This window comes from Jatropha curcas, chromosome 7 (genome assembly GCF_041381405.1).
Source record: "Jatropha curcas cultivar XTBG-Jc1 chromosome 7, XTBG_Jcur_1.0, whole genome shotgun sequence".
Lineage (NCBI taxonomy): Eukaryota > Viridiplantae > Streptophyta > Magnoliopsida > Malpighiales > Euphorbiaceae > Jatropha > Jatropha curcas.
Genome location: NC_143157.1, coordinates 288,940 through 361,028, shown reverse-complemented (window position 1 = coordinate 361,028; position 72,089 = coordinate 288,940). Strand labels below are relative to the sequence as shown.

At 35.0% G+C, this 72,089-nt stretch overlaps 3 protein-coding genes and 2 long non-coding RNA genes across 11 annotated transcripts in view; 3 read left to right on the top strand and 2 right to left on the bottom strand.

Annotated features, from left to right (window-relative positions):
• The first annotated feature begins 6,122 nt into the window (after positions 1-6,122).
• LOC149494500 (uncharacterized) lies at positions 6,123-8,539 on the top strand. The gene is made up of 3 exons (XR_016321809.1): positions 6,123-6,529; positions 7,476-7,558; positions 8,369-8,539. It is a non-coding gene; the product is annotated as an uncharacterized LOC149494500 (long non-coding RNA).
• Positions 8,540-12,489: 3,950 nt separating this feature from the next.
• LOC149494499 (uncharacterized) lies at positions 12,490-14,906 on the top strand. The gene is made up of 3 exons (XR_016321817.1): positions 12,490-12,896; positions 13,843-13,925; positions 14,736-14,906. It is a non-coding gene; the product is annotated as an uncharacterized LOC149494499 (long non-coding RNA).
• Positions 14,907-27,960: 13,054 nt separating this feature from the next.
• PIE1 (SNF2 domain-containing protein / helicase domain-containing protein) lies at positions 27,961-43,183 on the top strand. 5 transcript variants are annotated; one of them, XM_037637488.2, is made up of 22 exons: positions 27,961-28,172; positions 28,258-28,294; positions 28,409-28,454; positions 30,088-30,168; positions 30,297-30,404; positions 30,612-30,692; positions 30,782-30,870; positions 30,967-31,100; positions 31,184-31,251; positions 31,945-32,080; positions 32,412-32,486; positions 32,566-32,636; positions 32,721-32,855; positions 33,510-33,548; positions 35,085-35,153; positions 35,312-35,374; positions 35,461-38,533; positions 38,770-38,834; positions 38,911-38,981; positions 40,097-40,880; positions 41,274-41,800; positions 42,314-43,183. In XM_037637488.2, the coding sequence occupies exons 3-22, from the start codon at positions 28,410-28,412 to the stop codon at positions 42,744-42,746; spliced, it is 6,147 nt and encodes a 2,048-aa protein (XP_037493416.1). In that variant the 5' UTR covers positions 27,961-28,172; positions 28,258-28,294; position 28,409; the 3' UTR covers positions 42,747-43,183. The 5 variants fall into 5 exon arrangements, with proteins under 5 accessions (XP_037493416.1, XP_012080821.1, XP_037493417.1 ...); XM_012225431.4 differs by having other exon boundaries at positions 27,962-28,172; positions 40,100-40,880; XM_037637489.2 differs by lacking the exons at positions 27,961-28,172; positions 28,258-28,294; positions 28,409-28,454; positions 30,088-30,168; positions 30,297-30,404 and having other exon boundaries at positions 30,612-30,702.
• An 836-nt stretch (positions 43,184-44,019) lies between these two features.
• LOC105640997 (ruBisCO large subunit-binding protein subunit beta, chloroplastic) lies at positions 44,020-49,365 on the bottom strand. Of its 3 annotated transcripts, none has more exons than XM_012225434.4 (15): positions 49,207-49,365; positions 48,210-48,454; positions 47,939-48,064; positions 46,931-47,068; positions 46,753-46,848; positions 46,394-46,636; positions 46,077-46,311; positions 45,687-45,856; positions 45,509-45,586; positions 45,343-45,414; positions 45,150-45,254; positions 44,968-45,060; positions 44,790-44,882; positions 44,388-44,511; positions 44,020-44,292 (listed from the first exon to the last, which is right to left on the bottom strand). In XM_012225434.4, the coding sequence occupies exons 2-15, from the start codon at positions 48,438-48,440 to the stop codon at positions 44,279-44,281; spliced, it is 1,818 nt and encodes a 605-aa protein (XP_012080824.1). In that variant the 5' UTR covers positions 48,441-48,454; positions 49,207-49,365; the 3' UTR covers positions 44,020-44,278. The 3 variants fall into 3 exon arrangements, with proteins under 3 accessions (XP_012080824.1, XP_089580389.1, XP_089580388.1); XM_089724263.1 differs by adding an exon at positions 48,704-48,787 and having other exon boundaries at positions 44,271-44,511; positions 49,207-49,355; XM_089724262.1 differs by having other exon boundaries at positions 44,271-44,511.
• Positions 49,366-70,576: 21,211 nt separating this feature from the next.
• The window catches only part of LOC105640998 (Protein kinase superfamily protein), a 4,400-nt gene continuing 2,887 nt past the window's right edge, over positions 70,577-72,089 (bottom strand). The window contains exons 4-6 of the mRNA XM_012225436.4: positions 71,943-72,079; positions 71,384-71,507; positions 70,577-71,210 (exon numbers count right to left, since the gene is read on the bottom strand). Of these exons, the coding sequence (XP_012080826.1) occupies positions 70,822-71,210; positions 71,384-71,507; positions 71,943-72,079 (650 nt within the window). The 3' untranslated portion in view covers positions 70,577-70,821. The remainder of the gene's footprint in view (positions 71,211-71,383; positions 71,508-71,942; positions 72,080-72,089) is intronic.

Genomic DNA, 72,089 nt, shown 5'->3' with positions numbered 1-72,089 from the left:
GTTAACGGGTGGACCGGGAAGGGATGTTACAAATCTCCATATACACCTCTTCTTTCAAACCACCATGTAGAAAAGCGTTTTTAACATCAAATTGATGTAACTCCCAGTCAAGATTAGCTGCACAAGACCACAAAATTCTAATTGTGTTCATCTTGGCCACAGGGGCAAATGTTTCATGATAATCGACTCCATAGGTCTGACTGAATCCTCTAGCTACTAATCTAGCCTTGTACCTCTCAATTGAACCATCTGCCCTATGTTTAACTGTGAACATCCATTTACATCCAACTGGCTTCTTCCGGGTGGAGGAGTTACAAGATCCCATGTCTCGTTTTTTGCCAAAGCTCTCATCTCCTCAACCATTGCAGCCTTCCATTTTGAGTCATGTAATGCCTCATGGCAATCCTGCAATATAGAAATAGAAGAAACAAATAAAACAAAGGCTCTATAGGAAGGGGACAGAGCATTATAGGAGATAAAATGAGAGATTAGATGTTTAGTGCATGTTCTAACTCCTTTTCTAAGAGCAATAGGAATATCAAGGTCATTGTCAGAAGGACTGGAATCAAGATTAGGATCAGAATCAACAGGAATTAAAGAAGACTCACCAAGTTCTTATTCTTCTGTATTTTCAAGGTCTGAAATTGGAGAGGATGGTTGATCAGAGGTCTCATGCTCCATGGTTGTATTTGTATTAGTCCGCCGTGTGTAGGTTTTCAAATCATGTCTATCCAATCTTCCTAGAGGTTTGGGTGGTTGTTCTCTCTTACTATCTATGTCTACAGAAATCTCTCCCTGGGAAGGAATGTCATCCACCACCTCTTCCATTTGATATTTCTCCCCCTGAAGAGGTGACTAGGAAGGAAAATAAGATTCAAATTCTCGAAAGGTAATATCCATACTCACAAAGTATTTCCTAGAAGGAGGATGGTAACACTTGTATCCTTTTTGAGTAATAGAGCAACCAACAAACACACACTTCAAGGCTCTAAGATCTAATTTGCTTAGACCATTCTGATGAACAAAACAAACACAACCAAAGACTTTAGAAGGTACAATATAAGAGTTTTTTCCTTGAAGAAGCTCTAATGGAGTTTTAAAATTTTAAGTATGAAGATGCATACGATTGATAAGATAAGCAGTAGTCAAAATATCATCCCCCCAATATGATTTGGGAAGATTTATAGTGAACATAAGAGACTTAGTTACTTCTAATAAATGCCTATTTTTCCTTTCTGCTACTCCATTTTGAGCATTAGTATTGACACAACTAGTTTGATGAATAATACCATTAGAACCTAAATAGGTACGAAAATCTACATTCATGTATTCAGTACCATTATCAGTTCTTAGGATTTTAACATGTGCATCAAACTGAGTACAAATCATTTTATAGAAGTTCTGAAAACAAGAAAAAACTTCATTTTTTGTTTTCATCAAATAAACCCAAGTCAATCTAGTGCCACAATCAATAAAGGTCACAAACCATCTATAACTAGAAGAGAGACAATTTTAGTAGGACCCCATACATTAGAATGAATAGTAGCAAAAGGAATCAAATTTTTATTATTAATTGGAGAATAAGTATGCCTGGTGTGTTTGGCAAGTTCACAAGCATCACATACTAATGAATCAAAATCACACTTAGTAAACAAAGTGGGAAATAAACGTCCTAAAATAGAAAAAGAGGGATGTCCTAATCTCCTATGTGATTGAATAACTTCATGGGAAGGATTTCTAGAAGTTCCTAACAAAGCTTGACTGGTACTTGAATTTGAAAAATGACAAACGTCATCCAACAGATACAGTCCATCGCGCAAGCTACCACTGCCAATCATTCTCCCTGTGTTCAGTTCCTGAAATATACAATGAGTAGGGTAAAAGGTTACTTTGCAATTAAGCGCTTTTGTGATTAGGCTAACAGATAACAGATTAATAGGAAATCTAGGAACATGGAGAACGGAGGAGAGTTTAATATTGGAAGTGCAATCAACAGAACCCGTGCCAGCAATCGGTACTAAGGAGCCATCCGCAATGGGGAATTTTGTCTGTGCTTTGATACTTAGAATATGTGAGGAAATCTTTTATAGAGCTTGTTCTATGTTTATTTACTCCTGAATCTATAACCCAAAAGGGTTTTGCAATTTTTGCAAGAAAGGTAAGAAAAGCATTACCTGAATTAACAAAATTAGAGGTTGCAGTCTGAGTTGAGGATGAATCAAGCTAACTTCACTGGACTAATCTGAAGTGAGGGGCTCTCTGAGTGAAAACCCATATCTACCTTCTTTCCATCATCCATATTTGTAGAAAAAACTCAAACGGTAGCAGTGGTGGAAATAAACCAAAAAAAAGGGAAAAAAATTACAAAAAGTAAAACTGGTGCTGAAAAACCCGTAAGTCGAAGTTGCCACACTGAGTCGAGGTCGCCGGAACAAGAAACATTGACGGAGCTCACCGAAAATAGCAGCACGCGCTGGTGCATGAAGACCGGCCAGAAACTTTTGGAGGCGTGTGTGCACACGCGCGTGGTTGGACGACAATGCGGTTTAGACAGAGGGTCGATTGGCGGTCGCTTTTCCTTCTGAGGCGGGCGGTGACGACCAACTCCCACTTCCAGTAGTGCTATGTGTATCTCAGACCACTTCGCAAACTGAGACCGATGCTGAAAAATTCACGGCAATGGCTCTGATACCATGTAGAAATTAAAGGAAAGAATATGTTGTATTTCTTTCTATTGTGTTATGTCTTTCAACCTCAATTTCACTATATATATACAAAAGATTGTTCCAATATAGGAAGTAATCTAAATATGAATAAACCTAAACTAGGAAAGACAATATTTTCTCTAATTAGGAATAAACCTAAACTAGGAAACACAATGTTTACTTTAATTACAAGGATTCCAACAAATTTTTATCCATAAATTTCAGAAATTTATGCAAAAATTTTGGTATTCAATGATACTACACATACTTTTAAGGGGTTTTATTATCCCACATCTCATTTATTTTTTTACTATATGCATTAATATTGTTAGTGCACTTCAAGAATTTGAAAATGATGTATTATTAAAGAAAAGTTATATTTTATCAATGAAAGAAAAATGGTTAGTTTATTTTAAAAATATATCATTCATTTTCTTGTTGCTTGTGTTTCATCCTAAATGCAAACTTATAGTTGTATATAATTATTTAGCTCTTTATTATGAAATATTAAATCTTGATGTAGAAGACAATGTTAATATAAATGTAGTATTAAATGAAGTTAATAAAAATATTATAGATTTATATATTGAATTTGTTCAATATTTTGGTTCATCTACTTCTTTTGATTGTTCTCAAGTTCATAATACATCATTTGCAACTGAAAGGTAAGTGTTGTTGAACGTCTATTATTACCAAGACAAAAAAAGACCTAGGGGATCCGGTTCCGGTGCTATTCCGAAACTTGATACTTATCTTACCATAGGTTTCGTGTTTGGTGATAGTTTTGTAGGTAACAAAATTTTCAATTCTAAATTGGTGGAGTCGTCACGCCAATACATTTCCAACCCTTGCACTAATTGCAAAATAAATTTTGGCAACACCAGTCTCGGCGTTGCGGTTGAATAAACTTTTAGTGAGTGAGGAAATATGTTTGATGAAACACAATATAGGATGACACTTGAATCAATAGAAGCATAATCATGCGTGGATGATTGGACTAAGGCCATACTAAGGGCATAAGAGAATACCAAAGAAAGTGAAGATTTATAGATCTTTACAATGGGTTCTCAACGAGAATATCAACCGATGGAAATAATGATTACGTGAGGGAAGTAGGAACTACTTAGGCTTTGATTTCTTTAAACCCCAAGAGGATAATTAGGGAACTTAATTTTTGGAAATAACAACTAAGTGAAGTAAGTAGTAACCAAAATCGTTAGTTTCTAGTTCGGTTCCGGTTTCACATTTTCTGAAATCAGAACCGTCGATTTTAGAATCGAAACCGTGGCCACCCTATACATAAAAGCACAAATAACATGAGGACATGTCTACTTCTTTAAATCCACAATGTAATATCATTCCTATAAAAAATGTCAAACCATTTTCTTCATTAGAAATCAAGTGACCGTCTACTTTCTATGGTGTTGAGGTGCAAGGATTTTAGTGAAAGTTTGGGGATGAATTTAAGTAGTTGACATAATTTTAAACAGGTTCGAATACGAGTACTTAAATAGATATTTAAACAGATTTATGATTGGTATAAGTAGTGAAATTCTAAATGGATATGGGTTCTAGTAGCTCAAAATTCATGGGTACTAGCCTCGCTTCCATCTCTACTTAGACTCATTTTCATTCTTATCTCCAACCTTAATTCCTACTTCAGCTGCTTCTTTCTCATTTAATTCCTTAGAAACTCTCCCTCCCTCAGATAAATTAAAGTCGTAATAGCAATTGTTGAGGAACTTTTCAATAAAACAAATTTAAAAAAAGATAAAAACAAAAAACACACATCACACAAAATTAGATACAAATTAAAAAAGCTAAAGCTAAAAGGAATAACTAATATTTGAATGTCGAAATTTAGCTGTCCATAGCTCACCAAAGTTAAATTGTACTGGTTCAAAACCTTCACAAGACTCCTTTTCACTCTTATCTATAGCCTTAATTCCTACTACAACTGCTTCTTTCTCGTGTAATTTTATTGAGCAACTTTTCAATAAATAAATTTAAAAAAATAAAAAAGACATATTACACAAAATTAGGTACAAATTAAAATAAAAATCTAAAGATAAAAGGAATAACTAACATTTGAACATAGAAATTTAGTTGTCTATATCTCACCAAAGTTGAATTGTACTTGTTCAGAACGTTCACAGACTCCTATTCATTTTTTATCTCCAACCTTAATTCTTACTTCAGCTGCTTCTCTCTCGTTTAATTTCCTTCACAAACTCCTTTGAACCAAAGCTGTAATAGAAATTGTTGAGCAATTTTTCAATATAATAAATTTGAAAAGATGAAAACTAAAAAAAAAAATTTAGTTATCCAAACTCACCAAAGTTGAATTGTACTAGTTCATAACTTTCACACCAAAAAGTGCATAAATGTGACCTCCTTTACAGTTCTAGTGATAATCCCATGTTCTAAAACATTTCCACGGATACATATTAGGGGCAAATGAAAACCTAATATTTGAACTTGAAATTTAATTATTCACAACTCACTGAAGATGAATTGTATTGGTTCATAACCTCCATACCAAAGGGTGCATAAGAGTGGCCGCCTTTCTACTTCTAATGACAATCCTACAACAAGGGCAAAGGAAGAGATAATATTTAAATTAGAAATTTAGTTGTTCATAACTCAACAAAGTGAAATGTACTAATTCAAAATCTTCACACCAAAAGATGCATAAAGGTGGCCTCTTTTCCACTTCTTATGACAATCCCACCATGTTCTAAAACCATTTCCATAGATCCACGTTTGGGGCAAAGGAAGAGCTAATGTTTGAACTTAGAAATTTAGTTGTCCAAAACTTACTAAAACTAAACTATACTAGTTCAATAATTTCACACCAAAATATGTATAAGGGAGATTCCTTTCAACTTCTAGTGACAACCCCACCATGTTCTAGAATATGGATCCAATTTGGGGGCAAAATTTTCACTAAAAGAGAAAATTAGTGTTCATTAGAATGAGGCTTTAGGGCATTAGTTAGAGGAAAATGTCATTTTTACCACCTTATAATTGATATATTTTGCATTCTTCATGTACAAACAAACTTCTTTAGTGTTGATAGTGTAATACCCTGAATTTTTATTTTCAAACATTATCTAATTAAATTTAATGAACCGACAGCTTGGAAATTAATATTAATATTTTAGTGCGAATACTGTGAGAAACCGAACCGAAAATCGATTGAAAAAGCCGAAAACCAGTTGAAAACCAAAGATTTGGGCCGAATTGAATCGAATCGAACCGGTTCGACCCAAAACATCTAGAAACTTCCTCCTCTCTATATTCAACGCTTATCTCCCTCACTCATGGAGTCCTGCGCCTCCAGTTCACCGACAACCTCCCCAGCCACTGCTCCTCCCTTCTTCTTCTTCTTCTTCTTCTTCTTCTTCTTCTTTTTTCTTTCCTTCTTTTCCCTTCACTGCGTCTGTGTTCTTGACGAGGCAAAACAGCAGCAGCGTCGCGCGACACCCCCAGCTGATCGGACCTCCTCGCGCGCCACCGCTGCTCCCCGCGACAGCTCGACCTCGGCAAGCTTGCCGTTCCGCCCCTCCCTCCGCTCGAACCAAGCGGAGACAGCAGCCTAGAGAGGACTGCATCGCGCCTCAACGGATCTGTCGCGCCACCGCCCTGTCGCCGCTCCAGTGTGCCTCCGACCACCAGGAACGAGCCTGTCCAGCTTCTTCGCGCCGTCTCCGCCTCTCTCCGGCACTGTCAGTCGGATCCGGCCACTGGCAGCTACTGCTCTTCGATCTGGCACGTGTAAAAATCTCCGATCTAGCGAAAATTCGACAAATTTATATTTTGAGGTAAAAATTAATTTTAATGATTTTCGTTACTTGAATTAAATTTAATTATTGTAGTTAATTAATTTAGTTCATTAATTTAGTTAACTTAATTTTAGTCATTTTGCGTAGTTAATTAATTTTATGTGGTGAAAATTAATTTAAGTAGTATTGAATTATTGATTAATGAAATATAGAAAGTAAATACAGTATGAACTAAATTTTGAGGAGTTAAATTAAAAGCAATTCGTGTTGATTTATTAATTTATTAACAATATTTAGTTAAAATTTAATACGGTATTAACCTAAATTAATTGAAAAGTCAGATAAGTCAGATGTATGGAATTAAAGAAAATTTATAAATGTATGTTGGTACGGAAAATGTGGAGGATGGGATTTGTTGATTGAGTTGATTGCCCGATGGATGGGCTGTGTGGTTTGGAATTAATTGATATAATGTTGATATTTTACCAGTGGATAATCCAATTTTTAGGGGGGATGCTGCCGAAAAGTCGTTAGAAAATAAATTGTATTTTAGAAATTAAATTACTTATAGCGATTAAATTATTCATAGAAATTAAAAATATAGAATAAGATTATGAGAGTGATAAATAATCAAATAAATAAATAAACAAGAGGAACGAATTTATATGTAGTTCAGGGAATTAAATACCGACTAAAGTTATTAATGTTATGAATATTATATGATCAATCGCATTATCATTATTAATATTATTATCATTAATCATATTAATGTTTTGATTAGTATTATCATAAAATATTAATTACCAAATAATTAGACGTTCTACTCAATGAATAAATTAGAAGAACTAAATCAAATAAAGATGCACTATAGATATACAGTTTAGTTTGATAAGTTAGTGAACCGACGAGTAACGAAAACAAATAAATGAATGTAAACTGCTTTTCCCAAATTAGAATTCTTATGTAGAATTTTCTTATTATATAGAAACGTATAAAGTCTCGGACTGTGAAGACAAAGGCTGGGAGCGCACAATAGGAAAGGCAGTCCTTTTAAGGACAACAAAAACAGTGAGTAGTGTTAGATAACTAGTATCATCCGCCTGCATTCATGCATTCACGGCTAAATGTTATCATGCATTATTTTATTGAATTGCCATATTATGATGCACCATTTGTTGATATTAAAAATTGTTTGATTACTTGTGCTGTGAATACACTGTGCCTTGTTTGTGTGGAATTGGGATGACGTGGACCACCATGGGTTTGTGAGGACGGTCTGTGATATGGATCCTGAATATGATATGATATGAAATTTGACCGTCGGCCGGAAAAATGGGAGATCGGCTCCCCCGTGTGCACCTGATGATATGGATTGTATGGAAAACCACAGGATGGCTTCTTGTTGTTGCGCACCTGATAATCTAGATTTGATTGTAGCCCGCAGGGTGGCCTCCTGTTGTGAGCACTTGATGATCTAGATTGGATGGAGACCACCGGGTTGCCTCCTGTGGGTATGGAAAAGAAAAGAGAGAATGGAAAAACAATGAGAGGACTGGTCAGTGAGGATTAGACCAGTTGGCCGTATGGGGGATCGGCTCCCCGGTGCACATGTATGAGAGGGCGAGCCATGTGTGAGGACGGCTCGTTGGGGTTTCAGGTGGTGCCACTGACTAATTTCCATGTGATGTGATTATATGAAGGTGATGATACTTGTGATTGCTGTTGTATTGCCATTTGTGTGACAAAATGCATGATCATATAATTAAACGGTAACTAGATAAAAATATTTAGCATCTGTGTGATTGTGTGGGGTGAGAGGGTTATCTAACCCTACTCATTGAGTTTGGCGCTCACCCCTGCCTACTATTTTTTTTCCAGGTAATAGAAAGAAAGAAAAGCCTTGTAGAGTTGAGACACTTATTGTAGAAGACTGTTAAGGATAGAAATAACGATGTAAATATAAAGGTAGAGTTCCGCAATTGTATTCCAGTTGGGTTGTAAATAAATAATAAAGTCCATATTAAATATATGAATTGTATTTTGAATGCATATGTATAATAAGTTAATGGGCCTGAATCCATAATTATGAATAGACTGTGAGATTTAAATAAGTTAGGCTTACTACGGGCTTCGGGGGCCTTAAGCCCACCCAGGTCCTAGTGCCGGTCCGACCCACGGAAATGGGTCATGACAAAGTTGGTATCAGAGCATAAGTTGGGCCTTAGGAATCAATTGCGGAACATAGGAAATTAAATAGAGAACTCCTATGTTGGGATCGGCCGTAACCAACAAAGGAGCTGTAGTCGGGATTGAATTCCATTTTAGTGCCGATGGACGCATCGTGCATGAGGATGGAAGGAAATCTATATGAAACTTAGGACGAGAATTAAAATTACAGAAATAATAGTGAATTATAAAAAGAGTCCGGGTAACTGACGTTTATAAAATAAATACTTTGAGTTTTGCTAAATCCCCTCCATTTATTTTGAAGCAGAAGATCAGTTGGATATTGGTGTAATGGCCTGATCACCCAGTACACCATGATTCGACAGGAGACACTGCTTCGAAAATTATTTGAAATTATTTAGAAAAGGAGTCGGAGTTTTAAAGACAATAAGAAAGTAAATTTATTTGAACTATGATTTGAGAAGCATGTTTTATTATTTGCTTATTGGAAATTGTTTTGAAGTTGCAATTAATTGTTTGGTTTTATTATTTTGTCGGCATGTCAAAAATTTATCTGATTTTAAAATTTAAATTATTTACAATGATTGCATGTTTGATTAAATTTTTATCATATTGTCTATCCCGAGGACTAAATTAGGCCTATAGAAATTAATACTGATAAGTTAATAAATCGTATAGAATAGGAATCTGAAAGAAAATGTCAATTCAGATATAGATTACATTCTAGAAATGTTACTGTTAGGGATTAAAAAGTGAAAATGGTAATTTAAATTAAATCAAGGGTTAGAAAAGGAGGATCTAAGACAAATAATCATAATAGACAAGAAATCCTCAATTATTCAAGGCGAAACTTAAGAATATAAAAGAAAATGTTAAATGAATTATGTGCTTGAATGTGAAGAACATAATGTTAACTGAATAGGTCAAATTAATTATAGCAATATAAAATAATGTAAACATGATAAAGAAGCAGGTAAAACTTCCTTTGAACAATTAGTATGAAGGGTAAAATTTTGGGTGTTTTAATATAGAATTAAAGTGGTTAGTGAATAATTGGGCAAAAGTTGTGAAGTGAAAATTTGATTAATAAGGAAAAGATTGACTAATAGTTAATAGAAGTAATTACAAGCCATGAAATAATTATGAATCTATTATAATAAAATGAATGTAGAAGATGGTGAATAACTTTAAATCACAAATGGGGAATGAATGGGGAAAGGAACGTGGATGCTATAAGAAAGCTTAATAAATTAAGGAAATTGGATGTATCTAGGTAGAGAGTTATGTAGAAAGGACTAATACTACTTATTAAATTTAAAGAACACTTATATAAAATCTGCTTAAAAGAATTAAGTGCGAAATTAGATCGAGGTGCTAAATAAAATAAAAGTTAATAAATTTGGAAGAGAATAAAGGTCAAAGATAACTCATAATATTGAAATAGAGATTGAAAAATTAGAATAAAGAAATTTGAGAAGCAGTGACCTTAGGATGGAATTAAATTTTGTGTAAAATAATGGTTTTACGCCTTAGATTCATGTACCCATCCTTAAAACTTTTTTTTACGGATAAGACTTAAATGAGGTTGGGTACACTAAGGAGATATGAAGGATAAAAGAAAGATGAAAATGAATCAAAAGGCTAAAGAATTAGGATAATACTAGGGGATGTTAAATCATAGAAAAGCCGATGACGATAATATGGTCAATTAATTTATCTACTGTAGAATTAACTTGGGAATAAGAGATATAAAGCAGTGAAACTTAAAAATAGATATATTAAAAATAGAAATTTTGAGTACTATGCCTTTTTAACTGTAGTAAATTGTGACTACAGAAGTAAAAAGACTTGATGTGGAAACTTAAATTGTCAAGTAATTTACGAAATCATAAGAAAACTATTCCCCATTAGAGGATGTTTTGGAGTAAAAGATATGTTAATACAATACAATGTAAGTATGTGACAAAGTTGATAAATATTACAATTTATAAATTTAAATCCTGACAGGATGGCTGGCAGCAAAGAAAAAGAATATTCGAAGTTGATCCTTCTGTGAGACAATGCTTAAATTGATTAGGGGGCTATCTGAAAATGATAACAGTAGTAGATGTAAACAGCCCATAAATTTAGTAAACAATTAAATTTCAAGAGGAAAGTCTGAGAATAGTTATTAAAGTAGTGAAATGTACAGTTATTAATTGATATTAGTTGAGGATGAGATAAATAAATTGATACTATATTTTGAAACTTGGATGGAAAAATTAAACGATTAGCTTAAGTATTATAAAGGCTAATTAGGGCCTTGCTAGTATTTCATAATTAAGGCATAAACTGAAGTTCCATATAGAAACGAATAAATTCTTTAGCTGACAGCAGAATTTGATTAATATATATATATATATATATATATATATATATATATATATATATATATATATATATATATATATATATATATATATATATGTAATATTTGGATTGTAAGGTGACATGAAGTCGGGACTTAAGAAATTTCATTGAGGACTTTTATATATTGATAGGTATCGGGTAAAAGGTAAATAGTTGGGGCAAGTAATAAATATTAGGTTGAAATAATGGTGATCGGATAAGCCATGAAAAATAATGATTAATAGTATAAAGAAATTAAGTGGATGGAATATTTAATAAGTATGCTTCAATATCCTTAGGATAAATTAATAAGCAACATAAGTGAAATGAAATGTTATTATGAAAGTCAACTTTTAATGATACATGTTAAGATAATTAAAGGAATAAGTGTTAGAAGTAAGTACGGCAATTAAATAGAAGGTGTGGAGATCCCTATAGAGAAAGATAACCAATAGTGCAGGGATGTTCTTAGTAAATGAACTATTTAAATAATTCCGCTAGCGTACGATAAGGATAGAGGACGTGTATAAAAGGAACTGATAGAGTGAGCTCGAGTAACCATATGATAATATAGACAATGAGAGTTATAAGAAAATTTTTCTTAAAATTTTGGATTAAGGTAACATTTTTTTCAGTTTTGAGTAAGAAAAGATTTAGTCATAACATATGTACGTTAAATAACTCTATTTTGATTATAAATAAATTAAATTTCAAATTGTTTTGCTTTTTGCAAATTATATTTGGTTTTCATAAAGAAATGTGTAATAAAATTTAATTTTGGAAAAATATATGTATTAAGCCTTTTATTATAAAACTCGTTTAATGGCAAGATTTTTATTTAAAGAAAGATTTTCTAGCAACAGTCTGTATGATAGTTTGGAGATTAAGTAATAAAGCTTCCTATAGCGGTAGACGTACAATCAGAATACCCCACTCACTTTATTCCCTTGACCTGTATTTTCGTTTTTGAGCTGTCTCCTTGGTATTGGAAGCAATTCCTTATAACTTTACAATTTTCCATGCGTCCATTCTTATTCTTTCCCATTAGATTCAATTCGAGGATGAATTGTCTTAAGGGGGGGAGATTGTAATACCCTGAATTTTTATTTTCAAACATTATCTAATTAAATTTAATGAACCGACAGCTTGGAAATTAATATTAATATTTTAGTGCGAATACTGTGAGAAACCGAACCGAAAATCGATTGAAAAAGCCGAAAACCAGTTGAAAACCAAAGATTTGGGCCGAATCGAATCGAATCGAACCGGTTCGACCCAAAACATCTAGAAACTTCCTCCTCTCTATATTCAACGCTTATCTCCCTCACTCATGGAGTCCTGCGCCTCCAGTTCACCGACAACCTCCCCAGCCACTGCTCCTCCCTTCTTCTTCTTCTTCTTCTTCTTCTTCTTCTTCTTTTTTCTTTCCTTCTTTTCCCTTCACTGCGTCTGTGTTCTTGACGAGGCAAAACAGCAGCAGCGTCGCGCGACACCCCCAGCTGATCGGACCTCCTCGCGCGCCACCGCTGCTCCCCGCGACAGCTCGACCTCGGCAAGCTTGCCGTTCCGCCCCTCCCTCCGCTCGAACCAAGCGGAGACAGCAGCCTAGAGAGGACTGCATCGCGCCTCAACGGATCTGTCGCGCCACCGCCCTGTCGCCGCTCCAGTGTGCCTCCGACCACCAGGAACGAGCCTGTCCAGCTTCTTCGCGCCGTCTCCGCCTCTCTCCGGCACTGTCAGTCGGATCCGGCCACTGGCAGCTACTGCTCTTCGATCTGGCACGTGTAAAAATCTCCGATCTAGCGAAAATTCGACAAATTTATATTTTGAGGTAAAAATTAATTTTAATGATTTTCGTTACTTGAATTAAATTTAATTATTGTAGTTAATTAATTTAGTTCATTAATTTAGTTAACTTAATTTTAGTCATTTTGCGTAGTTAATTAATTTTATGTGGTGAAAATTAATTTAAGTAGTATTGAATTATTGATTAATGAAATATAGAAAGTAAATACAGTATGAACTAAATTTTGAGGAGTTAAATTAAAAGCAATTCGTGTTGATTTATTAATTTATTAACAATATTTAGTTAAAATTTAATACGGTATTAACCTAAATTAATTGAAAAGTCAGATAAGTCAGATGTATGGAATTAAAGAAAATTTATAAATGTATGTTGGTACGGAAAATGTGGAGGATGGGATTTGTTGATTGAGTTGATTGCCCGATGGATGGGCTGTGTGGTTTGGAATTAATTGATATAATGTTGATATTTTACCAGTGGATAATCCAATTTTTAGGGGGGATGCTGCCGAAAAGTCGTTAGAAAATAAATTGTATTTTAGAAATTAAATTACTTATAGCGATTAAATTATTCATAGAAATTAAAAATATAGAATAAGATTATGAGAGTGATAAATAATCAAATAAATAAATAAACAAGAGGAACGAATTTATATGTAGTTCAGGGAATTAAATACCGACTAAAGTTATTAATGTTATGAATATTATATGATCAATCGCATTATCATTATTAATATTATTATCATTAATCATATTAATGTTTTGATTAGTATTATCATAAAATATTAATTACCAAATAATTAGACGTTCTACTCAATGAATAAATTAGAAGAACTAAATCAAATAAAGATGCACTATAGATATACAGTTTAGTTTGATAAGTTAGTGAACCGACGAGTAACGAAAACAAATAAATGAATGTAAACTGCTTTTCCCAAATTAGAATTCTTATGTAGAATTTTCTTATTATATAGAAACGTATAAAGTCTCGGACTGTGAAGACAAAGGCTGGGAGCGCACAATAGGAAAGGCAGTCCTTTTAAGGACAACAAAAACAGTGAGTAGTGTTAGATAACTAGTATCATCCGCCTGCATTCATGCATTCACGGCTAAATGTTATCATGCATTATTTTATTGAATTGCCATATTATGATGCACCATTTGTTGATATTAAAAATTGTTTGATTACTTGTGCTGTGAATACACTGTGCCTTGTTTGTGTGGAATTGGGATGACGTGGACCACCATGGGTTTGTGAGGACGGTCTGTGATATGGATCCTGAATATGATATGATATGAAATTTGACCGTCGGCCAGAAAAATGGGAGATCGGCTCCCCCGTGTGCACCTGATGATATGGATTGTATGGAAAACCACAGGATGGCTTCTTGTTGTTGCGCACCTGATAATCTAGATTTGATTGTAGCCCGCAGGGTGGCCTCCTGTTGTGAGCACTTGATGATCTAGATTGGATGGAGACCACCGGGTTGCCTCCTGTGGGTATGGAAAAGAAAAGAGAGAATGGAAAAACAATGAGAGGACTGGTCAGTGAGGATTAGACCAGTTGGCCGTATGGGGGATCGGCTCCCCGGTGCACATGTATGAGAGGGCGAGCCATGTGTGAGGACGGCTCGTTGGGGTTTCAGGTGGTGCCACTGACTAATTTCCATGTGATGTGATTATATGAAGGTGATGATACTTGTGATTGCTGTTGTATTGCCATTTGTGTGACAAAATGCATGATCATATAATTAAACGGTAACTAGATAAAAATATTTAGCATCTGTGTGATTGTGTGGGGTGAGAGGGTTATCTAACCCTACTCATTGAGTTTGGCGCTCACCCCTGCCTACTATTTTTTTTCCAGGTAATAGAAAGAAAGAAAAGCCTTGTAGAGTTGAGACACTTATTGTAGAAGACTGTTAAGGATAGAAATAACGATGTAAATATAAAGGTAGAGTTCCGCAATTGTATTCCAGTTGGGTTGTAAATAAATAATAAAGTCCATATTAAATATATGAATTGTATTTTGAATGCATATGTATAATAAGTTAATGGGCCTGAATCCATAATTATGAATAGACTGTGAGATTTAAATAAGTTAGGCTTACTACGGGCTTCGGGGGCCTTAAGCCCACCCAGGTCCTAGTGCCGGTCCGACCCACGGAAATGGGTCATGACAGATAGTCTGTCTAAATATACAATGGTAGGATATATATATTGGTATGAGAAAAAAAATTCATAATTAAAACTTCTAACATATATTTTATTAATTAATATAAATTTATCAATTTCATTTGACCTTCGCTAATATTAATTGTAAACTTTTCTTTAACTACCACAACTGTTTATATTAATCTCATGTTTTGCTTTAAGGTAATTTTTTAAGTAATTTCATTAGGTTAATTGCTTATATTATATATAAACATTATAGTTTTTGAAAATAATTGATTATAGAAAAATGTTTCTAGCAATTTTTAGATAGTTAAAGTTGGTAACTTTAAAGCATGCAAGGTGGAAGAATTCAAATTTTCAGAAACGATTGATTTAGGAAGAAATATTCTAACAATTTGTTGTGGTTAGTTAAAATTAGTTATTTTAAAGCGTGCAAAGCGAAGAGACTTAAAATTTTAAAAATAAGTGATTTGCAAATAAATATTCTAGTAGTAAATATTGATTATTATCTAGAATATCCATCGCTACAAATGATAAAAAATTATGATGATTTATCATTTTATATATTTAGTATTTAAAAGATTATAAGTCACAATGGTTCATAGAGAAACCAATAAATATGCATGTCTACTGGGCGCAATTGCTATTATTAAGAATATGTATTTAGTAAAAATTTCTCCGAAATAAAAAAGGAAACAACTTAGCGATTTTTGACTTGTATGATATTTCTAACAGACTTAGCTAACTTGGTCTCCTAACAACTGATTTTGAACAAATATGTCTTGATAATTTGTAGATGGTTAGTTAATGTTGGTAATTAGAAAGCTTGCAAGGTAGAAAAACTCAAAAGACATATTCTCGTTATTTGTAGATGGCTAGTTAAAGTTGGTAAATTGAAAGTGTGTAAATTGGAAGAACTTAAAATTTCACAAACAATTATTTGCAAAGAAGTTTTTCGGCAATTTTTGGATGGTCAGTTAAACTTAGTAACTTTAAATTGTGAAATATTGAAGAACTCAAAATTCAACAAAGAGTTTATTTGCCGAGGAATATTTTGGCAATCTATAGTTTGTAAATTAAAAATGTGTAAGGCAAAAGTATTTATGCATCTATATTTGATATATATTTAATAAAAATTGAATTTTTTAAATATTTAATGTTTGCTCCTATTAATTACAATTAAAATATAGTGATAATAGAAGCATTTAAGAAGATGAATGACAAATAGGTTTAGAATGATGAAATGTCTTTTTATGAAGATACCAAAGAGTTGATGATAGAATTACTTTAATGCTCTATGGCTATTAGCTAAAATTGAAAACTTTAACGTATGTAAAATGAAATGACTTAATGTTTTACAAACAATTGATTTGCAGAGACATGTTTCTAGCAATTTTGGATAACAAGTTAAAATTAGTAATTTTAAAGTGTACAAGGTGAAATAATAAAATTTTTTACAAATAACTGATTTGCAAAGAAATGTTCTGGCAATTTGTGGATGATGGTTAAAGTTGATAACTTAAAGCATACAAAGTAGAGGAACTCATAATTTAGCAAACAAGTGATTTGTAAAAAAATATTTTGGTAATTAGTAAAAAAAAATTAAAAGTTACTTGAAAGTATTATGTCATATCCATAGCTACAAAGTGACGAAAAAAAATTATGAGGAACTACAACTCATATGTTTAATATTTTGAAAATTATAAGCCACAATGGTTATAGAGAAGCCAATTAAATATGTCTTTTGCCAATTATCCAGAAAGTTACTATGCACTTAGCAAAACATTTCTCCCAAAGTCGAGAGGAAGCTCTGCCAATTTTTCCAAATTAACCATGGAGTATTTTATTATTCTCCCATTTTGTTTACTAATCATATGTCCTCTTTCTTTACCCTCTAGTGATAGAGAACTAACAAAGTTTCCAAAAATAACTCCATTTTCCCCGTATTTAAACCATCATATTACTGAAAGATTCTTCCTAATGATAGGAGCTCCACAATCAAGTATGACAAAATATTTTTTCTTATAAAGATACTAAATAATCAATAATAAAATTATATAGAAGCAACTCAAGGTCTTCTAGAGTTAAAATAAGTTTTCTTCTCATGCATTACTGAATAAGATTTTAGTTTATTAAGGGATTTGGTCATTTTAGACATATTTGATGTTTTTGATAGGCATAGTTACATTGGTCTCGTAAAACTTGATTAGCAAAGAAATATTTTAGCAATTTGTGGATGGTTCTAAATGTTAGTAATTTAAAAGCATGCAAGGTAAAATAATTCAAAATTTCACATATAATTATTTTGTTGAGAAAATGTGTTGGCTATTTAGAGACGATTAGTTATAAGTTGATAATTTTAAAGCATATAAGTTTGAAGAACTCAAAATTTCACATAATTAATTTGCAAGGTTGTTGACGCCGACCTAAAACTAGGCCCAAATGAGAGGCTCAAATTTATAAAGTTTGAGAAGCCAATTATATAGTTAGAAAAATGTCAAGAGAGCCAGTTTGGCCTAAAATTTATAATTGCAAATATCATATATATTTAGGACATTTTTAGATCTTTGTATAGACTTTCTAGAAGGTGTACCTTACTTGGAGGGGACTCCTAGGATTCCTATAAATAGGACAAAAAATTTTTTAAATGGACATGCAAATATATACAAACAATTCGACTTGCCTCGTGTTCAAGTCACCTTTAACCCTTCTTTATTTTTTAATGCCCCAATTTCTTATATTTTTCTCCTGTCCCTCTTATCTTTGCTTTTCCCCCTCTTGAACTCTTCTTATTCCCATCTCCTTCTTTTACAGACTAATAGGAACGTGGTATATTAATTCACCCTATGTCAAGGCACTCTTGATAGACGTAAGTCCAACGGACCCCTATCCAATTTTGGACCAAACAACTTTTTTGGCACACTCGGATGGACCCTCGAGAATTTTGGTAAGATATCAGGATGTTGATAAAGTTGATTGATAGTTTACTGTATCGAAGTTTAGACTATTTTAGGTGCCTAGCTAGAAGCTCAACCTTTGGAACAGATAAATCAACATATCAGACTATTTATGCTGAGATATTCGAGAGAGCTTTTTAGCCACTAGTGGACAAAACATGAGTGGCTTGAGCAGATGTGCAAGATGCTATGACGAACCTTCTGATAACATCGACCGTATAGATGTATGGTCAGTTTCAGGACTAAAAGATGAATGAATGAATAAAACTTGGAGAACTGTCAAAACCCAAAGTTTCTAAAACTTAAACCTTGAGGAATTCGAAAGCCTAGACAATCAACCTTGTGGATAACCATAACTTACCCCAATGAGTTAAGGATTGTTAGGGACCAATCAAAATTAAAATGAACGATCATTTACGCCATCAAGAAAGTTTATTTTTAGAACTAATGACCATTCTGTAAAGGGAGATGAATAATTTGTGTATTTCACTTAAGTTGTAACATGATACAAACCAACCTATTTGTAGTGTTTAGCTATACAGATAAAGAATATAACTAGCGAGCTAAATCTACAACAGTAATACAACAGTAATTACAGGGAGCTATTCTAACACCCCCTATCAAGTTGAAGGCGGGGAAGGAAGGAATTGAAGCTTGTCCCGGAAATGACTGAAGAGATGTAGCCCCAATGGCTTTGTGAAGATATCTGCAACCTGATCTTGGTTGGAAATAAATTTCACCTGAATAGTTTCTAATTTGACCTGCTCACAAATAAAATGATAATCCAACTCAAAGTGTTTCGTTTGAGCATGAAAAACTGGATTAGATGTTGAATAAATAGCACCAATATTGTCACACAATAAAGTAGCAGGAAAGGTAAAAAGAAAAAGAAGTTCAATTAATAATGACTTTTACCACATAATGTCATCTACAACATTCGCCATAAAACGATGCTCACTTTATGTAGATGATCGGGCAATAGTGTGTTGCTTCTTAGAAGACAAGAAATTAAATTGTGACTAAGATAAATAGCATAAGCAGATGTGGAGCGACGGTCATCAGGACATCTCGCCCAACCACTGTTAGAAAAGCCCTGCAAAGAAAGGGAGGACACTTTGGAGATAAAAAGACCCAAAGTAGTCATGCTACGAAGATATCGAAGAAGCCATGTTGCTGTCCAATGATCTTGAGTAGGAGTGTGCATGAATTGACACAATTTGTTAACAATAAAAGCTATATCCGGGTGGGTAAGAGTGATATATTTCAAAGAGCCCACTATTTTTCGGTACTCTTCACCATTAGAAAGTGGTGAACAAGGATTTTTGGACAAAGGAGGACTAGGTGTTGCAGGCGTAGCACAAGACTTACAATCTATCATTTTTTTTGAACTAAAAGATACTTAATGTACTTTGATTGGGAGAGAAGAAGACCATTCAACTATTTAACCTCAATCCCAAGAAAGTAATGCAAGTCACCAAGATCGTGAATAGGAAAGGCAGCCTTCAACTTCAAAAGAAACCAGTCCAATTTCGCTGGATGAGAATAAGCAATATGTCATCAACGTAAAATAAAATATAAAATTTGATTGGACCGAAAATACAAATAAACAAGGATTAATTTGCCTTTGAAGTCATGAACCCAAGATCAAGGGGAAAACTGGTTAGACGCTGGAACCATGCTCAAAGCGCCTGTTTATGACTATAGAGCAATTTGTGCAACTTACAAACATAAGTGGGATCATCTTGATCAACATAATCAGGTGGTTGTTCTATGAAAATATCTTCATCCAAAAAACCATGAAGAAATGCATTTGAAATATCTAGTTGATGAACAGGCCATTGAGAAATTGTAGCAAGAGAGTAAATAGTTCGAATTGTTATGGGTTTAACAATTGGATTGAATGTCTCTTTGTAGTTAATACCAGCTTGTTGAAAATATCCTTTCTCCACCAACCGCACCTTGTAGCGCTCAATCTCCCCATTAGCTTTGCGCTTAATCCAAAACACCCACTTGTTGCTAATAATATTGTGAGCAGGAGGACGAGGAACAAAACTCCAAGTTTTATTTTCAAGTAAAGCATTCACGTTAGATTGCATTGCTTCACGCCATACAAGATATGGATAGGCTTGGTTAAATGTTATGGGTTCAGTGGTTACGTGGTCTAATTTAGTAACGATATAAGAACTTGTCGTTTACTCATTGTGGATGGTCTAAGGGTCATATGATGAGTTTAATTTGATGGAGGAGAGGTCACATCTTATTGTTCGGGTAAGACAATATATTGAGTAAGATCAACAAAAAGATTTAACTCACTTGGATTTGTGGAAGGATTTGTAGAATTCAAATTAGAAGTCAAAGGTGATAAAGAGGGAAATTGAGTAGGGGCAGAAAAAGAGGAAGGGGGAGATTCGGTGACCAAAGAATCTGGTGGTTTTGAATTTGGAGAAGAGATGGAATCATATTGTGGAGAAGAGAAAAGATTTGGTGAAAGATTTAAATTTGAATTTGGAATAGAAGAAGAAAAAGAAGAAGTGGAGGGAGATAAATGCAAATTATTTGAAATCAAATTATTTAAAGTATGAGAAGAGGAGGGAGAAGAGTTAGGGATTAGCATACCTGACGATCTTGGCGAGCCCACAGAAGATGGGGTAATGTGATGCACATACAACTAAGGAGAAGAAGCAGTTTCAAATGTAAAGGTGGACTCGTGATTTTTAGTGTGATACAAAAATAATTTAGGATTAAAAATAACATTTCGATCTAAATAAACCTAACTTGAACTAGAATCAAGACACCGACTACCACAATGATTAGGACTAGGACCGAAGTAAGTCCATGATTTACTCCCATACTCTTATGAGAATTATATGACGTAATAAAGGATAAACAACACCCCCAAACGTTTTGACATGTAAGTAAGGTGGACCTTTTGAAGACCATCTATACCCTGATATTTTGTAGTAATGCTAAAAAAAGACAGATCGAGTATGGTATGATAATTGCCTACAGTATCAGGATACCAAGGCGTAAGTGTGCTAGTGTGAGAATAATTTGCTACAGATGATGAAAAATAAGAGGGACCAGCCATGGTGAAATTCGCTTGTGGGGAAGAGAAGGGTTGTTGAGGTGAGAAGGTAGTAATTGAGTGAAAATTAGAATGAGGTGTAACGCCTGCGACATTTATTAGTAGTATGGTTCTTCTAACCATAGATTTAACACATATGGCGAAAACGATAGGTACCATCATTTTTTCGTTTCTGAGATGAAAAGGGAGCAGAAGGAGGTGTGGGTAAAAGAGGAGTAGAGTTGGCTTGACGTAAAACATAATTTGCTTGTGGGAGGTCAGTGTGACTTTTTAATAAAATTTCTGAGCAATAAGATGCCCATGAAGTTCATGTAAAGAAACAGGTTCAAGACACAAGTTCAAAGCAGTAATAATGGGATGATATTCAGCCCTAATATTACTGTAGATTATAGCATTAAACTCAGGAAAAGACAATTAACGACCAGCAAATTGAAGCACATCTGCAAGACCCTTTGCACATTGAAGATATGCAGAAACAAACATATTATGACGTTTGAGCTCTTGAAGTTCAATATGCAATTGCAATTGATGATTTTATGAAACAAATCCAAAGGACTGAGCAAGAGCACACCATGCATACAACATAGGAGGAAGTTAAGCAATAACATAAGGAAAAATGCATTCTGAAAGAGAGGATAAAATCCATGAATGAAGGAGCTGATCCTTCTTAAACCAAACATCAAAATCAGGATTTGGAATTTATTTGGATGGATTATCAGAGGTAAATATCTTTTTAGGCAGGCAAGGAGTGCAATCAATAAATCTAGTGAGATCTGGATAATTAAGGTATAAATCGAGTTTTCCATGAGAGATAATTATTGGGAATAAGTTTGCTAGAAAAAACATGATGGCTAGAGGTAGATGAAGAAATAGAAGAAGAAGAAGAAGAAGAGGAAAAATAAGAAATTAAACTTCATGATTGAGTATTTGGCTCTAATACCATGTAAAGGGAGATGAATAATTTGTGTATTTCACTTAAGTTGTAACACAATACAAACCAAACTATTTATAATGTTTAGCTATATAGATAAAGAATATAACTAGTGAGCTAAATCTACAGAAGTAACACAATAGTAGTTACAATGAGTTATTAGTTATAGTGAGCTATTCTAACACATTCGATCAAATAATGGCTTTAACTATCCATTCACGTAAGACTATTATCATGTTGACCCTATTTTATGCTTGGATGGAAACACTGGCTTGCGTTCTTTGGACCTACAAGATGCATACATATCGATCTTGACTCCATGTGCCGAAGTCTCTAGGACCAAAATCTCAAAGGTGTACCCTTTGTCAAAACCTTTGCAATATCTTCACTCAGGGGACGGGTCAAGAATGTCCCATTATTAACAAAATACTTTGGTATGATAACCAACTAGCCCCAATTCACATTTGAAGGCAATATCATGTGAGACCTCCAAATTAAAGATATTTGGAATTTGGTCAATCTATGTAAAAGGGAACTTTCAATTGGCCTAAACTAGTAATGCGATGATTAACCCAAACAAAAAGAACTATTTGAAAGTAAGTTGGCCATAACACTCGCAAGTGAATTGCTAATGCAATATTATTTCAATAAGCTACAAGAGAACATGTAAAAGAAACAATGCGTCATTAAAGAGCATTAATTACAAATTAAAGGAATCTAAGACATGGCCGATTCAAATGGAAGCAATATTTTCATTCCAAAAGTAGCGATTAGTATATTTAGGAAAGTCAATGATATATTCTATGATTATGTTATTCAGGAAAGTCAAGATATTGTAAATATGTGAATTAGATTTTAGGATTTGTATTCCTAATTAGTATAAGAAACTCTTATATATGTACATACAGTTGATCCATGAAATAAACACACAGATAATAACATATTTTCTTAGCTTTCTTATAAAGCCATTAGAGAGGTATGTAACTCAACTTTATAGCTTTGAATGTAATTTAGTAGAAAATTTTGTAATACTTAAGAATAAATATTATGCTTGAATGTGCTTAGTCCTATGTATGGTTTGGATAGATTACTAGTATGAGTTGTGAATGGAAATGATGATATGTTAATGATACTTGAGACTTGAGTTGTTGATACATGTAGTTTGGATGATGAGTTGATGATGATTATATAAGTGTTATTTTTCTCTTTCCGAATTCTAATTAAGTCCAATTTTAGAAGAGAACTATTGCAGTTTTCAATATGAATTGCTTAGATATTTTTCTAAGTGTTTATGGGCTTGTAAACATATGATTTTTTTAAGCATTATGATTATATATTATGTTTATTTTGAATTGATTCTAGTATTTTAGCACAGTGTCTCGAACACAAAATGTAGACATTCATTATCTAGTCCTTCAGGATTAGGTAAGGGATATTACATTTTTTGTAATTGACATTACTGCTAGCTATATAAACAAAACTACACTCTACTAACTTTCTGTCTTATATCTTCTTATTATTTTTTCAGCTCAGCCTTCTTTCATATCTCTTCATCTTTTTCTCTCGTGCATAGACAACTTTTCTAATCTTCTTCCAACTTTAGCTTTCAACTTGTAAGTAAATTTTTTTTTTTTGTTCTTTGTAATTTCTTTCTATATATATACATTATGATGGTGCTTTTTGCATGTTAAAACATGAATATCTTCTTCTTCTTCATCATCTTTTTACATTTCAGAAAACTTGAACTTTTAAATGTTCAGTTGCTGATTTCTTAGTTATTATATCAATATTGTCTTCATCTTACTCCTTTATTTCATTCGTAGTCTCAAATCATCGTCGTCTCTAGCACTCTCGTTTCTATAACTAACAATCCTCATCGAAGCTGTTCTCTCAACTCTCCTAAGTAATATAAGCAAAGTAGAGAAATATGTAAACACATTATATTCGTGTTAGTTGTTTTCTATTTCCCCTTTTTCTATTACCTTTTCTCAAAATAAACACAAATGCTAATTCTTGAAAATGCATCAATAATATTTACTTTACTTTTTTACAAAATATATGCAAATTCTTATGCATTTAGCCTTAATTTGTGAAGTTTAACTCCACATTTGACTCATCTTTCGATTATTATATTTTTTATTTCTGTCTCAATATTATTTATTTAACTCAAATCTCTCTCCATTCATCATATACAAAAGAGGAAACTTTTTCTTCTCTGGAGAGTTTTAAAGAAGAAAACTATATTAAAAATAAAAAGAATATTAGTTAACATCCCTGTAAAAAGAGGAACAAGATCTTAAACAACTACCTACTTTCTTCTAGCTCCAATTATTTGTCCTTTTTTTTTAGAAATATAATTGATTAATAATAATAACAAATATTGTAAATACTCGTGTAACTCAGACATACAAATTTACTATCAGTAGCAAATAGAGTTGTCACGCTCGACTCCAACCACTAGAGGAATTGTTCGCTTTGGATCAAGCCAATTCCAATTTCATCCCATACTGGATTGGCAAGACTTGCACGGTTTTGTCCCGTAAGTGAAATGGAGAGCTTTCCAGGAGGTCACGCATCCTAAGATTTTCGTTAAGCGAGCACGCTTAACTTTGGAGTTCTTCTAACTCTACAAGCCACTCCACCAAAAGACGCATTTGATGATTAGTTTCTCCCTTTTTGATATATGATCTGATTCATTCTTGTGTCCCGCATTCCACTATCCATAGCTAGTCTACCATCTTAGAAGCTAGCCAAGAGCTTTGCTCTATCCGCCCTCTTAAGAATTGCTTTGTCGGGTCGGGATGTCACAAGCCCACTAGCATCTGTGTGGTTCGTCCTTGAACTATACATCTATTGGAGTGGGTCCGACTCTAATACCAATTGTCACGCCTAACTCCAACCACCAGAGGAATTGTCCGTTTTGGATCAAGTCAATTCCATCTATACTGGATTGGCAAGACCCGCACGGTTTTGTACCGTAGGTGAAATGAGAAACTTTTTAGGAGGTCACCCATCTTAAGATTTTTGTTAAGTGAGCACGCTTAACCTTGAAGTTCTTCCAACTCTCTAAGCTATTTCACCAAAAGGCGCCTCTAATGATTAATTTTGCCCTTTTCGATATATGATCCGATTCAATCATGTGTCCCGCATTCCCTACTCATAGCTAGACTACCATCCTAGAAGCTAGCCAGGAGCTTTACTCTATCCGCCCTCTTAGGATCGCTTTGCCAGGTCGAGATGTCACAAGAGTTCATTGATCTTTTAACAAATCATACATTTTTATATTCTTTTAAATAATAAAAATTGAGATTAAAAGAGATAAATATTAGATCTTTTCACTTGGAAATAATCTTGACAAAAGATATAAATTTTCATAGTAGCAACTAATTCTTTAATTGATTTGGATGATAAAATAATAACTTCTCTAAATCTTCTATATTTGGATTGCTTTTTTAACTTACAGCATATGATGTATAAAAATGATTTTCGGCCATTATACGTCCATAGTATCAATGGAGGAACAAGCCACAGTATCAGGCTCTATTGATCGAAGATTCATATTTGCAAATCAAGGTCTAAAGTCTCCAGCTAAATAAAATCAAGCATCATAGCTTTATTTAATAATAAACTCTCACAAAGAAGAGATTAAAAAACTCTAAACATAAAGACAAAATAACAATAACAAAAACAAAGAAAAACTTATTTATTATAGAAAAAATCAATCTAAGTTTATTAAGAGTAAAGATTACAAGTGAAGAAAGAGTATAAGGTAAGGGTTACCGCTGATCAAAAACAACTCTGAAACTAAAATCGGGGTTAGACAGCTCCAATTATTTATTTGTTTGGTAGAATTCGAGGGTTTTATCCTTGTTCCACGAATATAAATGGGATAGAGGCAGCGTAACATGGAGAAAGACATAGTGGATAGCTTTTTTGACTTTTTATAAATTTTTTTGGTAAAAGGGAGAGCAAAGCTCAAGAAAATACAAGGATTAATGAAGGTGAGCTACACTACACACGTGATGGGTGAGCAAAGAAATAATTCATAGAGGAGGATCTAACAATAAATAAGTTCCAAAGGGAAAATTAGCAAACTTAGATAGAAAATCAGCATTTTCATTAGCTTCTTTATACACATGAGAAATGCTACATATCCAATTATGGTGCAAGATATTTTTGATAGCAAGTACCAATTGAGAGACACTGTCATGAGAAGCCACAGATCCACTAATAAGTTGAACCACTATAGTATTATCACATTCAATCATTGACTAACTCCAAATTGCTTAACCATCTTTAATCCTTCGAGAACAGCCCAAAGCTCTGCTTCTAGTAATGCAGGTACCATTTTTAGTGACTAAATCTTGGATCCATCTCCCTGAAAAATCTCAAAGTTTCCCACCACCATAAGCCAACCTATCCACAAGAGAGCTGTCTGAATTAAGCTTGAGAAAATATAGACTAGGTGGAGACCAAGAAACCAAATATTACTCTTTTGAGCTGTTATCATATTAGGATTAAGAGCCAATATATTAGATATGTAAAATTCCTTCGCTAAGGAAATGATATCATGTACCACCACAACAACCGAAGAGAGCTCTTCCTTAAAAATCCACAGATTCCTTCTCTTCCATAAATTTCAGCATGCTACACCGAAAATAATAACCTAAAGACTATCAGAATTTATTCTGCAAGTTATTAAGTAGCCAAACATTCAAAGAAACCGTAGGATTTAAGAAATTACACAAGTTGGGAGCTCAAAGCAAATTTCGCACTTGGTTAACATAGACAGTCTCTAAGGACGCGTGTAGTAGTTTCATGTATTCCTATGGTAGCGTGCAATAAGGATTCATTTTCAAATGTCTTCTGCACCTCTCAAATTTAGTAAGAAGGCTATTATGAATAAGTAACCAAAGAAAAAGACTTATTATCTGAGGACCTCTTCTAGTGCAAAAAAAAAAAAAAAAAAAAAAAAACCCAATCTCCATTATTTTACACACAGTTGTGACCTGCTAACCATTGATAAGCAGATTTCACAAAAAGTTTTTCAGAACTCGTAAATCTCTAAAAATATTTATCCGGAGCACGATCCATAGAAGGAGGAAGAATGTCAACTATGCAAAATAAGGATCGAGCTTGAAGGAAATTAGAGAATTTATTCCAATTCAAAGACTTTTTATAAATTTTAATAATTGAACTTATACCGACTAAAGGAACATGTGCTAAAAATAATAATAAAAGGATTGAGTTGTTAGAGGAAGCTAAAATATGAGATTATTAGATTAATTTTTAATAATAAAGGTCTTGCTAATATATTTGACTATAGTATGGACTAAATAGTGATATGTAAAAATAATAATAATAAAGACCCTAGATCCATATAAAAAAGAGGGTGAATTACTCTTTCATCCTATAATTTGACATAATTCATTATCATTGCTTTCAAAAATCAATTAACATTCATTCAATTTAATATTCAAGAAAATTCTTTTCAATATGCATATCAAAATATAGCCTAGTCTCGTAAGTGCACACGCGACTTGATAATAGATCCAGATTCAAATCTTCTCCCCCAATGCTAAAAAAATAAATTATTTTCAACACATAATCTATAGAGTCCAGGTTTAAAATCTTTTCAACATATAATCTATGTATCCACTTTCGACTGAATCCCCTCCCTTAATGCTAAAAAAAGAAAAGTAAATTCTTTTCAACACATAATCTATACAGTCCAGGTTTAAATCCTTTTCAACATATAATCTGTTCAGTCCACTTTCGACTGATAGATTATAAAGTGATTATTTATTTTAATTAATATTTGAAACATAAATTCTGACTTGTGAATTATATGTGAAATTCTAGGGACTTAATTGTAATTTATCAATAAAAATAACAAATTATCTTGTGAGCAAGCAAGACCAGGCCCGCACGTAATCAAAATCCATTCACAAAACACACCGTTTTACAAACCCTAAGCAGAGCTCCTCCAGGCTCCAGCAAACCAACCAAACCCCCCGAAGCCTCTCACCAGTTGCCTCTCACCTCCTCCATCAACACAAAACCTTCATCGATTCACGGGATAAACCACCCACTATCATGAGCCGCGATGCCCTCTGCCACCAAAAAGACGGCGGCTAAATCAGATCCACCACAACGGTACAATCTCCTAATAATTTCTTCGATCACTTTTTATTTTTTTATTCTCTCATTCTCTTTTGGGATCCTTTTCAAATACATGCAGAGAAAATTCAGAGGAAATTCTCTCTGTAAACCAGAAGGTGTGCTAGAAATTCAGCTCACTGTTACTTTTTTTTTTGCTTGTTTTAATTAAATTTATCACTCGTAACTTTCTTCTTCTTCCTTTTTTTTTTTTTCTTGAATTACAAAAACAGAATGGAATTCAACTCCAAAGAAGGCGCCCAGAGAAAGAGAAAAAAGGTAAGCCTAGATTTATAAGCATTTTATATTTTTTTATTTTTTTTTATAAAAATTGAATATTATTTGTATTTTTGGCCAAAAGTTTAGGATTTCTTATGATTAACTCGCTCTAGTTATCCTTTTATTACTTACAATGACGACCCTGCAGTTGCATCTCTTCCCAATTCTCAGAAGTAACAAATTAAGAACTTAAACACTAGCTGCTGCAACCACTTGACTTGACCTAGAATAAAATAATTCAAAAAAAAGGGGAAGAACATTGTTGTTAAATCCTGTGCAAAAAGTCAAATTTTGTCTTGCTGAACATCTTGTGCGAAAGGTCCTCCTTGTAAATAACTAGTTTGGCCCTTAAGGTCCTGCTTAATGTTGGCAAATGTAACTTTCTATTCTCAATTTGGAGAGAAGTAATGATACCCGCATTATATAATTATATGCCTAAACGTGCAAAGTGGTACTTTATGACATAAATTTGTCAGTGGATATAAATTTGGTTTTAGCTGTCAAATTAACCTTATTATAAATCAAAACCCTGTTAAAAAGGGTATTGGTAATCTTTAGCATATTGTACTTTAGACATCACCTCAGTCACTTTTTAGCTTAATTGGTCGTGATTTTTTATTGGTTCTTGTCAAACTAGGAGACTTGGTCATCAAATTTTTGTATCTGGTCTATGAGTAATAAAAAAAGTGGCTGCTATTTTCAGCCAAAACTTGAATGCCAACCATATAATCTGTGATATAATACCATTTTAAGCTGTGACTGTATAATTAATTATATCAGGCGCTCTAATAGTTTGTAGTCTATGTTATAGTGTTTTAAGCATTATGGTAATTATTGTAACTTTTAACATTTGTGCATTGCAATCTTAGCCTATTGGTAGCACATCCTTTGGCTAGGAATAGAACTAGGTTTGAGTCCCTTTCCCCAGCACTCAAAAAAAGAAAAAAAAAAAAAGAATGGGGCACTTTGACACGTGTATTTTCCAAAGTTTGACTGTAGTTGTGCTTAGATAGCTAATATTTACCTTATCAGTTTTTTAGCACAAACAATGTATTCATAGCAGAAGAGTTCAAGCTCTAAATAAAAATGTAGAATCATAATCAGGACATGAAATTTTAGGTGGTAATCAATGCTCACGTAATGTATAAAATTGATGTACTTGATGCTTCACAGTTTTTTGTTATTTATTCTCATGCCATGCACACCATAGGTATTATCACTTTCCCTCTCATTCAACTATCTTATTATTGTAGCCTATATTCTATTTACAGTTTTAGGAATTTTCTTTACATTATCATATCACTATTTACATTATACTAGCATTAGTTATCAAAAGCTTCCAATCATTTAAAGAAACTAAAGCTTATGTATGACCTCATTCAATAGATTCTGAATAGATAAAGATAATATTATGTTCTAATTACTGGATTTTGCATCAAATAAGCGCCTTCAACATTTATGCTACTTCAATATTACATAATGTGATTCGCTAGCAATAGAATTAAAAAAATGTTCAAATATGAACATATAGAAATATAAAATTGAGGATACAGAGGCACCTTTATGTTACAATGCATTTTTCAGTGTTTGAATTTGTTCTGAGTCATGGACTATTCTGTTAATGTGATCATAGGCACTTGAAGCTCCTAAAGAACCTCGACGCCCTAAAACTCATTGGGATCATGTTTTAGAGGAGATGGTTTGGTTGTCAAAGGTAATCTGCTACTTGATTTTTAGATCTGACAATTTTCATTCCCTTTGCTTCTAAACAAAGATAGTATAGTATATTAGATGCATGTCTTTTTGCAATTATCCTTTGCTAATTAATCTGTTTACCTGTAGGACTTTGAGTCCGAGAGGAAATGGAAATTGGCTCAGGCAAAGAAGGTTGCTTTGAGAGCCAGCAAGGGAATGTTGGATCAGGCCACCAGGGAAGAAAAGAAATTGAAGGTTCTGCCCTTACCTTTCATTAAGAGATTGACCTGTAGAAGAAATTTTATTTGGTGAAGAAATTGTACACGCATTGAAGAAAAAAATTTTTTATCTTGGAGCAAAACAGTTTTTAAATAATCATCAATGTAACAGTTTTCAAATAATCATCAATGTATTTTTTATATTCCACTTGTGATCGTTAATGTATTTTTTAATGATGATCAGGAAGAGGAACAGCGTTTGCGAAAAGTTGCACTCAATATTTCAAAAGATGTGAAGAAGTTCTGGATTAAAATAGAGAAGCTGGCAAGTTTATGTATAATGATTTGATCTTCATCTTCCATTAATTTCTGTAGTTCCTTTGTGTGTGAAACTTTACAAAATTGTTCTTCCAGGTACTTTACAAGCATCAGATGGAGCTTGATGAAAAAAAGAAGAAGGCGCTTGATAAACAGCTGGAGTTCCTTCTAGGACAAACTGAGAGGTGGCTTCATTATATTTTATTTTCTTATCATTAATGGAGGATTTTTATAGTTATTTATGTTGGGTAGATATCTGATTTTCTCTGGTGAATTCTTAGGTACTCTACCATGTTAGCAGAAAATCTAGTAGACAAACCTCTGCTGCAATGTCCTGCACAGAATCATCAAAGTATTCGAAATGAGGGAGGAGAGAAAAATGATCCTAAGGAAGAACCAATAGAATTAACTGATGGTAAGCAGAAGATTGTGGTGTCATGATTAAATGCTTGGCTGGAGTAATATAAATATGTCCTTATCACAATATGTTGGATGCAGTTGTGCCAGAGCCTCAGTTGGATACTGGAGACAATGATGATGATTATGATATGCAATCAGATGAATCAGTGAGTTGCTTTTTTTTCATGTTCATAAATATTTACTCAGATGAAATAATTCTCTGGAAAAACTTTTTGCTACCGAACTCAAATCTTTGGTATGCATATTTCATCAGGTTAAAGATTTTATTATTACTCAAAATGTGGCTATATCTTGTAGTTTGTTGCATTCTTTATTGTTATTGGATGTATTATTGTGAATGGACATGAAAAAAATGGTGTTATAGAATATGTTTAGTTTTTCAAATATTAACAAAAACTTAATTTAGATTAAAGATATCTAATATTTCCTTTTCCTCATTTCATTTAACATAAAGTCTATGGACATGTAAGATGCCATCCAATAGAATCAAGGTAGAGAAAGTTCAGATGCCACTGAGATTTTCTCCATACTTCCTTTTGAATGAGGCAAGTGGTAAAAGTATATGCAATTTTGGTGAAAAGTTTCTTAAGAATCTGATAAGACCTTAATAAATTTAAATGGGGAGGTGAAAATGCAATTTTTAGCTATATGTAAGATTCCTTCAGTGTTGGCATGCCTATGCATTTACAATTGTTTTCAGGATCTTGCATGCAGTAGGTTATATTGTTGTTGGCCTTTTAAGCTGACAGTTCTTCAGTCCTGTAGTACTGATTTTTCTTTGTGATGCTTTTCAATCAATGCGCGATTGCAAATATTCTCATATGATAATGTTGTTCTAGGAAGATGATGAGCATACTATTGAGGAAGATGAAGCTCTGATAACTGAAGAGGAAAGGCAAGAAGAATTAGCTGCTTTGCACAATGAAATTGATATGCCAATTGAGGAGCTTCTTAAACGTTATGCTGTGGGGAGAGGTAAATTGTTGTCATGTTACATTTCTTTTAAAATTGGAGCCAAAAAAAAAAAAAAAAAGATACTTTCGGATTAAAAGGATTTTATCAAAGAAATTCAATTTATTTTGTATTGTCCAAATACAAATTCCATTTGTGTATGGACTACCGGAAAAGATACGGTACTTGGTTTGATTTTATTATATATACGGTCAGGAGAAATCGAAAAATTATTTTGGGATGCTGCATTTTACACATTTTCTGCACAACATAGCCAATTTTTTGGACTTCTGAGTTTTCCTCTTTTCCTGTTGTATCATTCCAATGATTAATTTTGTCATACTTGCTTTTCCAGTTAGTAGAGAAAATACTCCAGAAAAGGGTGAAAATGGAGCTGACCTAACAGTTCAAGGGGGAGATCGTGCTGAGAGTAAGAGGCAGTAAATGAGTAATATTACCAATAGCAATTTGTCTGTGACTGATATGACTGATGATTATGTGTTTTGCAGGCAGCAAAGATATATCTGCTTCCACCGACACTGAAATGAGCAGCTCACCTAGTATTACTGGTCGTCGTTGTGTAAGTTGTATGTGTTTGTGGTTGCCATTAATGGATTGAAAAATCAGTTGAGGGCTCAACATAATATCCATTTTCTAAATACAGGTTGAAGATGATATTTCCTTGCTCATGGAGGAAAACCATCTATCAGAAACTAAGACAGGTGAAACTGGAAATCAGTCAAATACTGTTGGTGAGCCTGCTAAAGAGCATATGCCATATGATTTCAATGATGAACTGGTAAGACTATACAGACATGCATGTGTATGTCAATATTTGGCTTGATTTCCTTCATCTTCTATTATGTTATTGTTTGCTGATACCAACACATAAATACACATATAAACAACTTGATAAATTTTCTTCTATTTTCCAGTTTTTAGTCTTTGGAATAATGGTCGCTTACATGGACCTTTATATTATGGTGATGATTTGATGTGTAGTCATTCACCTGTTAAGAAAAGAACCTTTTTTTTTTTTTGGGGGGGGGGGGGGGGGGGGGAGAGGGGGTACTATTATGTTATCTTTTGAAGTTCTTGTGCGGTTTGTTTGTTGAAGGGATAATATACATGTTGTGTTAGCATTACTAAAATTGACATACCCACCTGCTTGAGTGGTATTGAATGTGAACTCAACTGTCTCAGTATGTGCTATTCTAGACCCTTTAATCTGCCTGAACTCATCCCATCCTTTTAAACGTGAATCTTGTGAACCCAATTGTTGAATTTATTGCTTCCATCCGTTTACAGAATTTATTAATATTAATATTATTAATTCAATTCTATTGCATGTTTGTCTAATTTTTCCCCTCAATTTGTTTTATCATTTTATTCTGATTAGTGTTACTTAAAAAATTGAGTACTTAGTTATTTGTCTTTGGTCATTCATTTGTAGGAAGATGGTGATTTTATTCTTGCTAATGGAGAAGAAAAGGTATGTTATATGATAACTTTTTCCCATTTCTTCTTAGTTGTGGTTCCTCCTTTTATTTCTGTATTTATAAGAAGCTAGCTTAACTAGATTACTATTTTTCATTGAACAGTAACAAATTAATGATTGCAAAGGCATATAACTTTCTTCTTTTATCTCTTCTATATTTATGAGAATATAGCGTTTCTAGATTGCTAATATGCATCAAACAGTAATAAATTGATTCTGCAATGACATAAAACTAGGATCTTTTGTGCTCTGATACCACTTGACACAGGGGAAGAATTTAGGGCAATTAACTCTCAACAATTAGGGCTAGAATAGGTTGATTGTGGTTGGAACAAGATGAGATAATTGGTTTTAAAGAAAACCTTGGAATTAAAATTCTGAATTGAAGGAAAAAAATTGAATACATAATCTGATAATTGTTGTCCTATTTATACTAGTTATGGCAAAATCCTAATCCTAGATTGAAAAGCAATCCTAATTACCTAATACTTCTAGATTGAAAAGTATTCTTATGCAACTAATCCTAAATAAAGAAGGAAAACTGAATGCTATTCCTAATAAATTAACAGTCTCTTATTTAATTAGGAATCCTAAATAAACAAGGAAACCATAAAAAAAAAAAAAAAATCCTAGATGCTCCTGCATGAATTACCAATGATAACGTAGGGACTGGGGTGTGTCTTATCTTGTTTTGATTGGTGGTTGCTAAATTGCCATACCTGCTTCCTTGCCAAAGTGTTCCATCATGAAAATGTTTGTTGTGCAGCATGGAAAAATGTCACAACATGGTGTAATGTATTTTGGCAAGGGCATTTAGAGATGACACTTTTACCTGCCATTCACTGAATGACACAAGGAACCCCTATCCTTAGATGTCCTGGCCCAAATTGGTCCCAACTTATATATATCATAATTGACTTGTATAAAGATATGTTGCTCTTCTTCAAAACTATGACATTTATTACTTTACTCAATTATCAATGGATAGTACTCAGAATTGAATGTTTTTGTGTATGACCTCTAATGGTAATAATATATATATTAATAAATATAAGATGGAGATGCCCGTCTGCATCCCGCCTCCATTGCACATTGTTATGTCACTGTTCTGATCTCCTAACAGGGCCGGGATGGGAATAGCAAAAGCTATGCTGCCCATGGTTCCTATTTCTATGAAGTTAGGAATTGCCATTCCTGGGTCATTGCTGGAAATTATAGTTTGACTGATATCATAATAATCCCCAAGTTACTGGCCTTTTTCTTAAAGAGTATTTTTAAAGTATTGTCATGAGAACACTGGAAGGTAAAGAATTCTTTGGCGTTCCAGTGTTGAAACCTACTCTCATTTGATATTTTTACTTTTAGCATAATACAACATAACATGCTGCCTGAAGTGTTCTATTATATTAGTTTATGTTTATGCATTTAGGCTGTAAGTATTTAGCTTTCCTCTATCCTCCCTCATTTTGTTAAATTTAGTCTCTTGTTGCCAAGCAAGGTTCAGATATTATAACCTGCGGTTTTACTCAGGATGATGAGACAACATTGTTGGAGGAGGAAGAATTGGCAAAAGCTGATCCAGACAATACCATAGATGAGGTAAAGAATATGTCTGATATATTGTGTTTCTTTACATTCATTCATCTTAGATTTTGGTAAGGATGGTTCTTTCTCCCAAAAGACCCTTGAATGGCTCATCAGATTAGTTGCCACTTTGGAACTTGCATATATCTGAGTATGCATCTACTAATTTACAGATCTCTTTGCTGCAAAAGGAGAGTGAAATTCCTCTAGAAGAATTGCTTGCAAGGTATAAAAAGGTAGGTATAGGAATGTTTCTTCATGTAGCTCATGCTGATTGTGTTGTAACTTGGTTTTCACTGTATAATTCATGTCGATTTATTAGGGATTCAACACTGAAGTTTCAGAGGATGAATCTGAATATACCTCTGCTTTATCAGACAACTTGTTGGACTCCCCAAACCATAAAGACGTTGAACTGAAAGAGCAGGTTGTATCTATGGATAAAAATGTCGAACTGACTGAATCCTTACCAGTTTCACATCATCTTATAAAGGAACAAGAAGCAGGAAGCGAGAAAACTGCAGAAGAAGGAAATGAGAGTGAGAATAGAATTGCTGATGCTGCTGCTGCTGCAAGATCTGCACAGCCAACTGGAAATACATTCTCAACAACAAAAGTGCGTACAAAGTTCCCTTTTCTTCTTAAGTACCCCCTTCGTGAGTATCAACATATTGGCCTGGATTGGCTTGTAACTATGTATGAGAAAAGGTTAAATGGGATTCTAGCTGATGAAATGGGTCTTGGAAAGACCATCATGACTATTTCATTGCTTGCACATCTGGCATGTGAAAAGGGAATATGGGGTCCGCATCTAATTGTGGTTCCAACAAGTGTAATGCTTAACTGGGAAACAGAATTTCTGAAATGGTGTCCAGCTTTTAAGATTCTCACTTACTTTGGTAGTGCGAAAGAACGTAAATTAAAGAGGCAAGGTTGGTTGAAACCAAACTTCTTCCATGTATGCATTACCACTTACAGGTTGGTCATACAGGATTCAAAAGTATTCAAGAGGAAGAAGTGGAAGTACTTGATTTTGGATGAAGCTCATCTGATAAAAAATTGGAAGTCCCAGAGATGGCAAACTCTTCTCAACTTCAATTCAAAACGACGAATCTTATTGACTGGTACTCCCTTGCAGAATGATCTCATGGAACTGTGGTCTTTAATGCATTTCTTGATGCCCCACATCTTTCAGTCTCATCAGGAGTTCAAGGATTGGTTCAGTAATCCCATATCAGGGATGGTGGAGGGACAAGAAAGAGTGAACAAAGAAGTTGTTGATCGCCTGCATAATGTTCTTCGACCATTTATACTTCGGCGCCTGAAAAGGGATGTGGAGAAGCAGCTTCCTATGAAACATGAGCATGTCATCTATTGTAGACTTTCAAAAAGGCAGCGAAACTTGTATGAGGACTTCATTGCTAGCTCAGAGACGCAAGCTACCCTCGCTAGTGCTAACTTTTTTGGGATGATTAGCATTATAATGCAACTTCGTAAGGTGTGCAATCATCCTGACTTATTTGAGGGTCGTCCAATTATCAGTTCTTTTGACATGGCTGGTTTAGATATCCAGTTGAGTTCTTCCATATGTTCGATGCTTTCTCCTAGCCCATTTTCAACTGTAGACCTTTGCAGTTTAGGGCTCTTTTTTACTCATCTTGATTTTTACATGACTTCTTGGGAGTATGATGCAGTAAATGCTATTGCTACTCCTTCAAGATTGATCGAAGAGCGTGCCAATCGAGATAGCATCGAAGAAATTGGGCCTCAATCTAAACACTGGAAGAAGTTGCCTGGCACAAATATTTTTGAACAGATTCAAAAGGCAGTGTTTGAGGAGAGACTAAGAGAAATGAAGGAACGGGCAGCATCTATTGCATGGTGGAATTCCTTGAGGTGTCGGAAGAAACCTATGTATCCAACAACGTTACAAGAACTTCTTACCATTAAAATTCCAGTTGATGATATTCACCGCCAAAAGGTTGATCAACGGTCCTATTTGTACTCCTCTAAGCTTGGTGATGTTATTCTTTCACCAGTTGAACGCTTCCAGAGGATGATTAATCTTGTTGAGTCATTTATGTTTGCTATACCTGCAGCACGTGCTCCAGTACCTGTTTGTTGGTGTAGTAAAACAGGAACTTCCATTTTTCTTCATCCAAGTTATAAGGATAAGTGCTCTGAAATGCTGTTGCCTCTTCTTTCACCTATTAGACCTGCAATTGTGAGGAGGCAAGTGTATTTTCCAGACAGGCGACTTATACAGTTTGACTGTGGAAAGTTGCAGGAACTTGCATTTTTGCTTAGGAAGTTAAAATCAGAAGGTCACCGGGCATTGATATTCACCCAGATGACCAAGATGCTTGATATATTGGAGGCTTTTATAAATTTGTATGGTTACACTTACATGCGTTTAGATGGATCCACTCAACCTGAGGAAAGACAAACATTGATGCAACGATTTAACACAAATCCCAAGATTTTTCTCTTCATTTTGTCAACCCGTAGCGGGGGAGTTGGCATCAATCTTTTTGGAGCAGATACAGTTATCTTTTATGATAGTGACTGGAACCCTGCGATGGATCAACAAGCTCAGGATCGCTGCCATCGGATAGGGCAGACACGTGAAGTACATATCTATAGGTTAATCAGTGAGAGCACTATTGAAGAAAATATATTAAAGAAAGCCAATCAGAAACGTGCTCTTGATGATCTAGTCATACAGAGTGGAGGCTACAACACTGAGTTTTTCAAGAAGCTTGATCCTATGGAATTGTTCTCTGGTCATAAAGCTCTTCCGATAAAGAATGTACCAAAAGAGAAGAGTCATAGTCATGGGAATGAGGTTTCTGTGTCTAATGCAGATGTGGAGGCTGCTTTAAAATATGCAGAAGATGAAGCAGATTATATGGCATTGAAAAAAGTTGAGCTGGAAGAAGCTGTTGACAATCAGGAGTTTACAGAAGCCATTGGGAGATTGGAAGATGATGAGCTTGTTAATGATGATGATAAGACTGATGAGCCAGCAGATATGGAGGTGGTAACTCAAAATAAAGACAATGGCGTAAACTTAAATGTGAAAGATCCAATTGAAGAAAGGAATCTAACTCTTGCTGCCAATGAAGATGATGTGGACATGCTCGATGATGTCAAACAGATGGCTGCAGCAGCAGCAGCTGCTGGACAGGCTATCTCAACCTTGGAGAATCAGCTACGTCCCATTGACAGATATGCAATACGTTTTCTGGAATTGTGGGACCCAATCATAGACAAAGCAGCGATGGATTCTGAAGTTAGGTTTGAGGAGGCGGAATGGGAACTTGATCGTATTGAGAAATACAAAGAGGAAATGGAAGCTGATATTGATGATGATGAGGAACCATTAGTATATGAAAGTAAGCAATATTTTTTTTAATCTTTTTACTTAATAAGAATTTTGTTACACATATTATGCAATCATGTGCAATTGCAGAAAATAGTGTTTAGGATTTTTTTTTTTTTTTTTTTTTTTTTTGATTATTTGCTTTGATATGGTCAAGATGTTACATTCAAATAAATTTATTGGAATGTGCTCAAACTTTTTAATGAGCAATTTTTGCATGATGTATACTGACATGTTTACTAATATCAGGATGGGATGCTGATTTTGCAACTGAGGCGTACAGACAGCAAGTTGAGGCCCTAGCTCAGCATCAGGTCAGTGAATTTTATATTTTAGAGCAAATTTTCTGGAGACATGTCTGGCAGCTGCTTGATTTTGTATGTCATGTAGTTACAAGAAGAGCTGGAAGCTGAAGCTAATGAAAAGGAAGACACAGATGATGGGTACTGTGACACTACAGCGTAAGATGATCCTATGCTCATTGTAAAATATTTCTGCTGGCAAATTTACTTCTTTTCGTTTTCTGGAAGATGCTATTGGGTTGATGCTTTGGCCAATGTAGGCTAACAGTCAAGTTCCTAACCGCTTCCTTATTATTCTAATTTCATCTGAGATTTAAGATTTAGGCTACGTTTGTTTCCGGAAAATAACTTATCTGGAAAATATTTTCCTAATCGAAGGGAATACTAAGCCCTTTTTATGAAAAATGACTTCTCATTTTCAAAAGAAGAAAATATTTTCTGGATATCATTAGACTTATTATAATATTATAAACATACATGCATTAATTCACTAATTACTGGTGGCCACTATCACTGTTCATCGGCCATCACCACCCACTACAGCCGTCCACCATCATGGTCACCTGCGACAATTCATTGTCTTTTATGTATTTTTTCTGATGTTTAACAATAATTTTTAAAATACAAAATTTCTATATTATAAATAGTTTTATGGTCTTATTGGTTCAAAATTATAATATTTTAACTAATTTTCAATATTGCAACCAAACAATAAAAAATGAGTTATTTGGAAAATATTTTCCAAAGATAAGTTACTCTCTAGATACGAACTGAGCCTTAGTGCTTCTTAAATTTCTTAGAAGTGTTTGATTTTGCTACAGTGCTATGCTAGGTTGCTAGACACCTATTGCAACATGGATTCAGCCATCTTAAAAACCAGCAATGGTCATAATACCTTAAAAAACTGTGTTAGAACCATATAATATAAAACTAATTACTACTTTTGGGTTTTGGCCATGGTTTGTCAATCCGTACTGACCAGTTGGGCTGAGAGAGCAGACTTTTATAGTTTGAAACTTACATTAGGAATAGAAATCATAACCTTACATTAGGATTGGAAGGAACCACATGTTTTAATTTTGATTTCCTTTTTAGTTGACTGGATCTTTGGTCGGTCGGTCGAGGATAATATGGGATTGTTTGATGTATCTATGGTGACAAAACTTGGACATGTGATTTTGCTTTAGTTAATGTGAATGTGGCAGTCTGGGATGACTTAGTAGTAACCTTTTGTTATTTTTACCAATTTCAGTCAGTTACTTGTTTTCTGTCAGCAGGAATGACATGGCTAGCAAACCCAAACAGAAGTCCAAAAAGAAACCAAAGAAGGCCAAGTTTAGATCTTTGAAGAAAGGATCTCTCACTGCTGAATTGAAACATGTGAAAGAGGAGCCATCAATGGAAACCATATCCATTGATGATGGAATATATCACGATGAGGTTACTTACGCGGACATGATGTCTCAATATTCAGGATTGCTGAAGAAACGTAAGAAAGTTGAAACAATTGGTGTTGAAGCGGGAAAGAGCTCCAAGAAGAAATTGAAGAAATCAAAGAAGACTCCTGAAATATGCCCTTCAGATCTAGATTCAAACTTGTCTGGGAAGCAGCAAGATGATTCTATGGAATTCAAACCATGTGAGAATGCAGTTACTGATCTGGAGCAGAAACCAGCTGGTAGAAGTAAAATGGGTGGAAGGATCTCCATCACGGCCATGCCAGTGAAGCGGGTCCTAATGATTAAACCAGAGAAGTTAAAGAAGGGGAATGTTTGGTCAAGAGATTGTGTTCCATCACCTGATTCATGGCTACCCCAGGAAGATGCAATATTATGTGCTATTGTGCACGAATATGGCCCTCAATGGAGCTTGGTTAGTGAAACTTTGTATGGGATGACTGCTGGCGGGTTTTATAGGGGAAGATATCGTCATCCAGTTCATTGTTGTGAGAGATTCAGGGAACTGATTGTAAGATATGTTTTGTCTGCCCCAGAAAATCCTATTAATGAAAAGATGGGTAATACAGGCTCTGGAAAGGCACTTCTCAAAGTAACTGAGGTAAGTCTAGTATTCTCCCTTAACAGTGAAATAAGGGTTCATAGGACTCTTTCAATTGTTTCTTTTGTATTAAATCAATATTTCTTTTACTTCTCTATTCTAATGGAAGCTTGGTCTTTCTGTCATGGTTTTGATCGTGAAGTGGGATATTCGAGTTTTAAAATATGCTCAGATTAACTGTCAGCTAATGCTTACTGATGGCTCTTCTATTCCTAGTCTAACCTATCACCATGGGCTAATTACTTTTTCAAGATTAAATAACATTAATTCCTTCCCAATGTCTCTCTCATGCATGTCTGTGTGCGTGATGTGGATATATTAGACTTAATAGAATTAAAAGTAATATCTTAAATACATAAAGAGATGCTGTTGACCAATTTCCAATGGTGGCAGGATAATATTCAGTTGCTGTTAAATGTTGCTATGGAGCAGCCAGACACTGAGTTGCTGCTCCAGAAGCACTTCACCGCCCTTCTTTCTTCAGTCTGGAGGACAACATCACGTAGTGACCGCCAACAAAACCTTTCATCATCTAGAAATGGCCTTTATTCTGGCAGAAGGCGTTTCAGTGCATTCAATCAGATATCTTGGAATTCAATGGAAGAGCCTGCAAAAAGAATGAAGTTCAATAATGTAGCACAGGGTGGCAAGTTGTTGGCAGCTGCGCTCCATGAATCCCACTGTAGGTCCATGGATGAGGCGATCTCCAGTCCTAATCAGATGGAAGATGTTTCTTCAGTTTCTGAACAGGTTGAAGTAACTCTGGAGTTTGGAAAGGAGGAAGATGATACCTTGATTCCATTGCCACGTGTCATAAATCTGTCGATACCAATCTCAGGCTCGCAAAGTTTCATAAACAAGGATGTGAGAGGAGAACATCATCTTAAAGCTTCCACAATTGTGGCCGAGAGTCGATTCATGTATGTTTTCCTGCAACCTTGAAGATTCCTTTATTCATGGATTAGATATGCTTTTGGTGTCAAGGGTTCCTTGTTAATTCTTTTCCTTATGAAATCAACATCTTTAGCTTAGCTTAGATTTGTGTTGCCGAATGCATTCAATTGTAGTATTTGGTGGGTGGGACCTAGACTTATGCTAATTCTTTTGGCTGATGCTGACCTTGTAGGAACTAACCATTCAGAACCCTCCCATCCTCCCTCTCTCTCTCACGTGCCCACCATTTTTTTCAGTTCTTATCAGATGTACATGATGCATCTCGTTTATTGTTGTCTGGAGTAGATATGTGAATTGAATAACATTATCTGGAATAGTTGAGGATATTGGTTTGAACAAAAATGCATTAAAAATTTCGGATACAAGCCAGTGATGATTCACAAAAGTTATGTTCTAACTTTAATTTATATCGTACTGCATGAAATGAATACGGGGATTGAATGCTTGAATTTGCTACTAAAGCAACGTAATTTTCTCAGGGATGCAGCAAAAGCTTGTGTTGAAGGCAGTCTGGGTTGGGCTTCATCTGCATTCCCAGCAAATGATGTCAAACTACGAGCAACTTCCAAACCACAGACCTTGGGAAAGCACAAGTTGTCCGTCTCTGATTCAGTAAAGCCACCTAGATCAAAACTGAAGAAAACTTCAGAGTTCAGTGAGATGCACCATCTATTTGCTGAGCCAGTATTACAATCACCAATGATGGTGTCTCCAAGGGACCCTAATTTAAAGTTTGACCTTACTCCAGCTTTCATTCAGGACAATTGGATGAATGATACAGATTGTTATTTGGATAAAGAGCTTTCATTGGAAATGGGGGGCTTGGAACTTGTTCCTCATACTTATGTTCCTGATTTAATTTCTGGCCTAGATGATTTTTCATTATTGCCAGAATATACTGATATTGGATAGGATTAACATAATGATATTTTTTTCATATCAGAGTTGAAGCTTTTATGACGTTTAGGGAGCAGAGCTTCTCACTGCAAACATGCCCTGATTGGTTGATACCCAAAAATGGAGCATGTTTTCATGTTCCTGGGACATGGTGGATGAATACAGCATAGATTACAAACAAGGGGAGGGCATGATTCAGTTGTTGGTTTAGATGCCAGAAAAATTATGTTTTACTGAGAATCTGATATGACAGCACCGGGCAGATAGGAGGTAGGAAAATAGAAATTGTATCATATTTTTTCTTTCGTTAAATTTAATTCTTATTGGGATGTGCCAAATATTCTGAGGCTTGGATTAGCAGATCGAATTTTGGCTTGTTTCCCACAATAGAAATGAATTAGGATAGGGAAAAGAAAATGGAAATTAATGAAAAGTGGCGTTATTCCCCTCTATCTGTTTCTGTCTGTCTCTCTCTCATATGAGCATATGAATGTTTCTTTTAACAGTTTTCTTTTGTTTCATGAAAGCTACGACACGATGTTATTTGGATTGCGGTCTTTGAAGTTAACACAGCTTTGTTGTAGCAGTGTAGTGTACTATGATTTATGAAATTCTCTTGATGTTATTTGGCATACTTACTATACTCTCTTGACGATTTCATGAATAACGCTGGATATGGAGGAGTCCAAGTGAGATTTCACATTCAAGAGCTCTTGCCTTACCAATTAGTTATTTTAATTCGTTCAATCATATTTTAGAATAAAGATTCCTAAAAAATTGTCATTTTGATTAATTGAAATTGAATCATGTTATTCAACCCTGGGGAAGTAAAATAGAACAGTACAAAGTAGTGGTTATTTTGATGATGATGGTGTAAATTTTAGGATTTTCAACGAGCTAAATATCCCTTTTGTCTGTTATTATTTCATGCAGTTAAAGGTTTAGCTAAGGATTCAATTGAACGTAAGCTTTAAGGGTTCTTTTATTAGAATTTAACTCATTTCAATTTATTTATTGAAAGAAATCATCAGACATCAAGTGCAATGCAATTGCAAATTACAACTTGATCCATTAGATGGTGAGAGCGGGTGACAGAAGTCAGACCTCAAGATCCAACTACCTCAGCTCAAGGCATCAAGCCAAGACAGCATTGGCAGTCGAATTCATCGAACGACCAAATAGACCAGTTTGAATTTTTTATTTTCAAATATTTAATAACTTTGCTGTCCATATTTTACTCCTAAGCAGGAAGTGTATGATTATTTTTCCCCGTGGTTGGCAATAATGGTTAAAATTTTAAAGGAGTCGTTCATATCGGAACATGGAGAAGGACTAAAGATACAAGTAACTCATAAAAGGTTCAAAATCATTGCAATTGCAGAGACACAAGCCGCATTCCAGTAAAGCTACCCTCACCACAATCTATATTTCCTATCCAATGAGGTGATTAAATTTACAAAAAATACGCTCATCTCCACCAAACTAACTAATTCTTCCCACCGTAGGGACTGTCATCTTTATTTGCTCACCCCATCTTGATTGTTCACTTAGTACCCATATCCTGTTGAAATAAAGTGGACATTAAAATTCAGTGACAATGTAGGAGGGAAGAGGCATACCGGCCAAGATTATCTCATAAGTTCGAAAAGTACGAACCTGAATTGTCCATGGGATTGCCAGCAGGGACTGGTTCAGGCTCCTTGATCTCAACAACCACACAATCAGACATCAAGAAAGTTTTTGCTACTGATGATGCATGCTCCAGGCAACATCTAACCACCTGAAAGAAAGACATGAATGAGCTAAGCAGTTAGGATAGTTCTTCAAAGATCGAATGAGATACATCTAGTTCCCTTTCCACAACAAAATTATAGCTGGAAATGGAAAATTTCAAACAACTTTCTGTAATTAATCTGTTAGCTTCAAAGGATAATACCATATTCTAATAGATCATTTTTGATGATTGACACCTTCCAAAGATTAGAGAGAAGATATAGCCATTATGTTACAGCACTAATATGTCGACCACTCCTCTTGGAAGAGCAAAGCGAAACTCACCTTTGTTGGATCAATTATACCAGCAGCCATTAGATCTTCATAATTTCCGGTTGCAGCATTGTATCCAAATTTTGGATTGTCACTGGAAAGCACCTGTACAAACAGATAACAACTTTAGTTGCAAGCAACATGAAACCAAACAAATTAAGAATAGATTGATCATTGCAGAGTTCCACACCTTCTCGCTGACCACACTTCCATTTACACCAGCATTCTTGGCAATTAATTTGAGTGGGTAGCTGAGAGCCCTTTTCACAATATCTGCCCCTACCTGAAACCAAACCAAAACAATCGAGCTCAAAACACACTTCCAAAACATTTTGAAATAAGCACTAGCTCAAGTTACTACGCCCGAGTTACCTTTTCTTCATCATTGTCAAGGGTGTCTTTAATGGCATCCACCTTCGATGCAAGTCTCAACAGGGTGCAACCACCACCAACTACAATACCTTCCTCAACAGCTGCCTGAATATCATTTCATTATTGACAAATGCAATCAGAAACTTAAATTGGATGTAAAAACAACAAAAAGCAGTGGTACTAAGATCAGTACCTTTGTTGCATTAAGAGCATCTTCAACTCTCAATTTCTTTTCTTTGAGTTCTGTCTCAGTTTGTGCTCCAACCTTTAAAATTTTGAGAAAAACAATTCTTTAGGGAAGACTATGTTAAATGGTTTCAATGATCTTTTGCTGAAAGATGATCAGCTGAAAATTTTACCTGTATCACAGCAACACCACCTGACAGTTTTGCAATCCTCTCATTTAGCTTTTCCCTTTCATACTCTTGTTCAGCAGCCTGTAAAAATGTAATAATTCATACTTCAGGTAACAATCAATTCTGAGAAGCACAAATTTTCTTGGAAAGAATATGAGCAGTAAGCCAAAGCATTTCATACCTCAATGAGGTTTCTTATTTGTGCAACCCTCTTGCTTACTGCTTCTTGGGTGCTTCCATCACCCACAATGGTAGTATAATCCTTGGTAAGTACCACTTTGGAAGCATGGCCCAAAACCTCCTTGCCAACTTTGTCCAAGGCAAGTCCCACCTCATCTCTAATAACAGTTCCTGCAATCCAGATTAAGAGCATAAACATCCAATATAAAAGAGCGATTGCAAACAGAAAAAAGGAAAAAGAAGGGAGGAGAGGTCAACGGAGGAAATAAAAAGGTTAAATATTTGGAACATTTACATGAAGTAGATAAGGAAATGTGGAGGCAGTACCAATGACACAGAAAGGCAAAAACCAAAATACAGAGTACAAAAAATTAACATCATTTGAACTAACCTCCAGTTAAAATAGCAATGTCATCAAGGTACTGGCTCTTTCTCTCTCCAAAACCAGGAGCTTTGAGAGCAGCAATCTTTAGAGCACCCCTAAGCTTATTCACAACAAGAGTTGCCAAAGCTTCTTGCTCAATGTCTTCAGCAATAATCAGAATTGGGTATCCACTCCTGATTGCATCTTCAAGAATGTTAATGAGATCCCTCGCATTCGTAATTTTCTTATCAACAAGAAGCAACTGCAGCAAAAAAATACACCTAATTATTTTGAAATCACAATTAAAAAGGAGGAAAAATAAAAAGTCATTGTGGATAGCTTACCTTGCAGTTCTCATATTCAACAGACATTTTCTCACTGTCTGTAACAAAATAAGGTGAGATGTAACCCCGATCAAATTGCATTCCCTCAACAACATAGAGGCTGTTTTCTGCACTTTTTCCCTCTTCAAGAGTCACCACTCCTTTACGACCCACTTTACTCATGGCTTCTGCTATCATATTCCCCACTTCATAGTTGTTCCCTGCACTAACAGCTGCTACATCTGCTAGTTCACTGTCTTCAACCTGCAACAGCAAACTACTGTTACTTAACCCCTTCCGTATAAATTTAATACAAATATGAGAGATTTCAATGGCAATACAAATTTAACAATGAAGATTCGCTAACAGTTATATATTACCTCTTTCGACATTGACTTGAGTTCAGTCACTAAAGCTTTTGAGGTCTTCTCAATACCCCTAGTAATTAGCACAGGGTTTGCACCAGCAGCCACAACCTGTATAATTGAACCATCCATCAATATGATTACCAAGTTTGACAATCTTCATACAGAAGATAGTACAAATCATCCCACAAACCTTGACTCCTTCAGCAATAAGGCCTTGAGCAAGAACAACAGAAGTAGTGGTCCCATCACCAGCCAAGTCATTTGTCTTGGCAGCTGCCTGCCTCACCAACTTGGCACCAATATTCTCAACTGGATCCTCCAATTCAACCTAAGAAATTCGGGCAAAGCACATTGTCAATAAACCTAGAGATAAATAACAGAAAATTATCATAAAACTAAAAACGTGTAGTAGTAATGTCAGCAACATATGGAAGAATTGAAAGACCATTTACATCGCAGAGTTAGGGACCAAAGCAGGCAAAATTTACATTCGAACTGTCCTCCATATGGTTTGCTTTCACGTATTTAGATAACCCCCATGAGATTCAAGCTATGAATAACAAAAGAGAAATGTGGAAACGAAACAATAGAAAACAGACATGGGAAAACATAAGAGATGGAAACATGGGGAAATGTGTATATATAAAAAAAATTAGGGCATTTTCATAAATATCAAATTTTCATATAAAAACAAAAATTAAGCTCATTCAATTACAATAGGGGTTTTAAGAGTTGAAGTGCTTATTCTTCCTTCCTTCCCAAGCAAGTACTTGAAATATATTGAATAGTAATATTTTTTTAAAGAATACAATATATATATAGAGACACAGACGCGCGCGCGCGCGCCCGCACACACGCCCACACACACGCACACACGCGCGCGCGCGCGCACACACACAAGGGTGAGCGCACTTTTGTTTGGAGGGCTAGGGTCATACTTTTTGGACTAAAGCTTCATATAGCCGACGCCAACTAGTTTGGACTTAGCTTTTGTTGTTGACTTTTTCAAGACAAACACACTTCAGACTAAGAAATGTGTTTCAAATTTTTCTAAACTTCCAGAAATTGCCTGGAGTTTCCTGCTTTGGAAATGTATCTGAATCCAAAATGCAGAAACCCACCTAATTTACACTTTCTGTGCATTGTAGTATTCAACTAGTAAGACAATGAAGCACTAAAGAATCTTGAGACAGAATACCTCTTTGGCGACAGTCACACCATCATTAACAATTTTTGGGGAGCCATACTTGCTCTCAAGAACAACATTCCTGCCTTTAGGACCTAGAGTAACTCCAACTAGATCTGCAAGTTTGTTCACACCAGTCTGCAAGAATGCAACAAATGCTTGAAAGACAACCAAGAATAAAAATATAAAGGTCATGTATCATAAGCCTACATCATATATATATATATATATATATATATATATATATATATATATATATATATACATATGAATAAACACTCACTTGCAATTTCTTAATTGCTGATCCATCTTTGTTGAAATGCAACTCTTTGGCCATAGCATTAATTTTGGGAGATCGAGATCTACGTAAAACCACATTCTGTCTCCTACCAAATGAGCTTCCAGAAATGGAGGCAAAAGAAGACAACCTGTTTGAAGAAGATGCAAGATTCTTGTCCATCACCCGTCCATTGGGAGCAGCCAAGGAAGACATGGCAGTAAATGTAGAAGCCATGTTCTATTTGACAGCTGACAAAAACCAATTGACTAATTTCAGTTACGTCAAGACATTCTTAAAACTCGGAAGTCAAAACAAAGCAACAATTAGAGGAGAGATAGAGAGAAAAACATGATGAGAATCAAAAGAGCATGCAAAAGGCAGTTTAGATCAAGCAAAAGTAAAATTTTTTTCTGAAAGAAATGATTTCCTTCCTATCATAATTAAAAATTGTAATGGAAGTTGAATTATTGGCAACAATTTCAAGCACCTAAAATTACCTTTAATACCCAAATACAAGAAAATTTCGGTCTAGTCCAACACCCAATTGACTTATTCTTAAGATTTCTGGTTAAATTCTTATGCTGCACAAATTATTATAAACATTGTTATAAAGCTAAATTTACATAATCAAATTCAAAGCACTATATTTATGTATATTCACAAAAATGATGGAAAAGATAAACAAAAATCAACAACTACAAAAAAGAAGGAACTATTTTCAATCATCCATCACCAAGAGCTTCAAAACAGAACAATTCCAGATAAATTCTACCAGTGAAAGCATGAAACCGAACTAAATAAAGGAACCATTTCCACATAGATAAACAGCAAACAGAAGCGCTGTAAAGTGACAAACTTCGAATCAATTTAACACCATTTCATCAATTAAAAATCAAATTTCAATGCTAAACCAACAAAATGAGACAGAAATACACCATAAAAACAAAAACAACAATGAAACAGCCAAAACCATCATTGATAAAGAGATTAAAGAGCTAACCGAGAGAAAAATGAGACGGCTGTGGTTGTGGTGGTGGTAGTGGCAGGAAAGATTAGGGTTTTAGAAGGGCGTCGAGAGGCGTAGCTTAGGTTTATCCTTTACTACTACTGAAAAGAAGCAGTCTCTCTCTTTCTAAACGTTAGGTTTAATTGATATATAGTATGATGATATACTATAGATGAAGTTAGCTCTTGAAGGTTCTAATGAAATCTGGACCGTTGGATCAAAACCCATTTCTGTTTTGGTTGTCTGTTGTTGGAACACTCTAGAACCTATTATATACTTGTACATTTCTCACTCTGACTGACGCGGGTCCAGTCGGGTTTACCTTGACCCGATTTCAATTCAGTTTAAGCAGGTCAGTTGGTTCGGTGTAACCACAAATTTGAAGACCCGAAAATTTGAAACTTGGAATGAGAAAACCACACACATATTCATATAAGGACTTTATACGATTTTTGAGAAGGTTTTTACTATAATACAGATTTAAAAAATTTTGTATTAATAGAGAAATTATAATTTTATGACATTTGGCATCCTAACCTACTACAGCAGGTACATATCATTCGTTATATAAGTTTTTTATTCTTTGCAAATTTTTTTTTTCTTTTAGTAGAAAAAATGTCTTTTTAAATTATTATTAAAAAAATACATATCATTGTTTTTAATTATATATTTTTTCAATTTCATTTTGATAAATATTTTTTTAAAATGTTAGAAATATTTTTTATAAATTAATTTTTATTTATTTTAATAATTTTAACCTCATTCTCATAGCAAGAAAAGAATTAAAGCACATATGATAATTCTTAAACATATATTATAATGTTATAAATCGAGTAAAGGAGAATTTAAAAAAATAATTAAAATGAGATAAAGTAAATGATGTGTAAATTAAAATATTAAATTTAATAAAGTGACACAATTGCTTTTATAAAAGTTAATCGCTAATAATGAAGTATTAATATAAATATTTAAAATAACGAAAATTAATCGGTTAATAATAATATATTGATTAGGAGAATAAACAAGAATGTTTAATGATATACATTTATAAAAATTTATATGGCATAATATATGTGATTTGAGTTTTTTCTATACAAATAAAAATAGGCTTTCAAAAAATAAAGTTGATGAAATTGATTATGGATTAATAAATAAATATTTTGTAGTAATTAAGCAATCATTTTTGTTTTTAAACTAAATAGGAATTTTTTTACCTATACAGTAGGTAGATGGTTTCTCTTTTCCTCTAGGATTCAATGGCTAAGTTTAAACAATAAAATCTAATGTCCATTAATTATTCATTATGGATGCAGAATTATTAACATTCTGTATTATAGTTTCTCCCCTAAATGAAATAAAAAAATCATATCGAATCGAAATTGTAAGAATCAACAAAAAATATTTTACTGACTCAGAGTCGATTTCAGTTCTTAATAAAAATCCAGTTAAAACTGTACCCAATTCAATAATAAATTTAATGTATTTTTTAGATATAATATGCAATCTACAATAATTATCATTATTTTTTTATTAAAAAACATTTAATGGTGTATAAATTGGAACTACTTGCATGGAATATATATGCCTTCTGCTGTGTAATTTCTCTTCTTTCTCTAGTCTTCTAACACTAATTTTAGTTTTGGATGGTCTCTGTTAATAGTACCCTACCATTTACTTTATCTTTCGCTTCTAATCTTCTATTCACTTTTAATAAACTCAAAAATATTTGGAGTGAGGATTTACTACTAAATAAAAGTATGATATTTGATTTTATTTAGTTGGAGAATTTATATCTTTGATTTGCAGAAATGAATCTTTGGTAAATGAAGAGATAGTGCATATACTATTGATACATAAACTCATGTATGTCATATGTTACAAGTTATTAGGAAAACAATTCAAATATAAAATATTCAAAAAAATTATTATATTATCGTCCAAATCAATTAAAGGGCTAGTTATTACTGTATATGAAGATTTAAATCTTTTGCTAAAATCATCTTCAAGTGAAAAAAAAATCTAATATTATCTCTTTTAATTTTAATTTTTATTATTTAAAAGAATATAAATAATTCTTTTGGTTTGTTAAAAGATCAGTGAACTCTATTAATAAATTTCTATGACTAATCTACTATTATTTGTAATACTTAATATTATTATTAATGAATTATATTTCTAAAAAAAAAATAAAACTATAAGTATCACATCCGAAATTAATAACTTAACATTTCTTGTTAGACTAAACCTACAAAAATACCATAAACTTTTCTACCTGTTGCAAAATCACTTTAAAACTATGTAACACCCAATTTGAAAACTTAGATATACCTATAATGATAGGGTTAGGTAAAGAAAAAAAATATTTTAGTGGATCCACCATCAACTTTGTGTTAACTTAAGCCATGGACAATAACTTGGGAAAGCGTCAATGATGGAGGAGATTAAAGTTTTGGCAAAAAATGAAACTTAGGAGCTTGTTACCCTTCATTAAGGAAGAAAACCAATGGAATGCAAATGGATGGTCATGGTAAAACACAGTGCAGATGGCACAATAGAAAGGTATGAAGCCAAATTGGTGACAAAGAGATTTACTCATACCTATGGAGTGGACTATCAAGAGACTTTTGCTCCAATTGTGAAAATGAACACCATTAGAGTCATGTTGTTTGCAGCCAACCTAAACTGGACTTTGCATCAATTTCATATAAAATGTTTTTTTGCATGGTGATCTAGAAGAAAAGTGTATATGGATATTCCTCTAGGCTTTAATAATGAAAAAAAACCAAAGGTAAGATTTGCAGATTGAAGAAAGCATCTTATGAACTCAAATAGTCACCTAGAATGATAAATTCAATAAGACCATGTGTCACGACCCGTTTCCGTGAGTCTGACCGGCACTAGGGCCCAGGTAAGCTTAAGGCCCCCGAGGCCCGTAGTAAGCCTAAATTATCCAATCTATCTATGTATCCTTCCCAATTATCATCAAACAGTAGGCCCATATACAAACATCTGGCCCAAACTCAAATAACACATAATATATAACCAGGGCCTATTTACAATAAATTATAATCACATGGTGGACTTACTGGTTCACCTGCAGCTAATTGCGTAATATTTAATTTATAGCGTAGTACTAACAATAAGTCCAATATTAATACACAACCCTATAACTGCGGAGTTCAATAACAAGCCGATAATAGAATAATTTATACATCCAAAATTAAATAACAGAAATATAAAGTTTACATTTATAACTCTGCGGAGAAGATTGCAGAGCTTCCGTTGGATCAGCAACTTCCTACTACCTGAGAAGTTTGGAGAGAAGGGGGGTGAGTTTTGCAACTCAGTGAATAATAATAAATAATACACACCACATACAGTCACGCGAAATGCGCCCTAATGTACTGAATGAACACACAACAGTCAATCGTATGGCATAACATCAGCACCCACAAACAATGTCACCTTCAAATAATCACATCACGTGGAAATTAGTCAGTGGAGTCACCGAACCCCCGATGAGCCGTCCTCCCACATAGCTCATCCTCTCACATGTGCACCAGGGAGCCGATCCCCCATACTGGCCGACCGGTCTAATCCTCACTTGACCAGTCCTCTCATTGTTTTTCTATCCTCTCTTTTCTTTTTCATACCAACAGGAGGCAACCCGGTGGTCTCCATCCAATCTAGATCATCAAGCGCTCACAACAGGAGGCCACCCTGCGGGCTGCGATCAAATCTAGACTGGCCGGTGCGCAACGACGAGAAGCCAACCCGAGGTTAACGGTAACGGTAACGGTAGGTGCACACGGGGGCGCCGATCTCCCATTTACCCGGCTAACGGTAATCATATTGGATCCATATAACGGTACGGTCTCACAGTCCCATGGTGACCCACTTCATCCCAATTCCACACAAACAAGGCACAGTATATGCACAGCACAATTAATCAAACAATTCTTTCAACGTATTACACCAAATCCATCAAAATATACAACTATTCAATATAAAATAAATATGAGTTTAATATATATAAAAAAAATATATATATATATATATAAGGTTTGTAATTAAATGCTATGCAAATGCATGTTGATCTGCATTATTTATTATTACTCACAGTGCTGGAGAGCGAAGTTCTAGCTTTGATTCTGTCCTGGAGGAGCACTAGATGGACCCGGGCGATCTAAGCAAAATAAGAACGACACAAAAGAAAATAATTCTATCAGACAAAATATTTCTTTACCACTCTAAGAATTTTATTTAATATTCTAAATTTTTTTTTTTATTTTTCTACCTAACTCTATTTTGTTTATTTTCTACCGAAATTTCGACAGCATCTCCCCTAAAAATTGGACTATCCACCTGCTAAAATATCAACAATTTATCAAATATTCAACTCAATCTACACGGCCCATCCGTCGGGCAATTAGTTAAATAAAATTTCCCATCCTCCTTCAATCTCAACATCACCACACAACCAAAATTACAATATACAATAATATTATACCTAAACTACCTTAATCCACACTTTAATTCCATTAATATATCATTATCAAGGTTCCTTAATTTAATCAACACTAATATTATTAACTACTCACAATTACTAAATTAAATTAACTAAATTAAATAACTACAATAATAAAATTAATCTACTACAATAATAACATTAATTCAAGTAACTAAAATTATTAAAATTAACTTTACCCCAAAATATAATTATTGTCGAATTTTTACTAGAGTGGGAGTTTTTACGCGTGTCGGATCGAAGGGCAGTAACTGCCTGTGGCCGGATCCAACTAACAGTGGCGGAGAGAGGCGGAGAGACGGCTGGCAGTGAGGCTTGAAGCTGGTGCTGCTGCTGTAGGCGCGACAGACCTGACAGAGGGCCTGACTGCGTGATCTGGTGGCGCTGCGTGAGTTAGGACGAGGCGGGACAAGCGACAGAGCTGCTCCGGTGACGAGCGGCAGTGAGAACAGCGGTGGCGCTCAACTGGAGCTGCTGGACCTGCTAGACAGTGATGCGAATGCAGGTGCAGGGAAGAAGAAAGGGAAAGAAAGAAAGAAAAAGGAAAGAAAGAAGAAGAAGAAGAAGATGGTGGAGATGGTATCGCCGATGGTCGGGAAGCGCAGGAATGGGGAAGGGGGAGTGAGATGTGCGCTAAAAATAGAGGAAAAAGAAAATTCTAGATGGTTTGGGTCGAACCGGTTCGATTCGGTTCGATTCGGCCCAAATCTTCAATTTTTATTTGGGTTTTACGGTTTTTCAATCGATTTTCGGTTCGGTCTCTCATAGTGCTCGCACTAAAATATTAATATGAATTTCCAGGCTGTCAGTTCAATAAATTAATTAGAAAATGTTTTGAAAATAAAAATTCGGGTTGTTTCAGTCTTCCCCCCTTAAAAAAATTCGTCCTCGAATTTTTGAAACAAGCAAGGTAAGATCACAGTATATATGAGGAACAAAGAAGGATCATACTCAACAAAAGAGAATCCATTTACAGTCGATCACTGTTAGTACAGAACGTTTTACATGGAAGGAAAAAGATGAGGATAATTTCTTTGCATATCAGCTGCCACTTCCCATGTGCATTCCTCCATCGAATGATTTCTCCATAAGACTTTGACCATAGGAATCTCCTTAGATCGAAGTTTACGAATCTGGAAATCGAGGATGCTAATCGGTATTTCTTCATATGTCAAATCTTCACCCACCTGAATCTCTTGCGACTCTAACACATGAGACGGATCAGGAATGTACTTCCGTAGCATGGACACGTGAAACACCGGGTGTACATGAGAAAACTCGTTAGGCATATCCAACTGATAAGCTACTTCTCCAATTCTTGCAACTACAGGATACGGTCCAATGTATCTTGGAGCTAGTTTCCCTTTCTTGCCAAAACGTAGGACACCTTTCATAGGAGATACCTTCAGGAAGACTAAATCACCCTCTTGAAATGTCACTTCTCTATGCTTAGGATCCGCGTAACTTCTCTGCCGATCAAACGCCGTTTTAATCCTGTTCCGAATGACAGGAACCTTTTCAGAGGTGATTTGAATCAACTCGGGTCCCACCAATTGTCTTTCTCCTACTTCTTCCCAACAGATAGGAGATCTGCACTTCCTGCCATACAAGGCCTCATAAGGAGCCATGCCGATACTTGCTTGGTAACTGTTATTATAGGCAAACTCGATTAATGGTAAGTGCATGTCCCAAAATCCTCCAAAATCTAATACGCACATCCGTAGCATATATTCCAGAGTTTGAATAGTCCTCTCAGATTGCCCGTCAGTCTGCGGATGGAAAGCTGTACTAAAGTCAAGCCGGGTTCCCAAAGCTTTCTGCAACGACTGCCAGAATCTCGAAGTGAACTGCGTTCCCCTGTCAGAGATGATAGATACCGGAACCCCATGAAGGCGCACTATCTCTTTAACGTACAACCTTGCCAACCTGTCAGCACTATAAGAGGATCTCACTGGTAAGAAATGAGCTGTCTTGGTAAGTCGATCCACTATCACCCAAATTGAATCATAGCCTCCTGGCGTTCTTGGTAGTCCGACCACAAAGTCCATCGTAATCCTTTCCCATTTCCATTCTGGTATCGGTAACTGTTGCATTAATCCAGAAGGTCTTTGATGCTCTGCTTTTACTTGCTGACAAGCGAGACATCTAGACACAAATTCTGCTACATCCTTCTTCATTCCAGTCCACCAATAATTCCTCTTCAAATCTCGATACATTTTAGTAGTACCCGGATGCACATTATAGGCAGCATAGTGGGCTTCATCTAAGATCTCCTTTCTAAGATTATCAACATCAGGTACACAAACACGAGTACCCTTCCTGAGTACACCATCATTGTCTATCAAAAAGTCTCCTGACCCACCAGTAATTACCTCTTGCACAATTCTTTGCATTTGCGGGTCTCTGTCTTGTGCAGCTTTAATTCTGTCAAACAGCATCGGTCTTATTCTGAAATGAGCCAACAAACAATTTGAAGCAAGAATTTCCAAGTCAAGGCCTTCATCAAGCATGCCATTCAATTCTCGAATTAACGGCCTTTTTTCAACCGAAATGTGAGCTAAGCTTCCCAAAGATTTTCGACTTAGAGCGTCTGCTACTACATTAGCCTTCCCAGCATGATACTGAATGGTACAATCATAATCTTTAAGAAATTCCATCCAGCGTCGCTGTCTCAAATTCAGATCTCTCTGATCAAAAATGTATTTTAGACTCTTATGATCAGTGAATATCTCACAGGATACACCGTACAAGTAATGCCTCCATATCTTCAATGCAAAAATGATCGCGGCCATTTCCAAATCATGGGTGGGATAATTCTGTTCATGCTTCTTCAACTGTCTGGAAGCATATGCAATAACTCGGCCATGCTGCATCAGGACACATCCCAACCCCACTCTGGACGCATCACAAAACACTACGTATCCTTCATTGCCTGAGGGTAAGGCTAATACCGGAGCGGTGGTCAAGCACTCCTTCAGCTTCTGAAAACTCGCTTCACAAGAATCGGACCACACAAATTTAGCATTCTTCTGGGTCAATTTAGTTAATGGTGCTGCTATTCGAGAAAAGTCTTGCACAAAACGGCGATAATAGCCAGCCAAACCCAGAAAGCTGCGAATTTCAGTGACAGTGGTCGGTCTCGGCCAATCGATGATTGCCTCAATCTTCTTAGGATCAACCATGATTCCATCCTTAGATACCACATGACCCAAGAAATTTACACTTTCCAGCCAGAATTCACATTTAGAAAACTTGGCATATAACTGATGCTCCCTCAAAGTTTGTAGCACAATTCTCAAATGGTGTATATGATCTGTTTCAGTTCTGGAATAAACTAGAATGTCATCTATGAACACAATCACAAACCGGTCCAAGTATGGCTTGAAGACACGGTTCATCAGATCCATGAAAGCTGCTGGGGCATTAGTGAGTCCGAAGGACATGACAAGGAATTCATAATGACCATATCTGGTTCTGAAAGCCGTTTTAGGAATGTCTTGTTCTCTGATTTTGAGCTGATGGTAACCAGATCTAAGGTCAATCTTTGAGAAACATGTAGCCCCTTGCAATTGATCGAACAGGTCATCAATTCTAGGAAGTGGGTATTTGTTCTTCACAGTCACCTTATTCAATTGCCTATAATCAATGCATAGGCGAAGCGAACCATCCTTTTTCTTCACAAACAGGACTGGAGCACCCCAAGGCGAAGCGCTTGGTCTGATGAAACCCTTATCCAACAGTTCCTGCAACTGTTCTTTTAACTCTTTTAATTCCGCTGGTGCCATTCGATACGGTGGCATGGAAATAGGTTCTGTGCCAGGAATCAGATCAATACAGAATTCAATTTCCCTGTCTGGAGGAAGACCGGGTAATTCTTCCGAAAACACATCGATGAACTCATTCACGATCGGCATACTTTCCACTTTACGAGTTTCTGTCGTGGTGTCCTTTACCAACGCTAAGTACCCTTGACAGCCTTTCCTCAACAGTTTTCTAGCGCTGATTGCAGAAATTAGATTATAAGGAGCTATATTCTTATCCACCCTATAAATAAGTTTCTTGCCATCTGGTAGATTAAAAACAATTTCTTTCCTTTTACAATGGACCTCTGCATCATACTTTGCTAACCAATCCATTCCCAAGATCACATCAAAATCTATCACATCTAAGATAATTAAATCTGCAGGTAAGTCTACGCCTTCAAGAACAATAGGACAGTTTAAAATGACTGAATCAGTATAAATAGATTCACTTAAAGGCGTCGATATCAGCAAGGGAATGTCTAACTGATTGGGCATTCTGTCTATTTTCACAGCAAACCTAGGAGATGCAAATGAATGGGTGGCACCAGGGTCAAATAATACTCGTGCTTCCAAAGAACAAATAATAAAAGTACCTGCCACCACGGCATTAGATGCCTGAGCATCTCCCTGAGTCAAGTGGAAGAGTCGGGGTTGTGCTCCAGCAGCATACAAATTCTGTCCCAAACTCTGGCCTCGGCCCCTACCAACAGAACCACGGCCCTGCTGGCCCATAAATCTAGTACCAGATGCCGACGGTGTAGAGAAAGGAGGTCTGGACACACTACCCATGGAAGACTGGGGTGGCATATATCGCGACGGAGGAAATGGGCAGTCTCTAGCATAGTGTCCCGTCTGGTGACACCTAAAGCAGGTGTTAGAATCAAGGTCACACTCTCCTTTATGAGTCTTGCCACACCTGTGACAGACAGTTACACTCGGTCTGCTGCTACCTGAACTGTGCCCACTACTAGAACCACCTGAATAAGCACTCCTTCTCGGCCAAAATTTCTTCTTGTCTTTCCTTCTACTGATACTTCCCTTGCCTTGGAAGAGAGAGCTCGAAGATTGTGTACCCATAAGAAAAGATCCGCTCATACCTGGCACACTCGGATTCCCTGACTGAGCTGCTGTTCTGTTACCTCTTCTGCCTGAAATAAACCCATCAGAAATGTATTTATTTTCCATCTGCCGGGCTGAGTCAACAATGGCACTAAAGTCTTGCTCCCTTTGCTGAAATAAAGTGGCATATATTGCATTTAGCCCGCTAATAAATCTGTATACTTTAGTGCCTTCATCAGGTATGGACCCCGGAGCATATCTACTCAATTCGATGAACTTGGTGGCATACTCATCCACCGACATATCCCCTTGAACTAAGGATTCGAATTCTCTCATTTTGGCTCTTCTAGTTCCTTCCGGCACAAAATGGTTCATAAAGAGTGTAGTAAACTGTTCCCAGGACATCCCAGTGGAAGAAGGCTGAATATAATCCCGAAACCATGTCTCTGCTATTCCTTCCATTCTACGACCCGCAAACACAATAGACCTTTCATCATCACAGCTAGCTCAATGCAAAACTCTCTGATTCTAGCCAAAAAGGAATGAGCATCTTCAGTGCCTGTAAACTTGGGTGGTTTATAACGAATGAATCTGTCATACAGGTTATCATTAGCAGCCCTCGGAACAGTAGGAGGTGGGGCCAGTTGAACTAGTTGTGCTGCTGGATCGAGCATAGGTGAATGCATCTGTTGCTGTTGCTGCTGCTGTTGCTGAGCTTGGAAGAATTGTTGTTGCTGCACTAACACATTATTCATTGCTGCTGTTATAGCCTGTTGTAGCCCGGTCAATAATGTGTTCATTTCAATTGGAGTTCCCGCCATATTTTCCTCATTCCTAACTTCTTGGACACCTTCATTCTGATTATTTACATTCCTAGCAGATTTACTCTTTCGTCGTCTTCGTCGTCTAGGAATAACTGAATGCCCAGAAGAGACTTCATCAGGAACATTTTGCTCCATGTTGTCATCAGGAGCATCTTGCCCCACGTCGTCGAGTGCTCTTCCCCTATTCTTCACCATGCTGAAATTCAAAGCATAAAGTAGAATTTATTAGAATATAACAATTCCTATCCTATTCATATCAATTACATTATTAGCCTAACTGAAAATAGGACTCATACGGTGATCACGCTGAAACTTAAGAGGCAAGAGAAAACTATATCAAGACGTGACAGAAATAACTCCGCAGTTATCTCTAGACTTCTAAACTTAGGCTCTGATACCACCTTTGTCACGACCCGTTTCCGTGAGTCGGACCGGCACTAGGGCCCAGGTAAGCTTAAGGCCCCCGAGGCCCGTAGTAAGCCTAAATTATCCAATCTATCTATGTATCCTTCCCAATTATCATCAAACAGTAGGCCCATATACAAACATCTGGCCCAAACTCAAATAACACATAATATATAACCAGGGCCTATTTACAATAAATTATAATCACATGGTGGACTTACTGGTTCACCTGCAGCTAATTGCGTAATATTTAATTTATAGCGTAGTACTAACAATAAGTCCAATATTAATACACAACCCTATAACTGCGGAGTTCAATAACAAGCCGATAATAGAATAATTTATACATCCAAAATTAAATAACAGAAATATAAAGTTTACATTTATAACTCTGCGGAGAAGATTGCAGAGCTTCCGTTGGATCAGCAACTTCCTACTACCTGAGAAGTTTGGAGAGAAGGGGGGTGAGTTTTGCAACTCAGTGAATAATAATAAATAATACACACCACATACAGTCACGCGAAATGCGCCCTAATGTACTGAATGAACACACAACAGTCAATCGTATGGCATAACATCAGCACCCACAAACAATGTCACCTTCAAATAATCACATCACGTGGAAATTAGTCAGTGGAGTCACCGAACCCCCGATGAGCCGTCCTCCCACATAGCTCATCCTCTCACATGTGCACCAGGGAGCCGATCCCCCATACTGGCCGACCGGTCTAATCCTCACTTGACCAGTCCTCTCATTGTTTTTCTATCCTCTCTTTTCTTTTTCATACCAACAGGAGGCAACCCGGTGGTCTCCATCCAATCTAGATCATCAAGCGCTCACAACAGGAGGCCACCCTGCGGGCTGCGATCAAATCTAGACTGGCCGGTGCGCAACGACGAGAAGCCAACCCGAGGTTAACGGTAACGGTAACGGTAGGTGCACACGGGGGCGCCGATCTCCCATTTACCCGGCTAACGGTAATCATATTGGATCCATATAACGGTACGGTCTCACAGTCCCATGGTGACCCACTTCATCCCAATTCCACACAAACAAGGCACAGTATATGCACAGCACAATTAATCAAACAATTCTTTCAACGTATTACACCAAATCCATCAAAATATACAACTATTCAATATAAAATAAATATGAGTTTAATATATATATAAAATATATATATATATATAAGGTTTGTAATTAAATGCTATGCAAATGCATGTTGATCTGCATTATTTATTATTACTCACAGTGCTGGAGAGCGAAGTTCTAGCTTTGATTCTGTCCTGGAGGAGCACTAGATGGACCCGGGCGATCTAAGCAAAATAAGAACGACACAAAAGAAAATAATTCTATCAGACAAAATATTTCTTTACCACTCTAAGAATTTTATTTAATATTCTAAATTTTTTTTTTATTTTTCTACCTAACTCTATTTTGTTTATTTTCTACCGAAATTTCGACAGCATCTCCCCTAAAAATTGGACTATCCACCTGCTAAAATATCAACAATTTATCAAATATTCAACTCAATCTACACGGCCCATCCGTCGGGCAATTAGTTAAATAAAATTTCCCATCCTCCTTCAATCTCAACATCACCACACAACCAAAATTACAATATACAATAATATTATACCTAAACTACCTTAATCCACACTTTAATTCCATTAATATATCATTATCAAGGTTCCTTAATTTAATCAACACTAATATTATTAACTACTCACAATTACTAAATTAAATTAACTAAATTAAATAACTACAATAATAAAATTAATCTACTACAATAATAACATTAATTCAAGTAACTAAAATTATTAAAATTAACTTTACCCCAAAATATAATTATTGTCGAATTTTTACTAGAGTGGGAGTTTTTACGCGTGTCGGATCGAAGGGCAGTAACTGCCTGTGGCCGGATCCAACTAACAGTGGCGGAGAGAGGCGGAGAGACGGCTGGCAGTGAGGCTTGAAGCTGGTGCTGCTGCTGTAGGCGCGACAGACCTGACAGAGGGCCTGACTGCGTGATCTGGTGGCGCTGCGTGAGTTAGGACGAGGCGGGACAAGCGACAGAGCTGCTCCGGTGACGAGCGGCAGTGAGAACAGCGGTGGCGCTCAACTGGAGCTGCTGGACCTGCTAGACAGTGATGCGAATGCAGGTGCAGGGAAGAAGAAAGGGAAAGAAAGAAAGAAAAAGGAAAGAAAGAAGAAGAAGAAGAAGATGGTGGAGATGGTATCGCCGATGGTCGGGAAGCGCAGGAATGGGGAAGGGGGAGTGAGATGTGCGCTAAAAATAGAGGAAAAAGAAAATTCTAGATGGTTTGGGTCGAACCGGTTCGATTCGGTTCGATTCGGCCCAAATCTTCAATTTTTATTTGGGTTTTACGGTTTTTCAATCGATTTTCGGTTCGGTCTCTCATAGTGCTCGCACTAAAATATTAATATGAATTTCCAGGCTATCAGTTCAATAAATTAATTAGAAAATGTTTTGAAAATAAAAATTCGGGTTGTTTCACCATGACTTCTCTTGGTTATTCTAAAAGTAATGTTGAGCACCTCTTATTTATTAGACATTATAATGGTAAGATTACTTTACTAATTATCTATGTTGATGATACGGTTGTGATTGGAGATGATAAAGAGGGCATTGTTCTCTTAAAGAAGTTGTTGGCTCACGAGTTAGGAGGTCTAAGATACTTTTTAAGAATAGAAGTTGCTAGATCAACTAAAGGATCTTTCTCTCTCAAGGAAAATTATCTTGGATCTCTTGAAAGAAACTGACATATTGGATTGTAAATTAGCTTACTCTCCCATTGAAGTTACTCACAAATTGAAAGCAAGAATGAGAGAACCAATTGACTTGGGTCAATATTAGAGATTGGTTGACATATTGATTTACCTATCACATGCTAAATCGAATATAGCATACGTTGTAAGTCTAGTTAATCAATATATGCATGATCCCATAGTTCTCATCTTGAAGTTGTCTTTCGCATTGTAAAATATTTAAAGTCTGCATCTGGAAGAGGTCTACTTTTGTCTAAGCATAGTCACCTCAAAACCGAAGCCTTTACTGATGTTGATTAGGCTAGATCTCCAGATGATAGGAGATCAACTTCTGATTATTATACCTTTATTGGGGAAAATCTAATTATTTGCAGAAGTAAAAAGTTATAGTAGCATGTTTGAGTACCAAAGCGAAATATAGAACTATGACTTAAGGGGTTTGAAAATTGTTATAGGCTACGGAAGATAAGGGAAGAATTGTGAATATCGAAAGGAGAAGATTCGACTTTGTTATGTGATAATAAGGCTGCAACTAGTATTGCTCAAAATCCAGTTCAATATGATCGCACAAAGCACATAGAGATTGATAGACATTTTATATATATAAAAAAAAATCCTCAAAGATGTTTTGAAGTTTATTCATGTGATTTTGGATAATTAGATTGCAGATGTTTTTACTAAAGGGTTTAACAACAAATAATTCCATAGTTTGGTTTACAAGTTAGGCATGTGCAATATTTATGCTCCAACTTGACTGGAAGTGTTGACTTATTTTGATTTGGAGCATCCTTGTATAGACTATCTAGAAGAGTATATTGCTCTTGCCTTATTTGTTTTTTTCTATTTAGAATTAGATGTTTGCGTATAAATAAGATGCATATGATCTCATGAAACACAAGAAATAGATGAAATTATTCTCTCATACCAGTCTCCAATAGTTACTTGGTGTTATGTTCACGTAACAAGGATCTCATCACGAGCCTGTTAACAATAAAATCTAATTCAAAAAGTAAAACTTTTGTTTTACCATGATTCTTTCCTCGACCTATTGTTGCTAAAAATTGTAAGCTTGTTAAAAGGGAGCTCTAACCATAAACTCGTTAGAGATAGTCTAGATCTCAATGTAGTTGAAAAGAATTCTGTTTATTGTATTTCATGATTAAAGCCTCCAATTTATATAGAAATACAAGTACTAATTAAAGTGATTCTACTAGAATGAGATCTCCTACTATAAATAAAATAGGAAACTACTAAATGGCAAGACTAGTAAATAGAAAGACAACTAAATAAGAAGATTATTAAATAAGAGATCTCCAACCAAAAAGAGAAATAGGAAACTACTAACTAAGAAGACTACTAAATAGTTGATCTCTTACCCAAAATAAAATAGGAAACTACTAAATAGGAAGACTAAATTGCAACTTGCTGTAATTGCATCTAACATTACTCCCCTCCTAGAGAAAGAGCTTGTTCTCAAGCTTGAGAACTGCTTCCAAGTTGGATATGTTGTTGGCCCATAATTGCGTGAGAGTTTGTATCCGGGTATAATATTTGTATCCAAATAATTTTTTACACTGATGCCCAATGGAATATGATTTGTCACAATTATAGCATAGCCCTTTGGTCCGCCTTCCAACCATTTTGGCATGATTGTTGTCACTACTTGTTGTCAATGCTCCTCCCATGTTTTTAGTAGAATGAGCTATTGAAGATGTGAATCTCTGGTTTGCCAATATTGAAGGATCCTGTGATGCCCTATTTTTCTTGTGTTTCAATAGTAGTTTACCGGTCTGTGAATAGTACTACCGGTCTGTGAATAGTACCACCGGTCTGTGAATAGTATCACCGGTGCGGGAGTTGGTATTATTTTTGGTCCGAAAAAATTACTATATATGTTTTATATTTTTATTTAACATTTTTGGAGCATGTATGCATGGTTTTTATGGGTAGGAAGTAAGTAATGAATATTTTTGGAGAATTTCGATAATTAGTGAATAGTGAATTGTGATGTTATAGCAATTAAGGAAATTTAAAAAATTATTTTTATGGAGTAAATTAGAGAATTTTGTGGAGATAAATAATATTTTGAAGGAATTTAATTGGAGAATATTTGTAGCCATTAAATTAGATTACTAGTGACTTAATCCTATTCATCCAATTTGGGGAAAAGACCAAAATATCTTTGTTGCTTTATATAAGTCAACCATCAATTATTGAGCAACCATTTTTCTTTCTTCTTCTTTTCCTTACACGTCTTCTTCTTCTTCTTCTTCTTCTCCTCCTCCTTCATTTTCTTCAATTCTTACTTACTAAACACATCAAATTCACCCCATCCAACTTGATTTAAGTAATTAATCTTAGAGAGGGAAGCTAGAGAAGTGGTTTTTGGTTACTAATTTCAAGGAATTTGGAGATTTTTCTACTTGGGTCAAGTAAGTGGTTTTATGATAATTTCATTATTTTTGGGTTTAGAGTTTTCTTTTAGCATATACATGCTTAATCATGCTCCAATTTCTTCTTTTATTTGTTTTATTTGTTTGATTTTGAGTTTCTTCCATGTAGAGGGTGGAGAGCCTTCTAACAAAGATAAGGGCACGACCAAAGCTTAAAGAGCTTTGATTAAAGCTTTCTAAAGCTTGTTTTGAAAGTTAGTGTTCATAAACACACTTACCTTACTCTAATTTTTTATTTTTGTGCCTTTATGCTATCATGTGTATATTTTTGGATTTTATATGAAATGATTGATTTGTTGAATTTTGATTGTAATAACATACTCTTGGGTGATGTTTGATGAGTAATTATTAAGTGGTAGGCGTTTCTACCTTGTATCTTTGTTGTTCATGTTCTTTTCATGGTTGAAGAAAGCTAAATTTGGGAAAAACTTGTTATTGAGTGAGATTAAGGATCATTTTTCAATCCTTTCTAGTTTCCATTTGTATCTGAGCCCTTCATAAAAGTTGTAGGTCTACTTTTCAACTTTCCAACCCATCCTCTTGTGTCCAATTTGGAGATATATAGCTCAACTTATGATTGAAACACCCAAACTGACTCTGTTATGTCGGGCCATACGCATCACTGAATTGAGTGCCCATTTTGACCACTATAATGGTAAGATTAGGTTATGAGTTCTTCATGAAAGTTGTTGCCCTATGTCTTGAGACTTCCCTGGTTCTAGATTGGTTTAATTTGAGTCTTTATTTAAGTAGGAATTTAATAAACATTGGATTTGGTTCTGCTGAATCAGGTCTGGTCTGTTAGTCTGTGTTCCTAGCTTTTGTTTGCTATCTTACAAATTGATCTGGACTGTGGTCCCTTCATAAAATTTGTATAATTTTATCTTATCTTTCTAATGAATATAATTTCATTCAAATTGGAGACCTGTAACTCAAGTTATGTTTTGAAAACACAATAAAGGTCAATGTTACTTTTATGCTGGAAATTTTCTATGTCAAGTCATTTTGTATAAATATGAGAATTTTTATGACTTACTTAAGTTGAAATTAAATGATTCCTTCAAAATGAAATTTTGAAATGAAATTTTCATTATGAATTCAAGTTATTTTGTCTTCTTAAAATCATAATAAAAACTTAATTTCAATTTAAGTAATTCATAAAAATTCTCATATTTAAACAAAATGACTTAATATAGAAAATTTTCAGCATAAAAGTAACCTTGACCTTTGCTGTGTTTTCAAAATATAACTTGAGTTATGGGTCTCCAATTTGAATGAAATTAGATTCATTAGAAAGCTAAGACAAAATTCTACAAATTTTATTAAGGGACCATAGCATAGATCAATTTGTAAGATAGCAAACAAAAGCTAGGAACACAGACTAATAGACCAGACCTGATTCAGCAGAACCAAGTCCAATGTTTATTAAATTCCTACTTAACCAAACACTCAAATTAAACCAATCTAAAACCAGGGAAGTCTCAAGACACAGGGCAACAACTTTCATGCAGAACTCAGAACCTGATTTTGTTATTATAGTGGTCAAAATGGGCACTCAATTCAGTGATGCATATGGCCCGACATAACAGAGTCAGTTTGGGTGTTTCAATCATAAGTTGAGATATATATCTCCAAATTGGACACAAGAGGATAGGTTGGAAAGCTAAGAAGTAGACCTACAACTTTTATGAAGGTCTCAGACACAAATGGAAACTAGAAAGGATCGAAAAATGGTCCTTAATCTCACTCAATAACACATTTTCCCCAAATTCAGCTTTCTTCAACCATGAAAAGAACACGAACAATAAAGATACAAGGTAGAAATGTCTACCACTTAATAATTACTCATCAAAAATCACCCAAGAGTATGTTATTACAACCAAGATTCAACAAATCAATCATTTCATATGAAATCCCAAAATATACACATGATAGCATAAATGCACAAAAATAAAAAATTAGAGTAAGGTAAGTATGTTTATGAACACTAACCTTCAAACACAAGCTTTAGAAAGCTTTAATCAAAGCTCTTTAAGCTTTGGTCTTGCCCTTATCTTTGTTAGAAGGCTCTCCACCCTCTACATGGAAGAAACTCAAAATCAAACAAAGAAAACAAATAAAAGAAGAAATTGGAGCATGATTAAGCATGTATATGCTAAAAGAAAACTCTAAACCCAAAAATAATGAAATTACAATAAAATCACTTACTTGACCCAAGTAGAAAAATCTCCAAATTCCTTGAAATTAGTCATCAAAAATCACTTCTCTAGCTTTCCTCTCTAAGATAATTACTTAAATCAAGTTGGATGGGGTGAATTTGATGTGTTTAGTAAGTAAGAATTGAAGAAAATGAAGGAGGAGAAGAAGAAGAAGAAGACGTGTAAGGAAAAGAAGAAGAAAGAAAAATGAATGCTCAAGAGAAATGTTATGAGGTAAGAATTAAAGACAAGAATTTTGGGCTCTATTATACTTGGTGTGAATTTGTTGCATGATATGATTTATCATGTACAATGAGCATGCTCGGCATTTGATGCCATTATGATAAGAAGCTATGATAATATGCTAGGCACGTAAGTGTCTTATGTTAGGGCGGACGCGCTCTATATGTTATGAAAAGGTCGGCGACCTAAGGCCATTATTAATAAGCTATGAAAACTTATCTACTTCTTTTTCTCTTAAGTGTATGTGAGCCCTTATAAAATATTTTTAAGGAAATGAAATAGATGAGATTACATTTTTTTTTTTTGACTAAATCTTAGTTTACAATAACTTATTTATGATATCAAATGAGTTTCTAAAGCATGATGTGTTGGTGTATATATGTTAATGCATGTTCAAATTTAATGATTTTATGTATATAAATGATTTTTAAGTATGTTGTCATCACAACATTGGTTTTTGTGTTTTATGAGCACCACTGAGTTTTATACTCAGTGCGTTGATTTTATCACGCGTAGGTTGGAGACTGTGCTTGCTGATTAAAGACCTGAAGAGTAGCATCAGAGCTGAAGAGATATTTTGGTAGTCGATTTGTATTTTATGTAATTAAGAATTATGGCATGTATAAGTAGTACATTTTTGGAGACTATATTATTTAATTTATGACTTAAGCATGTTATTGTAAATTATGTTGGTATATATATTGGGAGGTAAACTTGGAACTTATTTAATGGTTAGAACATTAGAAGTTGATATTTTTACATTAAGATATTTAAGTGATGAATATTAAACTGTTATTGAGGAATTCTATAGTTATGAAATTATAGAAGTGTTATTGTGTTGTTATTGGAGTTTGATGGGGTTTGGAGTTTGATGGGGTTTGGAGTTTGAATTTGGGAGTGCTTTGTATTCATATGTTTGGCGACTTTTAGGGAAACTCTTGTAGTTTTTCTGTAAGACTCTCCCAAATCATTTTCAAAACAAAATATTATTACTTGCTAAACTTGTGAATACTAAGTCACTTTTAATTCATAATATGATTGTATGATTTATATATAGGTTAAGACGGTGCCTCCGACACCGAATGTGGCATTCGCCGTTGGGTCTCTTGAGATTGGATAGCGGGTATTACAGATCCATTATTGTATTTTCGATTTGTTCCAATTGTTGTTTCCCATCAAAAGCTCTTGCCTAGTTCATCGCGATAACCAAATTAGACTGATTATGTGTTTTGACATCCAATCTTATGATTTCTGATAATCTGGCAGTAAAAATATTGACTTGTTGGTCATTCCTGATTGTCGTAACCCTTGCTAATAGCACCTGCAATTGCCTTTGGTACACCTCAACAAAACTTGTTTGTTTTAAATTGACTAATTCACCCAAAGGATTGCCCTTGACCGAAACGGAGATTGCAATAGTTTTTGAAAACTTCCCATGAGATTCTAGGTTCTTCTTGCTCTAGTTTATAGTACCCTAATTGAGCTTTTCCAACCATATAAAATGTTGCCAAGCTCACTTTATCAACCTCTTCCATTTTTTTGAGTAAGAAAAAATAGTTCACACATATGAAGCCAACTTAATGGATCCTCAGACTCATTATATGTAGGAAAATCCAATTTGGTGTATCCCAAAATTTTCGCGGGAGCAACACGTGTCTTGAACCTTTCCTCAACATCAACATTTTTATTTTGTGAAGTTGAATTGCTGCTTCTCTCCTTAATTCCCTTATTTTGATTTCTGGTTGATTTGCTTAGAAGTTGCACTTGTCGAGTTAGATTCTGCAGCTAGGTTTCAAGTCGAGATTCAACTTGGAGCATTCAAGCTTCATTCTATTCCGGTAGTTCTTGTAAAATAGCTTTGCTCTCTCTAGTTGAATCCCCCTGACATATGGCTCTGATACCAAGTTGTTATGTTCATGCAATCAGGATCCTGTCACAGGCTTGTTAGTAATAATTCTGATTCAAAATGTAAAACTTTTTTTTTACCACGATTCTTTCCTCGACCTATTGTTGCTAAAAATTACAAGCTCGTTAAAAGGGAACTCTAACCTTAGACTTGAGAGAGAGAATCTATATCTCAATTTAGTTGAAAATAATTCTACTTATTTTATTTCATGATTAAAGCCTCCAATTTATAAAGGAATACAAAGGAATACAAGTACTAATTAAAGTAATTCTACTAAAATGAGATCTCTTACAATAAATAAAATAGGAAACAAAATAGAAAGATAACTAAATAGGAAGATTATTAAATTGCAGATCTCCCACCAAAAAGGGAAATAGGAAATTACTAAATAGAAAGACTACTAAATAATTGATCTCCTACCCAAAATAAAATAGAAAATTACTAAATCGGAAGCTACACTGCAACCTGCCGTAATTTCATCTCTAACACTTCCATTCATCCTATGATTTAAGATTGTCTTGCTTTCTGTTCCTTGATCTTTAATTATTTTGTTCCCTCTTGGTTATGGGCATGAAAACAATATCCCATTTCTTCTTTGTGGCTTGCTTTAACCACCTCTTTTTTTATGGAGGCAATCTCCTTCACTGAGAGCGCTTCAAACTTAGAAGTTGAACCTTCTTCACATTATCAACTCCCATCATTTAAGTTTCAAAGAGTCTCTCCACACCTTGATGAATGATATTAAGTGCACATAAGTTTTACTAAAACCTTGGTTCGCCATGGTATGGATACGAAATATAGCACTTCGTAAATTTGTGATAGTAAGGGTTGCGGTACGTTGAAAAAATTTACTGACTTTGCTTTGAATTATATGCATGAGAAATGATATAATTGAAAGCAAATAGTTTGTTCACTTTTTAACACTGGTGCATATCGATCTTTCTTCTTCTCCTTCGACTTGACTCAACACTGCCTCATCTGCAGGCTCCTCAAGGTTCTTTATATTACAACATTCGATTCATCTTAAGAATTCTGATAAATTGTGCTTATAGTCAACTATGAATAGTGAAAGGAAACAAAGGCTTTTTTGTTGGTCATTCTCATACTATATGGTTCTAGTACCACTTGTTGCAAGTTGTGTTGGGAAAAAAACAGAAGAAAAAAAGTACAGCTTTATGAAAATAAGGTATGGATAATGCGTTCGCTTTAACAATAATTCAGCTGCCAGTATTGTATGATATTATATTCATGTCTTAGCCTGAGTACTGGAAAAAAAGAAAAAGAAAAGAAAAAGTGAAGAAGGCATTACATACACAAGAAAAGCTATCTAATGCAAAAACTATCTTCGTTCCCCTAAGAAGAAGCTTAACAAAATCAAATCAGACCCTTATATAACAAGTTACAGTGATTCTCCTTTTCTTTTTGACTCACCATCTGCTACATTTATCACAGTAAACACAGATTTCCCATTTGAAGATTCTTCAGGAACCTGCAAAGGCTCCAAGGAATCAACTATATCTCGCATTAGAGGCCGAGCTTTTGGATTTCGGTTCAAGCAATGATAAGCTAGCATAGCTGCCTTGTGTACTCCTTTAATAGGGTAATCTCCCTCTAATCTTGGGTCTACAATGTTTAGCAATTTCTTTTTCTCTTTTAGCAAAGGGAGTGCCCAATCTGCAAGGTTCTGCTCCCTCGCTGGCCGCAATTTGTCTAAAGATTTTCTGCCTGTGAGAAGCTCAACAAGAACAACGCCGAAGCTGTATACATCACTTCTAGGAGTGAGATGCCCTGAACAAAAGTTGAATGTTTAGTAATTAGTGAATACTCCGTTTTGATTGTGCTAATTGCAGTGTTAAATGATTTAAAATACTAATAAAGAACAAATTCCAATAATGTTGAGGCCACCCTGTACCCAAGAGCTATCTTAACATAGAAATGTATGGAGGACTTGAAAAAGTTACCTGTCATTATATATTCAGGTGCTGCATATCCGTAAGTCCCCATTATGCGTGTCGAAACATGAGTTTTGTCTCCCATCGGTCCATCTTTTGCTAGGCCAAAGTCGGAGAGCTTTGCATTATAATCCTGTTTGTACATAAAACCACAAATTTAAGCAAATATATGGTTAGTAATACATGCATTTTCAATAATCATGCAGTAATAACTAGTGGTTCTGCACAAGTTTATGAACTCCGAAGCCCATTGGATCGACAAATAAATATAAAAAAAAAAAACAAGGAATTTGTAAATTCCAATAATCCTCAGCACTTCTGCTAAAATAATGCAGGTTTTGATATTAATGTACTGTAGGTTGGTTCAAACTGTGTAAAAAATTTGTACTAGAAGTCATTTTTATATATTGTATAATAGATGCCTCCATATTTGTTGTTTATTTGTTACAAAAACACATTATCATGGCTTTCCTAATAATGAAATCTTCCTTTTGGTGGTAGAAATCAAAACTGTGCTTTCTGCAGTTTTTTTCAAGTGACTATAATGTAGTGTTTCCAATAAACTAACCATATCAAGTAGAATATTAGACGTCTTAAAATCTCGATAGATAACAGGTTTTTCAGCTTCATGGAGAAAGGCAAGTCCTTTCGCCGCACCAAATGCAATCTTCATTCTAATATACCATGGAAGAGGGATCAATACTCCTGCACAGTG

Excerpts from the sequence above, each read along its gene's own strand:
- LOC105640997 (XM_089724262.1), bottom strand. The coding sequence starts at position 48,440 with ATGGCTTCTACATTTACTGCCATGTCTTCCTTGGCTGCTCCCAATGGA. Across the intron at positions 48,065-48,209 it reads CAGCAATTAAGAAATTGCAA|ACTGGTGTGAACAAACTTGC; the intron begins GTGAGTGTTTAT and ends GCATTCTTGCAG. Across the intron at positions 46,637-46,752 it reads TCAAGTCAATGTCGAAAGAG|GTTGAAGACAGTGAACTAGC; the intron begins GTAATATATAAC and ends TTGCTGTTGCAG.
- PIE1 (XM_037637488.2), top strand. The coding sequence starts at position 28,410 with ATGGAATTCAACTCCAAAGAAGGCGCCCAGAGAAAGAGAAAAAAG. Across the intron at positions 31,101-31,183 it reads ACCAATAGAATTAACTGATG|TTGTGCCAGAGCCTCAGTTG; the intron begins GTAAGCAGAAGA and ends TGTTGGATGCAG. Across the intron at positions 32,081-32,411 it reads ACGTTATGCTGTGGGGAGAG|TTAGTAGAGAAAATACTCCA; the intron begins GTAAATTGTTGT and ends TTGCTTTTCCAG.